The sequence below is a fragment of the Arachis duranensis genome, chromosome 2 (assembly GCF_000817695.3).
Source record: "Arachis duranensis cultivar V14167 chromosome 2, aradu.V14167.gnm2.J7QH, whole genome shotgun sequence".
Classification (NCBI taxonomy): Eukaryota; Viridiplantae; Streptophyta; class Magnoliopsida; order Fabales; family Fabaceae; genus Arachis; species Arachis duranensis.
Window position 1 is genome coordinate 92,937,226 of NC_029773.3, and position 51,298 is coordinate 92,988,523.

The 51,298-nt window shown below is 34.7% G+C and overlaps 10 protein-coding genes across 17 annotated transcripts; 6 read left to right on the plus strand and 4 right to left on the minus strand.

Moving 5' to 3' along the window:
• Nucleotides 1-7,766: 7,766 nt before the first annotated feature.
• LOC107476336 (uncharacterized) lies at nt 7,767-8,423 on the plus strand. Its single transcript, XM_016096136.1, has one exon. It carries the CDS (start codon nt 7,767-7,769, stop codon nt 8,421-8,423), a length of 657 nt encoding a protein of 218 aa, XP_015951622.1.
• An 87-nt stretch (nt 8,424-8,510) lies between these two features.
• Nucleotides 8,511-9,833, plus strand: LOC107476337 (uncharacterized). The gene has a single exon (XM_016096137.1). The coding sequence runs from the start codon at nt 8,511-8,513 to the stop codon at nt 9,831-9,833; it is 1,323 nt and encodes a 440-aa protein (XP_015951623.1).
• Nucleotides 9,834-10,328, plus strand: LOC107476339 (uncharacterized). Its single transcript, XM_016096138.1, has one exon. The coding sequence runs from the start codon at nt 9,834-9,836 to the stop codon at nt 10,326-10,328; it is 495 nt and encodes a 164-aa protein (XP_015951624.1).
• A 1,482-nt stretch (nt 10,329-11,810) lies between these two features.
• On the minus strand, nt 11,811-13,001 carry LOC107476340 (protein MAIN-LIKE 1-like). Its single transcript, XM_016096139.1, has 3 exons — nt 12,298-13,001; nt 12,093-12,180; nt 11,811-11,999 (listed from the first exon to the last, which is right to left on the minus strand). The coding sequence occupies exons 1-3, from the start codon at nt 12,999-13,001 to the stop codon at nt 11,811-11,813; spliced, it is 981 nt and encodes a 326-aa protein (XP_015951625.1).
• Nucleotides 13,002-16,131: 3,130 nt separating this feature from the next.
• On the plus strand, nt 16,132-18,287 carry LOC107476384 (uncharacterized). Its single transcript, XM_016096180.3, has 3 exons — nt 16,132-16,621; nt 16,962-17,412; nt 17,779-18,287. The coding sequence occupies exons 1-3, from the start codon at nt 16,236-16,238 to the stop codon at nt 18,235-18,237; spliced, it is 1,296 nt and encodes a 431-aa protein (XP_015951666.1). The 5' UTR covers nt 16,132-16,235; the 3' UTR covers nt 18,238-18,287.
• An 858-nt stretch (nt 18,288-19,145) lies between these two features.
• LOC107476240 (peptidyl-prolyl cis-trans isomerase FKBP16-4, chloroplastic) lies at nt 19,146-21,396 on the plus strand. Of its 4 annotated transcripts, none has more exons than XM_016096023.3 (11): nt 19,146-19,311; nt 19,406-19,443; nt 19,510-19,558; nt 19,642-19,703; nt 19,826-19,881; nt 20,273-20,330; nt 20,451-20,525; nt 20,621-20,710; nt 20,786-20,863; nt 21,019-21,059; nt 21,146-21,396. In XM_016096023.3, the coding sequence occupies exons 1-11, from the start codon at nt 19,227-19,229 to the stop codon at nt 21,171-21,173; spliced, it is 660 nt and encodes a 219-aa protein (XP_015951509.1). In that variant the 5' UTR covers nt 19,146-19,226; the 3' UTR covers nt 21,174-21,396. The 4 variants fall into 4 exon arrangements, with proteins under 4 accessions (XP_015951509.1, XP_052113124.1, XP_015951507.1 ...); XM_052257164.1 differs by having other exon boundaries at nt 19,648-19,703; XM_016096021.3 differs by having other exon boundaries at nt 19,406-19,558.
• Nucleotides 21,304-26,747, minus strand: LOC107476239 (cactin). The gene is made up of 14 exons (XM_016096015.3): nt 26,561-26,747; nt 25,619-25,979; nt 25,428-25,519; nt 25,122-25,221; nt 24,206-24,277; nt 24,027-24,089; nt 23,782-23,922; nt 23,541-23,636; nt 23,093-23,377; nt 22,869-23,001; nt 22,613-22,761; nt 22,351-22,527; nt 22,001-22,267; nt 21,304-21,753 (listed from the first exon to the last, which is right to left on the minus strand). Exons 2-14 carry the CDS (start codon nt 25,946-25,948, stop codon nt 21,634-21,636), a joined length of 2,025 nt encoding a protein of 674 aa, XP_015951501.1. The 5' UTR covers nt 25,949-25,979; nt 26,561-26,747; the 3' UTR covers nt 21,304-21,633.
• A 578-nt stretch (nt 26,748-27,325) lies between these two features.
• LOC107476385 (polyadenylate-binding protein 7) lies at nt 27,326-31,984 on the minus strand. Of its 4 annotated transcripts, none has more exons than XM_016096181.3 (10): nt 31,553-31,984; nt 30,351-30,469; nt 30,053-30,246; nt 29,639-29,898; nt 29,434-29,540; nt 29,171-29,360; nt 28,617-28,906; nt 28,350-28,472; nt 27,843-28,025; nt 27,326-27,757 (listed from the first exon to the last, which is right to left on the minus strand). In XM_016096181.3, the coding sequence occupies exons 1-10, from the start codon at nt 31,761-31,763 to the stop codon at nt 27,560-27,562; spliced, it is 1,875 nt and encodes a 624-aa protein (XP_015951667.1). In that variant the 5' UTR covers nt 31,764-31,984; the 3' UTR covers nt 27,326-27,559. The 4 variants fall into 4 exon arrangements, with proteins under 4 accessions (XP_015951667.1, XP_020991893.1, XP_052113635.1 ...); XM_021136234.2 differs by having other exon boundaries at nt 27,843-28,040; XM_052257675.1 differs by having other exon boundaries at nt 29,434-29,543.
• Nucleotides 31,985-32,973: 989 nt separating this feature from the next.
• Nucleotides 32,974-34,826, plus strand: LOC107476341 (uncharacterized). Its single transcript, XM_016096140.1, has 2 exons — nt 32,974-34,399; nt 34,504-34,826. The coding sequence occupies exons 1-2, from the start codon at nt 32,974-32,976 to the stop codon at nt 34,824-34,826; spliced, it is 1,749 nt and encodes a 582-aa protein (XP_015951626.1).
• Nucleotides 34,827-41,348: 6,522 nt separating this feature from the next.
• Nucleotides 41,349-45,552, minus strand: LOC107476242 (aspartic proteinase 36). 2 transcript variants are annotated; one of them, XM_016096026.3, is made up of 10 exons: nt 45,111-45,552; nt 44,336-44,465; nt 43,981-44,228; nt 43,626-43,853; nt 43,240-43,402; nt 42,819-42,892; nt 42,634-42,730; nt 42,470-42,533; nt 42,070-42,141; nt 41,349-41,981 (listed from the first exon to the last, which is right to left on the minus strand). In XM_016096026.3, the coding sequence occupies exons 1-10, from the start codon at nt 45,362-45,364 to the stop codon at nt 41,818-41,820; spliced, it is 1,494 nt and encodes a 497-aa protein (XP_015951512.1). In that variant the 5' UTR covers nt 45,365-45,552; the 3' UTR covers nt 41,349-41,817. The 2 variants fall into 2 exon arrangements, with proteins under 2 accessions (XP_015951512.1, XP_015951511.1); XM_016096025.3 differs by having other exon boundaries at nt 45,105-45,550.
• Between the last annotated feature and the right edge of the window lie 5,746 nt (nt 45,553-51,298).

A 51,298-nucleotide genomic window follows, 5' to 3' on the forward strand; every position in this document is an offset into this window, starting at 1 on the left:
CCCTAGATATATTTTGAAAAGGAGTATTATTATAAATAAATTAAACTTTACTATGTATGTGCTTGATATTTTTTAAAAATAGTGAAAATGTCGTTATCTCTCAGGGATGCTTCCTTGTAGGTGTGACTATGTGTTGTGAAGGTGGGGAAAAATCAAATCAAATTATCATTTAATAAAGAAGACTTCAGAGTTTGATGGCTTTTCTTTCATGAGAGCCTTGTGTGCTATGATGCACGGATACTGATACAGATACGAAATATAATATAATATAAAATATATTGACAAACGAATTTTAAAATTTTACAGAATATATCAACACACAAATTTTATAATTTTATATAATACGGGGATATGTATATATATAAAATATAAAGTATTTTTTAGATAAATTATAATAATATTTTGATATTTTATTGATATTAAAATATAAATTAAAATTTAGTGCACAACTTATTTTTTTCTTATATATAGTCGGTGGTGGAGCTTAGTTCAAACAAGGGGTGGCCATGCCCCCCAAACTTTTATTAAAAAAATTAGTAATACTTTTTTAAAAAATAAAAAATAGTTCAGTTGGCTCAAATATTTTATTATGACTTAAAATACCAAAGTTTAATCTTCATCTCTTGCTTTTATTGCACAATAATTTTTAGTTTTAAACATTCAAAATATATTGGATTTGGAATGAATTGAGTGTATTCGCATTTCGCAGCTCTCTATTCAATAAGCAACACTCCCTTTACCTTTGAGTTCAAATATAAAAAATTAGGTATTTTTTATTTATGTAATTTAATATTATTTTATATTTTACCGTTTATTTAATTTAATTTTTTATATGATAAAAAATATTAGAATATTCAATAAGTATTGATATTATTGTATGCGTATAAATTGATAAAAAAAATTCAATAAATATTATAAATTTTAATATTTGTTCTTCTAATTTCTTTTTTACATATTTTACTGGATATATATTCAAATTTTTATATAAAATAGTCATAAAAAATCAAAGAGTTGATGATGCATTTTTTAAGAGGAAGGCTAATATTCAAAAAGGAAAACATATAACTTTTATAATATCAACATTTGTAGATAGTTCTTCTACTTTAATGAATCACGAAGAAAGTAAGATACAACCTTCAAAAGTTTAAAGAGTTACGTCTGATGAGTTTGACCTTAATTCTTTAGAACGATACCCTGAAAAATGGTTTTAAATTTGGCAATATTACCTAAATCAGAAAGATGAGGTTAGACGAGCTTATCTTAAATGAGATTCATATCAAAAGCATCTTGACAATTATCTTTTATCTGGCCCTCCCAAAATTTCGTTTCAAACTCCGCCACTGCATACTTCATAGCTCGTGTCCAGTTACATACATAGTTATGAATGTTGAAGAGATCTTGAAATATTACTTATACATAAATTTAATACTAAATATACAAAAAATTTGCAATAATAATATTTACTCTTATTTTTGTGGAATATTTATCGTAATATCCTTTTATTTATCCAAATAATATTATCTTATTTTTCTTTTAAAAATTTGATTATTTTTTTATTTGATGATTTTCTCGTGAGAACTTAGTGTTTATATGTTTAGAGATATTTATTAAAGAGAAATGTGATCTATCAAATAAATTAATTTATACTTAAGAAAAGGACTTCGATTCTCTTTTTCAGAGTTACACTCTTTATTTATAAGAAAAAATGATTTTTTTTTCTCTCCAAATTGCAGGGTAAATCTTAAAAGATATAAAACTATTTAAATATCAACACATATAGTTTTAGAGTGGAAAGAAAATTAATTAATTTAAATTTTTCAACAAATTTAAAAGGATTATATATTATTATTATTATTTTTTTCTCCTAGTATAATGCTCTATTTAAAAAATATTAGTGGTAGAATAATAATGATGTAATGTAAAATCACTGCAATTTGTGGTCTTTTAAATATTCAATAAATATTAAATAATGGTTTTGCAAATGGAAGAACCGAAAGTTGTGTTGACTCATCCACTTTATTTATAATTTTTATATGACTTTAAAGTCTGCTAGTTGTTACAAAATTATTGCTTTTAAAAAGTTACATGGTTTAAGTTTGTTCTAGAAATTAAATTAGTTATTAATAAATAAATACTATTTTTACATGATTACGAATTAATTTAGTTTGTATATTTTGAAAAGAGAATAAATGATTATTTATATTCATAAAAGATAAAAATATTAATATATATATTTGTATTAGATCGAAATTAAACTTGTATCTACACAAGATATTTTTTATGTGACAAAAGTACCTTATGTAGCATTCTAACCTTTTAAAGATAGGATATTTTTGTTACACAAAAGACATTTTGCGTAAGTACAAATTTAGTTTCAATTTAATGTGGATATATATGTCAGCATTTATATCTTTTATAATACAAATAGTAATTTATTTTTTGAAAATGTTACATCTATATCAATATCCAAACAACATATTACTGGATAAATTAGGACGAAAATAAAATGACAAAATTTAAATTTATTGTGATTTTAAGATATAATTAGATTATTTTTTTAAAACGTATTTATTTTTATATTTAATTGATATAAAGTTGACGACAATATTTTTCTAACACTTATGAATTTTTTATTTAGTAATTATAAAAAATTTTCAACTCTTAAATAAATAATATAAGAACAATGCTAGGGAATCAAAAGAGTGTTAGTCAAAAATCAGCCAAATACGAATTTAAAATCTCTACGAGTTAATATATATAGATATTTTTTTTGCTAAGTATCAGAATATTTCTTTTTCACACTAAATGGATGTTCTTTTATATATTTTTCAAATTTTTTTGTATTATAGTATTATAAATGTGAATGATTCTATTTTTTAAGAATTTTATATATTTTTTTAAAATTTTATAGATATTTAATTATTTTTATTAAAATATAACTATATATTTCTTTTGTTAAGTATTAGAATGTTTTTTTTTCATATTAAATGAATATTTTTTTTAGATTTCTGTGATCTCTTTAATCCTCGTTCAAACCATATCCAAAAGGGCTAGCATATAAATAATGATTCGGGTGTGGGTAGGCCATCAAGCCATTTGTAGGAGCTGCCGGCCATGAAACTGGATTTTGATGGAAGTAACTCTGTTGTAGGACCTTGGAATATTGGAAATTGCATATTCTGGTTTGACATGAGTGGAAGGATATTGTGAGGCTGAGAACACATTAATGGTGGAAAAATTATTTTTAAAATTGTGGCCAGTTTCCACCGCAAGATTCTCCAATTTATCACTTCCTGTGCCATCCAAGGACCGACTATACAGTGAACATGACCTTGCCAAACCCTCACCATTTGCAAGGGAGAGCCTCCGGTCGTGCATATTCCAGGCTCTTCAGAAACAACTTCTGTAGATCTACAAGAACCTTCGGCTTCCACTTGAAAATCATTGTTACACCCTTCATCTGCACCTAATCTCTTTGAATTACAATCCTCATAATAACGATCACCAGTGTTGCCAGATGTCGGTGATAGAAAAAGAGTGAATTGCGGTGAGGTGGAGAGGGTTGGTGTGAGAGAGAGAGAGGGGTCATTGTTGAAAGTGGGTAGGTTAATCTGAAAGTAAAGAAGAAGGTTTTTATATATTTTAATTAGGCTTAATTAATTAAATTTAAATTTTTTAAATTTTAAATTAAAAAGTTTTAAAATTAATTATTAATATAAATTAATGTGATTTTATTTAATTTTTGACTGATAATTTTTTGGTTTCATATACTTTTTCTAAATATAATAATACTCAATAGACGAATGATTACACACTTAGTACTATCTTCTTTTAAAATAATAGACAATTATATATATATATATATATATATATGAATTTAGGATAAAACATCTATATAAATCACGTATATTTATATTGGTTATGGCTTTTTATTAGCACTCCAATAAATACATACATGTTGGTTAACCATAAAAAATCATGTATATAACCGTTTGTAATCAAATATTTAAAACGATATTAGACGGTTATTTGGAGTATTAATAAAATTAATATTAAAAGATATTAAATTTGTAAATATCTTTTACATATATTGTTTGTTATTCGATGAGTGAAGGTATAAATCCACAGTATCAATAATTATATTATTTATATTTTATAGAAAGAATTTTAAGTGTATCGAAAATATTAACATTTTAGATAGAGAGACTCAAACTCACAATCTCTAAATAAATATGGAAAGACTATGCTGTTTGAGTTATAGCTAATTCGCTTGAGATTATTATTATTTTTATGGTAAAAATAAAAAGTAAATTAAGAAAAAAGTTAAAATTTCCAAAGTTGAAGCAGTAAATAATAGTCATTTTTAACAAATTTTTCTGAATGTCAAACTATATATAAGAGGTGTAGTCTATAGTGGCTATAAGTTTTGGTGTTTATAGTGGCTATGAATTTCACAAAATGACATTTTTAACCAAATAAAATAAAAAATTGAAACACGTTTCAATTCTATTAATAAAAGTGTAAATAAAAGAAAAAAATTAGACTATTTATCATATTTCTTGACAAAAAAAAAATGATCTATCATTTTCTCTCGTCGTCAGAAATGAAGTCGCTACCAATGCCCAAAATTTAAAAAATGATAGTATCTAAAAATACTTACATTGCATTAATATTTTCATTATCTACTTATACTTTTTTTTGTAATTAATAATTTTAAATTTCATTTTACTAATATTAAAATTTAATTAATAACAGTAACTTTAAACTTCAAAATTTTTATTGTAAAATAAAATGATTATTTTAATTAAAAATAAAAGATATAAATAATTATTTATTAACGTGAGAAAAAATTAATGCAATGTAAGTATTTTTAGATACTATCATTTTTTAAATTTTGGGCATTGGCAGTGATTTCATTTCCGACGACGAGAGAAAACGATAAATTATTTTTTTGTCAAAAAATATGATAAATGGTCTAATTTTTTCTTTTATTTACACTCATAAACATGTAATTATTTATTAATAAAACTAAAACGTGCTTCAATTTTTCATTTTATTTGGTTGAAAACATCATTTTGTGAAATCCATAGCCACCATAGACACCAAAACTTGTGGCCACCGTAGACTACACCTATATAAGATTCGTATAAGAGTAAATTCATTTTTTTTGGGTAAAAAACGTATATAAGCCAAGGGGAGTTTAAAATTACCTAAATCAGCCAAAAAAAATTTCGATACATCATTCTACCAAAGAACAAATTAATGTAATTCGAATCAATACAATTCGAATTAGATTTGTATGTAATTCGGATTGATATAATTCGAATTACTTGAAAGCATTGACAATACGTAATTCGAATCAATATGTCACGAATTATAAACTTAGAGTTCGAATTGTATCAATTCGAATTAGTAGGGAGACGTGCTTTGAAGGGAGTTCGAATCAAGTTGATTCGAATTACTCTATTTTCGAAACTAGTAGTAATTCGAAACGATATAATTCGAATTACTCCATTTTCGTAATAAATTTTTTTAATTAATTTATTTAAATTATACTACAAAAAATATTTTATTCAATGCAAAATAATTTTAAAAAATAGCTTAAAAAATATTTTTTAAATTATTTTGCATACAATAAAATATTTTTTTGTGGTATAATTTAAATAAATTTATTAAAAAATATTCGTGAGCTATCAAGAATGGGCAGAAGAGTATTGTATAAAATTCGAATTGCTCACCGTATAATTTGAATAAGGCTTGGTTTGGTAAAGTTTTTACTTTTTAAGAGTAGTTTATGAAAGCTGTCTTTTAAAAGACGACTTTTTAAAAGCTACAGCACTTGCGTTTGGTAAAATCACATTAAAAATAGTTTTTAATAAGCACAAGTACTATAATTGTGTTTGGTAGAACAGCTTTTAAAAATTAAAAAAATTATAATAAACATATTTATAACGAAAAATAATATTTTTTTTCAAATTTTAGAGACTAATAATTTAAATATTTATTTGATTTACTCTCTATATTAATATAAATAGAGTTATCATTAGTCAATAATAAAACTTGTACTGATACGTCTATTACCCATTTATATATATTGACTCACTTATACAAATCACAAAATATGAGACACATATCTCAAGTAAAATGTCACAAAAAAAAATATCTCAAGTAAAATTATATGAAGATTATGTTAGAATTTGTGAAGGTTAGGTTGAGAAATTAGAAATATATGAGGATTCCAATGGCAATATAATGACAGGAAATATGTGTGGAAAAATAAATAAAATATATTTTTAATTGTTTTGTATGGAATAAAATATTTTCTTTAATTTCTAAATTATTATTGACTATGTAGAGTACTTTATTTAAAATTTGAGTACCTAAGTCATTAGAACATTACAAATTTTTATAGTACTTCTAACATTTTTTAAGCCATTTTTTAAAATTATTTTATATAGAATAAAATATATTTTGTAGTATAATTTAAATAAATTTATTAAAAAATTATTAGAATTTGTTACGAAAAGGGAGTAATTCGAATTAACTTGATTCGAACTCCCTTCAAAGCACGTCTCCCTACTAATTCGAATTGATACAATTTGAACTCCAAGTTTATAATTCGTGACATGTTGATTCGAATTACGTGTTGTCAATGCTTTCAAGTAATTCGAATTATATCAATTCGAATTACATACAAATCTAATTCAAATTGTATTGATTCGAATTACATTAATTTGTTCTTTGGTAGAATGATGTATCAAAATTTTGTTTGGCTAATTTAGATAATTTTAAACTCTCCTTAGCTCATATACGTTTTTTACCTTTTTTTTTCTTCATATAATTGATGGTGAATAGCATCTTGTTTAGTATTAAGAAAACATACATGCTTACAAAAAAAAAATAGAGATCATCAACCTAAATAATAATGAGTAGGTTAATAGACATTCATAAGGTTAGCCATAAATCAAGGGAGCATCTAAAAATATGAAAATTAATATAGAAACAAAGAAAACTAATATAAGATTCTGTCTTCGATCACTTATTTCAAGGAAGACAAAATTCTTATCTTATTTTATTTTATTTAAATTATTTAACAGTATCCTAAATTGGAGGAGTCATCATAATAGTAATTGACATTACTAACAACCCAGATGAACATATTTTTTAAGTTGATTTTTTTTGTCATTATATTACTCAGTATGCACACACCCGCACACTTACACTACCAAAATTTTAAGATATAATTATTCGGGCAAAAAACGCAAATGAGCCAAGACTAGCTCAATTTTACGTAAATCCGCCAAATGAAATTTTGTTACGACAATCCACCAGATCAAATATTTATATAATTCGAATCAATAAGATTCGAATTAGCCTAACACATAATTCGAATTGATAAAATTCGAATTAGTATATGACAATATAAGCACGTAGTTCGAATTAACTTGTCCCGAATTATGCATGCACACTCACACGTAATTCGAATTGATTTGTCACGAATTAAGATGAAAAATCACGAGTAATTCGAATCAATATGATTTGAACTACCAAACCATAAATCGAAGTATCTTAATTCGAATTAGTAGGTTTAGGTGAAGAAGTTCATATTTCGAAATATATAGACTCGAATTATTCACACCGGGTAATTCGAATGTAATTGATTCGAATTATATCTATATGGTGCGAATAAAGTTGATTCGAATTAGTTAGGAGCCGTTTTCTATATATATGTTGTGAAATCATGTTGCTGTGAACAAAGAGGTGAGATGGCTAGTGAGGATAGTTTTCTAGTGCTAGTACACCACAGAGGATCGATTAAGAGAAAAACTCGGTCTGGGGTGAAGTTCACGGATAAGGATCCTCTATGTATTATTGTGAGCCCCGCGACCAGTTACGATGGTCTCGTGAGCTCTGTGCTTGGCAAACTTGGTCTGGAAGGAGTGAAGAGAGTTAAGAAGTTTTTCTATCGCATTCCAATCACGGTGCTCCACGATACGGTGAAGTATGATTGTTTCACGATCGGGAGTGATGAGGACTTGCAGGTCATGTTTCTTTCTCGTAGGCAGTTTCCGGAGGTGAGGACACCGGAGCTGTTGGCTAAGTTCGTCGACGTGGTATCTAGCTCTGGTGGGTCGAACCGGAATGCCAACACTATAGCCACGGCGGCGGGTTCGAGCTCGAGACCTGCGGTTGCTTCTTCCTCCGTTCCAGTGTATGAGGCAGCGGTCCAGCCTGCCGCCTCCCCATCTTTTGCTGTTGATCTCGCCGGCAATGTTGGAGACGAGGTTGGATATGATGAACATCATCCTACTGAAGTACAGTGTCCTCCTCCGGCTGGTGTTGGCGAGGGATTGTGTGATGATCCAGATGATGATGAAGTCGAGCCGGATATTATCGCTGATGAAAGCGGCGATGATGTTTGAGCGAGTGATCCGATAAGGCCTACTGGTGGTTCTAGTTCTGGCACAAATCAGTACCCACCCCATTTTTCATCTTTGGATCTGGATGCCATGAGGCAGGACGAACATCTTGGGCAGCTAGCTAGATTTGGCGCTAGAGATACCGACGGGTCTGTCGGTATAACAGAGTTCCAGGTTGGTCAACAATTCCAGGATAAAGATGAGGCGCTGTTGAGTGTCAAGACGTATAGCATCCGCCGAGGGGTACAGTACAAGGTGGTTGAGTCTGACTATCGCCGGTACGTGGGAAAGTGTTCTGAGTTTGGGAATGGGTGCACATGGTTGATTAGGCTGAGCCTCCGACAGCGCAAGGGCATCTGGGAAGTCAAGCGGTACAACGGGTCGCATACCTGTCTCGCCACCTCCATCTCCAGTGACCATAGGAGCTTGGACTACCACGTGATAGCGACATTCATCATGCCAATGGTTAGGGCTGACGCATCCGTCAACATCAAGGTGCTTCTAAATGCAACGGCAGCACACTTTTGCTTCAGGCCTACATACCGGAGGGTGTGGATGGCCAAGCAGAAGGCAGTAGCAATCATCTACGGGGATTGGGATGAGTCGTACAACGAGCTCCCTCGGTGGGTCTTAGGAGTTCAGTTGACTATGCCTGGCACTGTAGCAGTCCTCAGGACCTGCCCTGTTCGAGTTGGTGGACAGGTGGATGAGTCTCAGGCTTATTTTCATAGGATGTTCTGGACTTTTCCCCCTTGTATCGAAGCATTTCGTCATTGCAAGCCGTTGGTGGGTATTGACGGCACCCATCTATATGGCAAGTATGGGGGAACGTTGCTTGTGACGATTGCACAGGACGGGAATTCCAACGTACTCCCTGTGGCATTCGCACTAGTTGAGGGTGAGAATGCTGAGTCATGGTCCTTCTTTCTCTCCCACCTCCGTCAGCACGTGACACCTCAGCCAGGTCTGTTAGTTATTTCAGATAGGCATAACGGCATCAAGGCAGCACTTGATGCACCTGATGGGGGATGGCTACCTCCGTCTGCATATCGGGCATTCTGTATTCGACACGTTGCAGCGAATTTCGCCCTCACCTTTAAGGGCAAAGATGCCCGGAGGCTTCTTGTGAACGCCGCATATGCGAAGACCGAGGTGGAGTTTGACTACTGGTTCGACATCCTGCGCTCTGAGGATCCGGCAATGTGTGACTGGGCGAACCGAATTGAGTACTCGTTGTGGACACAGTACTGTGATGAGGGTTGGAGATTCGGGCACATGACGACCAATATATCAGAGTGTGTCAATTCAATCCTGAAGGGGGTAAGAAACCTCCCTGTTTGCTCGCTGGTGAAGGCCACATACGGAAGGCTGGCTGAGCTATTTGTCCGTAAGGGTAGGGAGGCCGAGGCTTAGATGGGTACTGGACAACAATTCAGTCAATACCTAGTAAAGTGTATCAAGGCCAACCTAAAGACAGCCAGGTGCTTCACGGTGACTGTTTATGACAGGGATAACTCGGAGTACACCGTGGCTGAGACGACTCCGACAGGTTCATTCTCACTTGGTACGTACAGGGTCTCATTAGGGTCCAAGACTTGTGATTGTGGATACTTCCAAGCACTTCATTTCCCGTGTCCTCACGCCCTGGCCTGCTGTGCTTATTCACGTCTTACATGGCAGCCTTACGTCCACCAGGTCTATCGCCTTAGTTCCGTTTTCAGTGTCTATCAGATGGGATTTACACCTCCCATTCCGGAGGGTTTCTGGCCACCATATGCCGGGCCTACCGTTATACCGGATCCGAACATGAGGCGTGCGAGGGAGGGTCGTCCAAAGTCCACACGCATTCGCACCAACATGGATAATGCAGATCCAAACCGGCCAAAGAGATGTGGCCTCTGCAGGTAGCCAGGACACACCCGTCGTAGTTGTCCACAAGCCGCAGGACCCAGCGGGAATGCTGGGAATTAATAGGAGATATGGTTTGTCTGTTTTTATTTCTTACTATATCAGCAGATGTATTTTATTTCAGTTAGCGACCATTGTTCTACGTGGAACTAAGTTGTATTCTATAAGTGTTGAAACTTGTAATTCGTACCACACATGTATGTTGAATGTCTTTCTAATTTTGGAATTTAGTGACTAAAACAAACTACACTATCTCGTGGGATGACTGATAATATGTAACATAACATTAAAGTACATAACATAACATCAAAGTACATAACATAACACTGATAACCAACAAAGAAGGTACATAATATAAACATAATAACACGACATACACCACAATCCATAAATCATCTAAATAGGTGCGATCCCGTGCCACATCGGCGTGGCACCCGTGTCCTGTAACCCCTACGTATAAGTGGCTCCTCATCCTCAATCGAGTCGTCGCTGTCATCCGGAACTGCGTCTGTCGGGGTCATGGGCGGAACATGCACGGGTCTGGATGATGACGGGCCGGCAACTGAATGTGACCCCAGAGTCTGGGCCGATGCTGGCGTCCCACCCATGGCAAAAGTATGCGCAGGAGGAACCGTGGCAGGCTCATTCAGATCTACATCTAGAGGTGCCTGTGTCGCTGTCGTGTGAACCCGTCCTCGTGCAGCCTCATCCTCCTGCATGATGGTCCGGATATCCTCAAGGAAATGCGGTCCACCGAACTCGGCGACAATGCCATCACTAGCAAGGAAGTCTGGAAACATGGAGCCCGGAATCACCCATGGAGTACTATCCTGAAGGGTCTGATCGTCACCGGGAACACCGACGAAATAATCTCCAAGTGGTCCACCCCCAAGCCTAGCGTCAGTGTGACTCGTCGGATCTCCCATGCCAGATCCATACCACTCACCATCATGCCCCCCTGATGGGGCCTATCAACCCCCACTGCAGCACCTCCTCCAGCTGCATCCCCCCCAGCCTGATGAGCACCCTCTCTAGCAGCAGCCCCCCTCCTCCTGCCTCCATGACCACGTCGTCTCCCGCCACCCCTAACTGCATCCTCGACGTCATCCATAGCATGATCAACCCAATTCCACTCACGCTGGCTACGACGTGTCCCGACCCGTGCTCTCCTCTCAGTACGACGTCTGTCAGGAACATCGTCGACTCGGGCCATATCTGGAACTCGGCCTGCACCCCTCTGCGTGGCCTCATCTGGAATAGGAATACCTCTCGGATCCCCCAATAACATCTCCGGCGACAGGAACCTCTTTCCATGCTGATGCCACCATGTCAAGAAATCATGCGAGGGACCGGGGTCGGGCACGATGTCGAACTGTAAAATGTGCTCCGCACGCTCCTGCCAGTGAAGATGCCAGTCAGCTAAGTGCGCCGGGAACCAACGGTCACCTCCTCTCCCGTCCTTCGACATCAAGAAGTCGATGTTTAGGGCGGGACACGGGGGGGCTGAACGCCGCCAAACTGCGGTAAAACTCTATCAACCTGATGCCACTCGACCACCGCAAAATAAATCAACGACGTCACACACCGCCATAACATCGTATGCCGCGGCTCCAAGACCTCCGGATGGACAACCTGGATGACGTCAAGTGCGCTATACGGCATCCATATGAACTGAAAAAAACAATCAATAACAATTTAACACTTCTGTTAGACAATATAAACTGAAACAACGACTGGAGCTACATATGGTTTCAGCGTACTTACATCCCGAGGCTGTAACAAGTCGATCTTCAAGCGAGTCATCTGTACCCGAGGTCCCTTGTTGCTAATCCCAGGATTGTAACCAGACCATCTGCAAAAGAGGTTAAACATTCTACTGCATTCATCACTCACTCTACAATGCATGAAATTGCTTCCATAATCGAAAATAAATACAATAATGATACATAGCAGAAAACAATAACGGTACCTCGAGGAAAGGGGCCAGCTAATCTCATCATACCCAGTAGGCCTAAATGAAGGAAACCTCCAGAAGATCCAAGACTGCAGTAACTGTAAAGGCCCGGCTAACTTGACGGCATATCTGTTGGCGACTCGGCACATGCACCAGTACAACCATGCTAGTGCCGCCGACCCCCAACTGTAGCCACCCATCTCCTCAAGCCGAGCAACATAGGGTAGCCATCTGATGTGTATACGATTGTCGGACTTGTTGGCAAACAGCTGCGTGCCCAATAACATCATGATATAGGCACGGGCAAAGCGCCTAACTGTCTCCTCATCAGCCCCGTCGGGACAATCTCCAAATGTCTCATGGAACCAGGTGCAGTTGACTGCGAATTTCTGAACCTGGTTCTCGGGAGGTAAAACACCGAGCAACTCATGGAACCACTGCCAAGCTGGCCTCCCACCCTCAATGTACAGGTGGAAGTCCGTCAGGCAACCACTGACGTAATGTCCGTCCACTGGCAACCCCAGCTGGTATGCAACGTCCTGAAGCGTGATGGTGCACTCTCCGAACGGCATGTGGAAGGTGTGCGTCTCAAGCCGCCACCTCTCGACGAATGCGCTGACTAGGGGCTCGTCTAGTCGGAACCATCTGTCGTTCAGTCTCGCAAGATGGTACAATCCGGCCATCTGCAAGTACGGAACGTACCTCTCATCAAGACGCATCCCCTACTGCCGCCTAACACTGGATATGCAACGACGAGGCTGGCCAGTACATAAACCGCATAATTAAAACAGATCCACAAACCACTAACATATACAATTTATTTCGTAAAGAACCAAAAAATAAATCGTGCAACACAACATATATGAAACAAGCAACCAACATTGTATACACAAACCGCTAACATAAACCACGTGCAAACACCATTAACAAATACAACAATCACTAATAAGTAAAACCGTTAACAAAAACCACTAGCATACACCTCTATCATAAACCACAATCTTAAACCGCTAATCGTCACTAAAACCACTATCCAAAAACCATTAACAAAAACCGCTAACAAAACACAATAAAAAAAACCACTAACAAAAACCACTGGCCTAAACCACTACCTTAAACCGCTAACACTAACATAAACCGCTATAAAAAACCATTAACAAAAATCACTTGCCTACACCACTATCCTAAACCACTATCCTAAACCACTAAATGTAACATAAACCATTACAAAAAACCATTATCAAATACCACTATCATAAACTGCTTTCATCAATCACTACCATAAACCACTAACAAAAAACACTATCAACAGCGCAACATCATAAACCACTAACCTCGTCGTTGATCACCCCGGCGATATGAGCAACTCCATCCAAATGATAAAGCCTCCCCGGATTGTCCCCCATCCCCTGAATATGCCTCTCTTGTCTTACTCGGCCCGAATGTTGGTCGTTTTCTCTGGGATTTGGTGGGGTATGAGAATGACAAAGTGATTCAAATGAACTTGGTTCAAACTCCTTATATAGCCGAAACCCTTGTAATTCGAATCAAGTAGATTTGAATTACTTATGTTCACCAAGCCCAACTAATTCGAATCAATATGATTCGAACCCCACTCATGTATCCTTCTCAATGTAATTCGAATTGATTTATTTCGAACTACACTATTATAATTCGAACCTAGTCGTTTCGAATTACTAAGGATTTTTGCATGATAATTCGATTCTTATTGATTCGAATTACCTTGGAACATTTCTTGAAAGTAATTCGAATTGATTCAACTCAAATTACGTGGAAATCTAATTCGAATCCTATTGATTCGAATTATATAAAAATGAGTTCTGGTGGATTGAGGTATCAAACTTTGATTTGGCTGATTTCGGTTAAAGTGAGCCAAGGTAATGAGTAGGTTGATGATCTCTATTAACCTACTCATGTATGCTCCCTTTTCTTAATACGATAATGACTATGACTATGACGATCATGATGATGAAGATGATGGAGGAGAAGGAAGAAAAAAAGGAAAAGAAGAAATTTCAATAAAAAAAGATGGAGGAGGAGGAGAAGGAAGAAGTGGTGTTGAAGAAGAAGAAGAACGTGCAATTGAGATGCGAAGAAGAATGTGCGAATGTGAGTCTAAATGACTTGGTTGGACATAGTTGGTTAAATGACTTGTATATAAAAATTTATTCTTTTAATTATGAATATTTTTAATTTATGAAAAAATATTCAATTAACTTTATAAGTTTTTATACTAGAAAGGACCTAATTATAAAATTAAAAGTTATGTAGAAATTTAATTAAAAAAATATAAAAATTTAATTAAAAATTTGATAAAACTATAAAAATCAACAGAATAATTAAATCAATTTTTAAATCTCATTTCAATCTTAGCTGAAATTTGAATCTAGTATAATTTTTTAAAAAGCAACCTAGTGTGCCATCTGATCTTTAGACCTCAGCTGCAAGTTGAAATTTGAATGCATGTTACTGGTTGGAACTTGGATTGGTTTTAATTATTTTTTAACCCAACATGTCAATGATTAATTCATTACATATTTGAGTTTTATTTAAGAGTTTTTTATTAGTTAATAAATTATTACATATACAAATTACAAAATGAATTCAAACATCAATCCTTACTTAAATAAACTAATCAACTAACCACTAAAATGATTAAATCAATCTAAGTTGGCTTGCTCCTAAAATGTTTAATTGGTCATCAACCACTTAGAACTACTCGAGTAATATTTGGGCCACTAACAGCATTTTTATTTTTGGGTCTTGAGGAGGGAAGATATAGGCTTTAGTTTCCTGTTCCTCCAAAAAAAGTAATTGTAACATTTTGAGTTGGTAAAGCCTATTAAATAACCATTTACCAAAAAAAAAGCCTATTAAATAACCTAAATAAAATAAAAAGAAAAAAAAAGATATACCAAAAAGAAAGAAAAGCCTATTAAACAACTAATGTGGGTCTATCAAGTGGTTCACTCTTTGATCCACTTGAATAAATGTCATTAATTTAAATTTTATTTTATATATACAATAATTTATTAATTATAATAAATTTTTAAATAAAACTAAAATTTACAACAAATTAATCATTATCCAATCAAATTAAGAGATACAGTTAAAACAGAAAAGCCCTGTTAACTTTTTAGTGAAATAATCGAATCAAATTCAACAATAACTTGAATCCTCCATAATGCTTGCCTGAGTCAAAGTATACAATCCACTCTCTTCCCCATAAAAAGTCAACGCATAATTAGACCATATGATCCACGTGTAACCATTGACAATATAAAACCACACAATAAAAACACATCAACCTCACTCAAATACAGCAAGCCACTCATAATACTTCTCAATAGTAATAATCTAAAACATCAAAGTAAAAAAATAAATAAATAATATTTATATCCAAAATAAATAATGTTGTGTGAAAAGGATAAAGGTATCTAAAGTCACAATCTTTATATTATTGTAAAGTGCTTACTTTCATTACTAATTTTCAATATATAGGTCATACATACCCTCATGTAGTAAACAATATATATAATATGTTAATATCATCACATGCACCCTATGGAAGAAAAGAAGCCTTATATAAATAAACAACCAATATGATAATAGATTAATCTAGAAAGGAATCAGATTCCAAAGGTTACAAAGAAAAGTTATTGATGATGGTTCCTTAGAAGGCCTCTTGGATTGCTCAAAAAGCTACACACAACAATGTTCCTACAAAGAAAGGAAAACTATATAAAAATTAAACCAAATTAATGTGCAACTTTTTTTTAGTATTATTATTTTAATACCCTTTGATAGTAGCATAAGAAGGATCAAAATCAAGGTTAATTCAACTATTTGCTAACTCTTGTTTCCAATCATAGGAAAAAAAAATCTAACCCAAGAACTACTAAATCTCCTACATCATTTGTTCATAGATCATTATGGAAAACACAACATTGAAAGCAGAGAATCTTAAACCTGTTCTTCTCAAAGCTGGTGTTCCTTTAGCTGTGTCCATGGCTGGTGTCATCTATGCATGGATCATGGCAAAGAAAATCAACAACAAAGCCGGAATCACGGAATCCGAAGAAGATTCCGGTCATGGAACCATGCATGAGGAATGTTCTCATAGCTTTTCTTCTATGGAAGATGAAGAAGAAGAAGAAAAACAACATGGCATCACAATTGGTAGCCATATTAGTGTTCCTTCTGAGAAATTGGTGATCCATGAAAATCATTGTTTTGAACAAGATATTATTAGTGGTTTAAGAAGCAGGATTGAAGGTTTGCAAATGAGAGAATTGGCATTGAGTTTGCAATTTGATAGGTATTTTACAATCTATAAATACTTTTTTTTTAACTTGTAACTAATTTTTAAATTTGTCCAAATCATAATATTATTTATGTAATATATTATACTCTATTCTCAATTTATACTTTATAAGATGATCATATCAATGTATTTTTTTAGATGAAAATTCAGGTGTAGTCGACTTCACGTAAAGTTGATAGTCGAGAGTCGTTAGATGAAAATTTAGTTAAATCAGTCAAATCATCTAACGGCTCTCAGTTATCAACTTCACGTGAAGTCAACTGCACCTGAATTTTCACCATTTTTTTAATTATTTAACATTGGTATTTGTATTTGTACTATATTGTTGTCACAGGTATTGTGACATGAAAGAGCAAGAATCTTTGTTGGTAGAAATCAAGAACTTGTTATGGTTAGAGAGGGCGCGAGTCGAGTTCTTAGACAAGGAGATCTCATTTCTGGAGACAGAGAACACGAAATTGGAGAATTTTATGGATCAATACCTTAAAATTCTTGGGCAAATTGAGAAATGGAAATCAGAGAACAAAATACTTGAAAAGAAGGTTGAAAGGTTGAAGAAGAGATCAAATGCGCAACGACGACTAATTAAGGAGCAAAATGTGAGGATAAGAGCAGAGGAAACAGAAATTCTGAGGAGTCATGAGGCATTACAAAGAAGTGTTTGTGTGATGAATAAGTTGGAGGATGAGATGAGAGAGATGCAAAAGGTTTTGGATGAGTTACAATTTGAGAAGAATGAACTTCTAAAGAAGCTTCATTCACAAGAAAAAGCATATGCAACTAAGGTACATATATAAGTTTAAATGTTGAATATAAAATTGAATTCACTTAAATATTAGCAAGATTTTTCACCAACTATGGTAAGGTAAGAATAAACATAAGGAACTAACTTTTAATTAATTAACATTAATTAATTTTTTATTGTAATTTTTTTTAACTTCATATTTTAGAAAATTTGGATTTTAGAATTTAAAATTTAAGATAAAAAATAATTTAAAAATAAAAAAATTAACTGAAAAAAAATTAACTTCCTAATTAGACTCATGAGTTAATAGCAAAGTCTAAGGTATTAGATTCAAATTTTATTGTCATTGATGTTAGAAAATATTTTTTTTAAAAAATAAGTACAAGGTTATTATTGTTATTTGCAGATTAAAGAAGGATTTGTAAGCAAGGAAGATTACAACAAGATTCTCAATGAATTGGAGCAAATCAAGAAGGAACGTGCAGCTGAAATTGAAGAACTTAATCAATTGCGTTTGTCTAATAATTCTTGCTTATTAAACCATGAACAAGAACAAGAACAAGAACATGATCATTATAAGGTGCTAGAATTTGAAGAAAAGAGTGCAATCATGCATTATGAATCAGACCATGAATTGCATCATTCTTTTATGGAGCATTGTAACAATAATATCCCTTCTTGCTTTGGTTCAACACAAAGTGATAATCATCATCATCATGATCATGGTTTCTCAAGAAGGAAAAGATTGATAAGAAGGCTTAGAAGGTGGGTGGAAGGAAGTGATGAAAAGGTTGTTAGAGTGAAACCTATGAATTTTGATCCTCATCATGTTCCTAATTCAAGGAACTCTTGCTCCTCAATCTAGTTTTAAATATTATTGTAACAAATTCTCATGTGTTTTCATTTATAGTTTCACATTTGGATTATTGTATTTTTTTTATGACAAACAAATAATTTGTGTTTTATATTATATCTTATATCTCATAGTAGAGGAGAAAATGAGTTGCTTCATTATATCATTAATAACTATGAAGCACAAAAATTTTGCTAAATTGTCATGTAGCACACATTTTTTAAATAATACTTGTCTAGTATTTATTTCAAGTGTGTCTTCTGTATTAAATTGTATCTAAATAAAAAATAAAAAATATTTTTTTGAATATACTTAAATACATTTATACACTATTATGTGTTAGTATATTTAATTTTATTTTTAATTACTAAATTAAAATAGTATGTCCGCATACTCCATTAATATCATTGAAAGAGTAAAAAAAGAAAATCAGTTAGTTAAAAAAAAGCTTATATTTTTTTGGTTTAATTACTCAATTAATCTTTATAATTTTGCAAAATTTTTAAGGTCTCTATACTTTTTTTTCTTTTAATTGAGTCCTTATACCAATTTTTTTTAATTTGGTCCCTAAATTTTTTTTCCTTTTATTTGGGTCCCTGCACCAATTTTTTTTTAAATTGGGTCCCTATACAATTAAAGAAATTATTGTCAAAAGGGACCTAATTGAAAAAAAAATTGATGCAGAAATCCAATTAAAAAAAAAAAAGTATAAGGACCTAATAAAAAATTTCGTGAAACTACATGACTAATAGAATAATTAAACTTATTTTTTTAAACAAATAAAGAAAAGAGAAAAGTGTCACTATTGTATTTAGTCATGTTCTATGATTTCCAAGTGTTTCCAAAATTGTGGTGGGAATTAGCCACATTATCCACTGTCTCTATATATTTTTTTTTTCTAACCAAACTAAACAAAAGAAGCAACTCAAGCAAGAGATTCTGGTCTCACATTTCATTTTGAAAAAGTTTCAACTAAACTGAAAAACATCATCAATTGGATCATGCAACTCTCTTTGTTCCTCCATCATCACCACCACCCTATGCTCCTTCATAATTATTGCCCTCTTAACTCTCTTCACTTCACAAGTAAACTAAACCAATCTCTCTCTCTCTCTCTCTCTAATTCTATTTTGTTTTTGCTAATCAGTTAATTAATAATATTTGTTGAATCCATACATAGGGACACAAACAAGACTTTACAATAGGAATTCATATAAGGTACTACCATGCAATTGTTCATATTCTTCTTCTTCTTCCAACAAAGCTGATATAATTACTTCAAAGATTGATGAAGGAAGAAGGGCATTGCTCAGTTGTCTCCTCATCACCACTTGTTAGTTCAGAAATTCCTAATCTGCATGCATTCATCTTCCATCTTTAATCATGTATTATAATATTAATAATAATTAATAATAGTTTCAGTTAGTGGAGTGTATGCATGTGATGATGCTGAAGCTGTTAGCACAAGTAGAAGAGCTGTATGTGTTACTCTTTCACTTAATTAATTTCTTTAATTGTTTGTTTACCATCTTAATTATGTATTTAAAGTTGAACAAGCTAAGTAATAATCCAATTACTGATTGAAATTGTTTTTTTTCAGCTAAGAGGAGCAAAAATTCCTGAAACTGATTTTACAACCCTACCTAATGGCTTGAAGTAAGTACTATTTATTAATTGCAACAATAATAACTTGTATCACAATTCAGCTGTATTGGTTTGTGTTTTTATTTTCAGTGTATTCTCTTTTAGGATTTTGCGAAGGAAAAAGAAAAAACAATAAACTGTTATTTTTCCTTCACAGAATCCTAAAAAAGAAGACGTTGAGAATAAAAATGCAAAGCAGAGGCACTCTTATTTTCTTTGCTAGTAAGCATTCCACAGAATTTTGGCTTTCATTATACTCCAAGAAGAATAGAAATTAATATGGACATGGAAAATTTGAAATGCTGCTGCATTGTGTCAAAGATTATGTGTGATTTAGTGAAGAGTTTTATATGATCTTCAAAGCTAGTTTATAGCACTGAGTGATGAACTCTAACATCTTCAGGTACTATGATTTGAAGGTTGGGCAAGGAGCCGAGGCTGTAAAAGGATCTCGTGTCGCGGTACGGTCTGCTAGAACACCTTATACATACCCTGATTTTCATTTCCAATATTTGTTTAAAGTCAAATAAATTAACTATTACTAAGAAATCAGAAATAATGAGATTGTAATGTTTTTGTAGGTTCACTATGTTGCTAAGTGGAGAGGTATCACATTTATGACTAGTAGACAAGGAATGGGAGTTGGAGGAGGAACGGTATGATCCAAAGTTAACTTAGCCAAATTTCAAATAATTATGTGGGAAAATATTATTTTTGAAGATATAATCACATTTATGGTTAAATATTGCAGCCCTATGGATTTGATGTAGGAGAATCCGAGAGGGGAAATGTTCTCAAAGGGTTGGATTTAGGTGTACAAGGCATGAGAGTGGGAGGCCAGGTGAGAACACATTTTGGGTTGAATTATAATCTGCATGAAGCAATAATTAAGATAGTATTTATTTTTCCCCTGCAGAGATTACTAATTGTTCCTCCAGAACTTGCCTATGGAAAGAAGGGAGTCCAAGAAATACCTCCAAATGCAACAATAGAGGTGAATCATTCTGATATCTTGATTCCGAAATGGTCAAGAAAACATTGCTTCTGTTTTTATTTATTTGTTTGTTTGTTATCTTTTTTCTATATGCTCTTATTAAGGTGGATTTATCTCACTATCCAATTTTATTGTTTGCTAATTTCTAATTTCAGTTGGATGTTGAACTGCTTTCAATCAAACAAAGTCCATTCGGGTAAATAACACTGCTAAAAACATTATCTACTTCTATTATTTGTACTCCATTATTCTTGTTAATTTCAGTGATTTTATTTGGAGCAGGACTGCGGTAAAGATTGTTGAAGGTTAATGCCATGAGTTATTATCAAAGTCTAAGTTAGATAATTATATGATGAACAGAGAATTTCACCTTTTTTTTTTCTTTCTGAATTTGCAAAAGAAATGGAAACCTTCTTGTATAGATTTACATTTTTTTCAAATAATTGGTACATGAAACCAAAAACTAATAGTTAATGATTTGAAATTGAAGGTATTACACTGTTTAACCTTATGTCAAGTTACTTTGTATTTCACTATTGCTTTCTACTTCAAAATTTCATGTCAAATATATATCATATCATACACCAATAAAAATTTTGCTTCAAGTAACATTCATACAGTTCCTTCCAACAAATGTGAAAGCCATGACAGATAAACCAAGCGTAATTGCAATCTCTTGCTGCTATGGAAAGATCCTCCCATGTCTCTCATAACATCCAAATACACATGCAAAATGGAAACCTCTCCGGAAAGTGAATCGGCACCTGAGATTATCGGCGGTAACGGTAGCGTTTGAAATTGAAGTAAACGTGTAGAATTCCGCGCTCAAAGGTGCACTTGAATCCCTTCTTATGAGAATACTCCCATTCCTTGTTAACAATGCGGAAAGCCTGCCAAGGAAGACAAAGGTGTAAAATTGTACAGAAAGCCACTAAGAACAGTAAGCAAGGTAGAGAGAATCGAAATTTTCCGTAAAATCAGAAAAGTAAATAAATACGTAAAATATGAAGTCATAACAATCGTCTGACCTAGTAGAAATTTTTTAGAATCGATCGAGTTATTCAAAATCGTAATATCGAAAGATTCAAGAGTTCAATCAAAACTTTAGCTACTATGGAAGTAATAGGAAAGGCTTACGATATCTTCGTATGGCGGCCCTGCATGGAATCTTATGATGCAAGTCTCGCCATTGCTGCCATCCTTCTCAATAGTGTAGGTTGGGGCTTTTGTCTTGTCTACAAGATCAGGGTAGAAAATATTGAATTTATACCCTTGCACAATCTTTGGAGGTGGATTGTCATGATCATAGTGAGTCTGATTATATTTGTTCCACTCGTATCCAGTGTGAACGCGATTGAAATATTTCGGCTTCCTCGGCCGGTACTTGTCGTGCCACCAATAAACCTGCTCCAACATTTATCAATCAAGTCAGAAACTTAAAAATATGAGAACATGAATAAGAATATAGTTAATAGTTAACAAGTTACCTGTGAATCTAGATTCACTTCAGCACCAGAGCCAAACACTGCATCTCCATCTTCCATAGCTCCCATAGCTTTCATGGCTTTCATCTCGAAGTTATCTTCAGATGGAGCAGGCTTTGACGCCATCGCTTCCTGAATACGTCTTTGCTGCTCTTCCAATACAGCCATACGTTTCTGCTCCTGTGAAAGTACAAGCATGATTTAGTTACTCTATCCCATACACAGATACGAGATCATCACTTAAAACAACGCTTAAAATGATTACCAATAGTGCCCGATCTTCTTCAGGATCAATGGCTTCCTCATCTTCATCACCGTGCAATAGTTCTGGCGAAAATGACCCGGGCTCATCTTCAACTTCATGTTCCTTTGCTCTAATGGGCTCTGGTGAAAATGATTCATCTGCGGATCGGACTACAAAAGAGTATCAAGTAAATATCAACAGAAATTTGGGACAAAGGAAGCCTATAAATAGGGGATATGTTCTACAAACAATTAAAACATTGGCAAAAAGTTTATACCCTTGAGATCCTCAGTTTCTTCCTCAGATTTGAAAGCATGAGCATCTTCCACTTTATCCTCACCATCCAATGGTTGTTCAAGGAGTTGCAAATGCTTGCGCAACATTTTGGCATGAATTTCTTTCAAACAAGCCTGTATTTGCAGCAATTAATAATGGTGTTAAGCAAGCCATTAATCAAAGGCACACAAGATAAACATAGGACAACAATATGATGAACACTACCTTGGCCTTGTATATATGGAGACGTTTTAAAACAGCCTCCCAATACTCAACCACCTTTGCAGTACCAGTACGCATCTCTGACTCAATATGAGCTTGTAAAGCTTCCAACTCTGCATGTGTCTTCCCCTCCAAAAGCTTCTTCACGTCCTCCTCAACACTAGCATGCAGACCCCTTTCTTCTGCAAGCAGCTCGGCTGGAGGTTCTTCTCCTCGCACCCTAGCTCGATCAAGTGCATCCTTTCTTCGTGCTTCAGCTAGCTCCCAATCACACACCAGAAGAAGTGCCTGTATACGCTAAACCAGTAAGTCTTCAACTTGAAGATAATATATTACAATTTTTGGGGGGGAATAAAAGGAACATGAATTAGGAAGAATTTATTGCATAACAACTACTCTTTGGACTGCAAAATAAACAAGCGGATCATTTGAAAATGAATGGTACTGATACCTCCCAATATTGTTCATGGGTGGGGGTGGCCCTGTCAAGGTCCAGATGCATTTTGATGTCATCACGAAGCTCTTCCATTTCTTTCACCGTCAAACCCTGCAGCATATATGTGAAGTCGTTAAAGGATAAGGAAACATGTGATTCAGCAGAGATTTTAAAAGTTTGAGACATGCGATACATAGCAAGTTTATAACATTTAAAGGATAAGGAAACATGTGATTCTATGAAGCTAAATATTAACCTTGAAGACCATGTATGGTTCATTTATTTCTATATCCAAATCATCAGAGCCATTCAGCTGCTTGGTTAGAACATCAATTGGCTTGGCACGCCCTTCACGCAATCTAATCTCTGACCTAACCTTGCTTTGATCAAAATGAAACTGCAAATGCAATTATATTAATTATCAGATTGCCAATATTTTATCAAATTATCAATAACAACAAAATGAAAAAAAAAAAATAAAAGGAACTCAAGGACCCATACCTCCTCTTCTCTTTTTTCCCAGTCCTGGAACTCAGCTCTAGCACGTTCTCTAGCTAACAAAGCCTGTTTGAGACGGAATGTAAGTAGATGCCGAGAAAAACAACATACATTATGGATTTTGCCACTAAAAGATACAAGAGTAAAAGACAACCATTAAAATATTGTGAGGATATATTTACCATCTCTTCCTCATGTTGTGCTTTCTCAAGTGCCCTTTCCTCTCTTCTTTTTTTCACTTTTTCAATTTCAGCCTGCGTTATAATTTTTAACAAGAGCTTAGTAATGCTAATGATAGATAGTGGCCATGTCATTATATAACAAATTAATAAGCCTAGCAACAAAGAACAAAGTAACTTTAAGAAGCATATAAAATATCATTTACCATTGGAAGTCAATGATTTTCAAAAATCAGAACCCCAACCCTAGATATCATAAACACAAAAGCAGATATATCTTTTATATACATGCCAGGAAACATCATTCAATTTTCTTGAAAAGGAAGCAAATAATCATGTATGTAGCAGAACAAATTCAAGCAAAATTCATTTCCTACAGAGAAAACATAAGTATATCATATTCCAACTTAAGAGATGCCTATAAAGATAATAGACTATTAATAGATTATAAGATGAGACAAGCAGTCCTTCTACAGGACATGTGTAGAGATGCATACTACATAAGTAAACTCTTACAATAAGTGCCACACTTAACCAGAAAACTTCCCTAAAAAGATAGCATTCCTAGGACAAGATAACATCTGTAACCTTTTTATATAAGAAGTTTAACTCGTTTAAATCTCGGCCTGGATCCATTATTCCCCTCATTAAATAAAACTGTAACAATTTTGTTTTTGTTAAAAGTAAAAAAGAGAAAAAGGCAATATACAACAATGTTATGTGCCTTCGTCCAAACATATTAAAAACAAAATATCAACATATGCCAACTTGTGTGCCATGTAAATAAAATGTAGAACAAATTCATCATGGGAAAGCAGATGCAAACATCATTACTCACCGTCAACTATATATCCAAATACATCACAGTCACAGAATCAGAATTTTTTTTTGTAGTGGGCAGGGAAGAAAAAAACCATACCATCCTTTCTCTCTGTCTCTTTTTCTCAGCTTTAACTGAAAAAGCATCAATAGGCACCCCATGAGAAACATCGCGCTCAATCTTCTTACGCCAGACAAACCTACAAATAGCAATTTTGTCAATTTGACAAATATGTGCATCACTCAGCACTAATCCAATATTTGCTAGTGAGAAATTAAATAACCACCTCTAGGACATTTTTAAGCACGGAACTACCAACAGAGCAACCTAGTCCCCCCTCTCCAACCATATATATATATAAAGAAACTGCTTAAAACAGGAGGAATAGGAATAGAGGGAACTTACTTCTCATTAAGATTAGAGTCACCAAACGGATTCGAGTCATTTGAATACCCAGATACAGTATTAGTCTTTAATTTCTTAGCAACTTTCAAAGCCTAAGAACATATTCAAGAGGAAATTGCAACATCAACAGCCAAATTCTGTTTCCGAATAAAATAAAGAAATAAAATAGGCATGGAAAACCAAGACAAAACCTTTCTCTGGGCCTTTTTAGCCAAGTACTGTGCTATTTCCTCTTCAGTGATGTTCCTGGAGGATTTTTTCTTATTCCTGCTACCACCCCTATCAGCACTATCATCACTGTCATCTTCATAGGAACTATCTGAGTCACGCCTACTCTGCCTCCGGGATCGACTACTGCTGCTAACGTGACTGCTGCGACGACTGCTTCTCTGCCGCCTCTTGGAACCCCTCTCAGGGGATGAATCACGGCTGTCTGAATCATCTGAGCGTGAAGAAGGCGACTCTGATTCAGAATCATCTGATCTTCTAGACCTCCTTTCTTTCCTACTCTTACTACCCATTTTATTCTACTTCCTGTTCAGAGAATTCAACCTAACCCAAAATAAAACACAAAAATTTGAAACAACTTAAATGATTTGCTTAAAATTCTTTGTTCCTAAAGTAGGGTATGCAATAATGGGCATCATTTATGGAAAAACACATCATGAATTGCTTAAACTTCTTTCTTTCATACTCTTACTACAGAATCCCGATTAAATTATACTTTTCAGCTCCGATTACCACTAACCTAAACTACAAAGAGCACAAAGTGGTTTCTGTGTAATCAAAGGTATGTAATAACTGATTCAACATAGAGAAACAAGTTGTTCACAACTAAATTACTGAACTAACAGGAATATGCATGATGACAGGGAACAATTTAAAAAGCAAATTCTGAATAGTATAGCTGCAGAAGAAAAAAGAACTTCTATGAAATAATAGGGCATGCAACAATAAGCATAATCATGCAAAGGAAACAAGTTTTAGAACTAAATGAGAGAAAATCTGTTACAACTAACTTGTAACTACCTAGGGTTGTAGAGTTAATTAGGGCATCGTTGTTTCAGGAAGAACGAAGAAGCAACCATTATTATTTTCAATAATTAATAATAATAAAAAATTGATAGAAATACTTGGGCGAGAGGAGCAGGGGTGAGGGGGAAAATGGGCCAACTAAGATCAGACGTCGGCGGTTTTTGGCGGCGGCGACGGCGGTTGTGGAGGTTGAAGATGACGGGTTCTGGGGTTAGCGAATGGATGAATTGGGGAACGAGATTCAGAGTTCGGAGCGTAAAAGGGGGAAGATTAACAAAACCATGCGACTAAAATATTAAAAATAAATATATATATTTTTTAAACAAATTTTTGGAGTAAATTTTCTTTTTAAGAAATCTGTTAATATTCTATGTATTTTAATCTATTTGTGTAAAATTTCCATTTGGTATATTTGTCATTCCACTTTATTTTATTAGTATTAATATATGTGATACTATAAAAAATTATAATAGGCAATTCGGCATTCTATTTTATTAAGCATGCATAAATATTGTTAAAATTTGGGCATGTATTTAAAAATATTGAATCTAATTTTAATATATTGACAATGCAAAAATTTTTTATACATATATTCAAGTATATAAAATATTTAATCCTGTAATATTAGTATTTATAAAAATAACTTATATTTATTAATGCACCAAAATTAAACTAAGTAATATTTAGTCCTGTAATGATTATTGCCTTGAAAAAATGTAGGAGGAATTAAATTTTGTTTAAGCCATTAATATCGTGAAAACGATGAAAAATTCTAATATACACCATCAAAACGAATTTTGCTATTTCAGTATATCTACTGGACATTATAAAAACATATTAAAACCGTTTTCATCCAAGGCACCAATTTAATTGAAGCAAAATCCAAGGCAAATTTATCATCATCTCTATTCACTATCAATACTATAAAAGTTTCAAACGCTATGGTAAAATGGCAAGAAAACATAGAAGTTCTAAGCTCTTAAGGATCATAGAAGTAAAAAATCTTGTATCACAGGATTAGATGTAAGAGTTTTTTGGAAGCTTTAACAACATCGTGATCAAAGCTTCAAATAGGTATTCATCTCCGGCTAAAATCTTCAGTTAACGGTAACTTCGGCCGAAAGCAAGTTCGGATGAAATGCTTCCTGGCCAGAAACCTTGGTGGTGGAATTCTTAAGCACTTGCACAGCTTCTTCCACCTTTGCAGAAAGTGATTCCGGTGATTCCAGGAGCAGCAGCAATTCTGCATTGTCCATCTCCAAAAGCATTCCTGTAATCTTTGATGCCAAGTTAGGCTGTACAAGATAACAAAACAAATCATCAGTTAAGAATTTAAAATATCGAATAACAGAATAACAGAAAGAGAAAAATGCATTGAACCTTGAGTTTCTTGATAAGTGGGAAAAGACGCTCGCCAAGTATCTGTTTCTGTTGCTCGGGGACAGCAGTAGCAAGCATACTATGCAGCATTTCTGATCCCTGAGACCCTCCAGAGGATGAAATTCCAGATCCTTTTTCCATCACATTCCGGTGTCCACCGAGAACAAAAATAGCCTGTCCAGACTGCAATGAAGCATACTACTTAAGAAATCAGAGGTAGGAACTAGGAAGCACAAATTATAAACAAAATCTAGTACCCTTCCATCATCTAAGTATATTGGGACTGATCAAATTTTGTAAAGGCTATGAATGAGAGCACTAAAAAACACAATTATCTCGGTTGAAACTTCAAATTTTGAGAAGGCAGTTTTTATATGCCTCATGTTGCATATATATATATATGCATTTGCTACCTTCCCGGTTGTCTTTATTTCTTATTTCAGTTTTAGCATCTAACAGTGCAAATAGAAATAAGATGTCTTTGGAATCATGTTCACTAAGTTAAACCTGCTGGGCACTTGAGTCTTTAGAAGAGGCTGCTGACTGAGAAGAGTATGCTTTTCCATGTGAATTTGTGTGTCCGTTCATCCTACCTCTGTTTTGCCTATGCTGCTTAGTATTGTTTGAAACCTGTGCATGAAAGAAGTAAATAAGTATGTGTATACAAAAGAGAATCATGATGAAATGAAGGGGAAATAGTTGGGTACAAAATGACTGCTTATTCATAATGAGATACCAGTATATTTTTAGGTAGTATAGAAAATTGTTACTCACGTTAGGAGCTGCAGACTGCTGAAATGATCTAGTGGGAGGTGCAAAAGCATTATTAGCCCTCCAACCTGACCTCGATCCAAGATGTTGATACATCATCCCAGGTTGAGAAGGGACATGTGAAAGAACACCACCAGTATAGTAGAAACGAGGATATCCACCAGGAATAACTGCATTTGAAGGTGCACCTAGCCCTGGTAATTGCTGAGAAAAGTAGAGCTGCAACTGTGTTTGCCTATCCTCTTTCCTCTGGGCAAGAGCAACATATAGTGGTTTACCATGGAACATGCATCCTGTGGCAATGGTAAAAGCTTAAGTGAAGCATAAATATTTTACAATTGGTAAAGAAAATGCTTTAAAAGAGAGGAGATAATGAATTTTGGAGAGATCATAGAAAAATAAAATCAGCATATAAAGAATACCAATTATATTCGAGCTCTCAATCAAAATTTATAAACTGATATCCAAATTGTAATTGTAATGCAATACATATCAAAAGTCTTGCATTGTATTCCCATTTCATAGTATCGACAAATACAAATCTTAGCTTGACTCACCATGAAAAGTGTTCACTGCTTTATGGGCCTCCTCAGGGGTAGAGAAGCAGACAAAGCCAAACCCCTTGCTTACACCTTTCTCATCTTGCATGACTTTAGCAGATGTAATTGTGCCACATGCACTGAAGTGCTCTCGTAGTTGGTCATCAGTGACACTATCATTAATGTTCTTCACATAAATGTTTGATCCCTGAAAGGTAAATAAATATGTACTAAGAAAGCTTACTTGTAAGATAAATGTGGGAGAAAGGGCATGAAGCTACCTTGTATTTCAAGATGTGTTCCTTACGTTTCTCTTCAAACAGATGATGCAAGATCTGCTCACGCTCAGCCTTCTTTTGTGCCCTGGCTACATATAGAATCTTTGAACCTGCTTATGAGAAATCAAAACAAGAAAATATATACAGAATCAACACCATGAAATTGTATTTTAAAGGGCAGAAATCTATGCAGTAAGAAAAAGAGTACCAAATTGTGATCCATTCATTGCTTCCATTGCCTGTTTAGCTTCCTCTGGGTTATCATAGTTCACAAATGCAAAACCCTTTGACATCCCATTGGCATCTTTTGCTATAGCCAGGCTCATAATTTTTCCAAAAGAAGAAAACTTCTTCTGAAGGAGTTCTTCCGTAATATCTGAGTCCAAATTCTTGATGTATATATTTGTATATTTGGCTTCAGGATCAGGCAGTATGCGTTCACTCTTTTTCACAAAATTCCCAACATATCTATAGCAGGAATCAGAATCATATTAAATTGAGAATATCAAATAACCGAAGGGCACATAAAGAGCAGAGGGAAAAGAAAAAGATTTCAAATCATAAGAATATACGGACGATGATAAACTTTTGCATATTATGCAATATTCAGGGCTTCACATACATCTGCTTATCTTTAACAGTAATGCCATTCAACTTCTCGATGGCAGCATTTGCAGATTCCTCTGACTCAAATTGAACAAAGCCATACCCTTTGCTCTTCCCATCCTCCGACATCACAACTTTGCTGGACAAGATATTTCCAAACTTTTGAAATAAATCATGTAATCCCGCATTATCTATGGATTCAGCTAAGTTCTGCCGCAGTACAAGAAAAACAAAAGAATTCACTTTAGAAATGATATTGATCCTGGCATATGATTAAGTATGTGTATCAAGACTGCAAACAAATAGACATATACCTTAACAAAAACATTCCCTCTGCCACTTTTTCTCACATCAGGATCGCGACGAGACCACATGACCCTTATCACTTTTCCATGTAGTAAAGAATGATTCTTCAACTCAATTGCACGACTTGCTATTCATGAAAATCAAAGACAACGAATTAAATTAACAGTAATTAGACTACATTAATTAACAAGATAACATTCTTAATATGCTATGATTTTATTTTTCAATCCTTTTTAGTTAGTGGAAACTTAGAATTTTCACCCTACATATGAAAATCAAGAATAGTAGTAACACAACTTGGTTAGAAGAAACGACTAGCAAAAATAATTGAACATTGTAAAATCTATCTCGTAAGTTCCATGCTGATACAGTTTAATCAAACATCAATCACGTGTATGAATATTCTTTACAATTTACAATTTCCAATTTATTAAAAACCGATACACAAGCCCAGCTTGATGGAAGCCTGAAGCTTATATCCACATATCCCCAAACTAATAAAAAAAAAAAAGAAATCAAATAAAATCATCGATAATGTGAGAAAATCTCATATCGCAAGTTCTTTGTCCTTCTCCTACAGTATAAACTTCGTTCACATCGCAATCATATAACTCTAATTTTCAAAACAAAACCAACTCAGATTTTTCTCAAGATGCTGCGCTTCAATAATAATACCGAAAAAAAAAACGACACACAAAGATCCATGCAATTCAAGTTCACCATTCAGCTCAACGCAGAAAAAGCAAAGGGAATAGCAATCCGATGCAGCAGCCAGCAGGGAAAGAATGTTAACGCTACCAGCTAAAGATCCTTCACTCTTTGGAAATCAAGTTCTTCCTCAACAAAAAAAATGAAAAGAAAAAAAAAGAAAACAGAAAAGGAAAAAGACCGACAAACACAAGATCCATTCAGCTCGCGCTAGTACTCTATTCAGCTCAACATTTTTTTTTTATTCCGTTAATAATAATTAACAAAAGAAAATAAATCTACATATCTTTACAAAGCAGAACCACGTAGAGAAAACAACAAATCGAAAACGCAAAAGAACGAAAGCATGAACGCAATTATTGCTCATTTTAGAAATCGTTAACATTACGTGTAACAGTTTCAGCTCAAAACATTTCCAAATATCACTAAACGAAAATAAAAAACATAAAGAATCAATGCGATTCAATTGTATTCATTCATGAGAGAGAAATCACGTTTATACCGTCTTGGTGAGAAATGAAGTTGACGTAACCGTAACAGAGTGACCTCCCTGTGGCAGAGTCTTTGCAGATTCGAACGGAGGCGATGCTCTTGAACTCCGAGAACGCCTCGAACAGCTCGCTGTCTACCACATCAGGGTGCAGGTCTCCAACGTAGAGCGACGCCGTCGCCGGAACCACTGTCGTCGCCGGAACCACCGTCGCCGCCGCCATTTCAACACGATCCTCTCAATTTCACGGTAACAGCAAAAAAGAAGAAGAACAACGACGGAGAACGTAGAAAACGATTAGTTTCAAGAGGAGAAGAAGAAGAAGAAGAAGAAGAAGAAGAAGAAGAAGAAGAATGAAGATGAAGAGAGAGAAATTATGAGAGAGAAAGAGAGAGAGAGTGTGTGCGATGAATTAGTGAGAGGATTTTTGCATTGCATGGAGTAATGGACGCAAAGGAAGGTTTGGCCGTTCAGTATTAGAGGGTTGTAGTAAGCGTCTCATCACTTTCACGCGCGAATATGGCGCGTTACTTTCACGGACTGCACAATGCACAATAGTATTTCTTTTTCTTTTTCTTTTTTTTAAGAGAAATTATCTTTTGATAAATTACTAATCTCATTAGACCAAGTTAACTCTCTATGATCGACAATAATTTAAAGTTAAAACTATTAAATTCATTCAATATTTTTCATGAATACTTGTAAATAACTTTCCAATTGTTTAATTAGTCATAAAATCTAAATTATGACATTACATAACCAAAAATAGTCTTAAAAATGAGAGAAAATACATTATATTTTTAACATCATATTGCAGGTGAACTATTGAGTTGAATATAGCAAAATTTACCTCAAATTTTTATAGGGTGAATAATAAATCAAAGTTGAAAATAGTTCATTAGTCAATATTTTATTTAAAATTATTTTCGTATATAGTCAAGATCTTTTTTATTTTTTTTAGTCTTAGAAATGAAAATAATCAAAATTATTATATTAAATGTATACTAAAATCAGTAGGGCAAATGACATATTTAAATAAAATCAATGAATTTCTTACCCAAATGTGCAAAACAAAAATATGTTACCTGGTTGTGCAAATTCGTATATTATATAAACCGTGGGAGCCAACCACGGTTTACTATTTGAACATAAACCGTGGCTGGCAGGGACGGTTTTTGAAAGAAACAAAATGAGCATAAACCGTGGCTACCAACCACGGATTACGAAGGAAAAAACTAAGGCAGAAACCGTGGGTAGCTACCACGGTTTATGATTGCATGAAACTCTTCATAAAACCTTGCTACCAGCAACGGTTTATGAAGAAGGAATGTTACTTTACAGAAAACCCTGTAGCCTACAGCGGTTTATGAGGAGTGAAAATCTATATATATGTTGGTGAGATTCAGGTGCATGAGTGAGAGATCATTATCATAATGGCAAGTGAGGAGGAGAGTGTTCTTGTTCTAGTGCATTGCTGTGGAAAAATTAAAAAAAGCAAAAGAAGTGGTGTGAAGTTCACTGATAGAGAACCGGTGAGTGTTTTCATCAGTTCAACAAGCACGTTGTCAGATCTAAAGAACAGCATTTTACAGAAGGTTGGGATTTCTGGTAGCAAGTTTGTGAAGAAGTTATTCTACAAGATTCCCATTGCAGTTGTCTCGACCCGGGTTCAGTATGACACCTTTGTGCTAGCGGCTGATGAAGACATTAGGGTTCTGTTCCATTGTGTCAGAAGTTTTCCAGAGGTTAGAATACACGAGTTATTCGCAAAGTTGGATGTTGGGGTGGATAGTTATGGGGCATCAGCTCCATTACATAACTCAAGTGGCGTAGGAGGTGCGTCTTGTTCGATGCCTGTGATAGCACCGGCTGTTCTGCTAGTGGCATCCCCATCATTCGCGGCTGATTTAGATCGATTGAAGGGTGTTGGTTCTGCACCTTTGCAGGATCCAGGGGTCCGTGGGCAGGCATATGAGGTGGGCACCGGTGGAGGCTTGATTCCTGATGTGCAAGGGTTTGGGGAACCTGATCGAGTAGAGAACACAATGTATGATGATGAGTCTGACCAGGAGCCTGTAGATATCATTGGGGACAGTGATGATGACACAGCTGCCAATCCACCTACACAGCATGGGGCTTCAAGTTCTGGCACTCAGCAATACCCTCCACACTTCTCGACTCTAAACTTGGAGGCTCTGGGTGAACAGGCGGCTGATGGTGGTCCCACAGTTGGTGGGTCTTCTACGGAATTTCAGATTGGGCAGTCATTCCAAAATAAAGAAGAGGTTATGTTGAGTGTGAAGGACTACAACATCCGTAGAGGTGTTGAGTACAGAGTCATCGAATCAGATCATCTGAAATATCATGGAAAATGCAAGGAGTTTGGCAAGGGTTGCACTTGGTTGATTCGCGTAGCGCTCCGTGCACGCAAGGGCACTTGGGAGGTTTGGAGGTACAACGGCCCACACACCTGCTTAGCTACGTCTATATCGAGTGATCACCGTCAGCTAGATTACCACGTTATTTGTGCGAGGATTCTTCCGTTGATTAGGACAGATGCTGCGGTTACGGTAAAGGTATTGCAACAAGCTACAGAAGCAGACTACGGTTTCAAGCCTAGTTACAGGAAGGTTTGGCTAGCCAAACAGAAGGCAGTGGCACAAATATATGGAGATTGGGAAGAATCGTATGCGGAGTTGCCACGTTGGATGCTAGGGGTACAGTCTACCATGCCTGGGGCAGTTACTGTTCTGAAGACCTCTCCTATTTGTGTTGGGGGTGAGGTTGATGAGTCCACGGTGTACTACCATGCCTCTGCTGCTGCTGTCTCTCGGGGAACGGCACTGAATGATGAATCTGGTGTCCCACCCAACGGGATCCATGGCTCGTAAGGAGAAGCTGCAGGCTCGTTCAGGTCACCCACTTGTATGGCAAGTATGGAGGGACGCTGCTATTGGCCATAGCGCAAGATGGGAACTCGAACATCCTTCCCATCGCATTCGCCCTTGTTGAGGGAGAAAATGCAGAGTCATGGTCTTTCTTCTTGTCCAACCTACGATCGCATGTGACGCCACAGGAGGGCATCCTTGTTATCTCTGATAGGCATAATGGCATCAAGTCAGCACTTGAGGCACCTGAGACTGGATGGCTACCTCCACGTGCCTATCGTGCCTACTGCATCCGTCATGTGGCTGCAAATTTTGCCCTTACCTTTAAAGGTAAGGATGCGAGGAGGATGTTGGTCAATGCTGCATATGCAAAAACTGAAGCAGAGTTTTATTATTGATTTGACATCATGCGGTCTGAGAATCCGGCAATGTGTGACTGGGCCAATCGGATGGAATACGAGAAGTGGACACAACATGAGGATAGTGGTAGACGGTTCGGGCACATGACAACCAACATTAGTGAATGTGTGAATTCCGTGTTAAAAGGAACTCGCAACCTCCCGGTGACATCGTTGGTTAAGTCAACGTACGGGAGACTTGCAGAGCTATTCGTTATCCGTGGACAGACAGCGGAGGCACAACTCGGATCCGGGCAAGAGTTTTGTCAGGCTTTGGTTAAGGCTATGGAAAGGAACATTAGAGAGTCAAGGTGCTTCACAGTGACGTTATACGACAGGCATCAATCCGAGTACACTGTGGCCGAGACAACACCGACTGGGAACTTTTCTCTGGGTAGCTACAGAGTTTCCCTTAAGGACCAAACCTGCGATTGTGGCCACTTTCAGGCGCTCCACTATCCCTGTTGCCACGCAATAGCTTGTTGTGCCTACTCGCGCCTTAATTGGGCCTCCTATGTTCACGAGGTCTATCGTATGAGTGAGGTGTTCAAGGTATACAAGCAGGGTTTCGTTCCGCCTATCCCTGAAGGGCTATGGCCCCCCTATGCTGGTCCAACTATCATTCCCGATCCTAACATGAGGCGTGCAAAGGAAGGTCGTCCGAAGGCAACCAGGATCCGTGGTAGTATGGATCGGACTGTCGATAACCTGCCGATAATATTAATTAAATGGCTGATAATATTTCACATAACACCTAAAACATTTCACCCTAAACATCATACTAAGAACACAAAACAACAAGGGAATAAAAAACATAACTAGTCAGAATCCTCAATGGTATCACTGTCATCATCGTCAAACTGACCAAGAAGATGACCTCCGGTGCCACACAAAGGAGGACGCCTCACCCTCCTAGGTCTCTGGTCTGGCTCTGCTGCTGCTGTCACTCGAGGAACGGCACTGTATGCTGAAGTTGGTGTCCCACCCAACGGGATCCATGGCTCGTAAGGAGAAGCTGCAGGCTGGTTCAGGTCAACGGGCAACTGAGGCTGAACATCAGTAGTAGGTGGCTGCTGATCAGTAAAATGGGGATGAACCTCAGGCATCTCTGGTCTATAATGGGTGGCATCGTCCGCCCTGAGCATGTCTGCTATATCACTAAAGAACTCTGACTGACTAACATGGTCATCTATGTCCATCCCGACAGCAGTGGTCGTAAAGTCAGCAAATGCCTGTGGCTCGAAACTCCCAAACATCTGAGAGCTACTACCGACATCGTACGAGGGCTGATCCATCCCTGTAGCTGAACCACCGACATCATCAGCAGCACCGTGCTGAGTAACCTCATCCTCAACCGCAGGTCCTCGACCACGTGAACGTGCACCACCATCCGGAGCAGGCTGTCGTCTGGCTCTACGATGAGGGACACGATGATCGACCGCATCACCAACCCCAGGAACTGGCTGGTCCTCATCCATACGATCGACCAGCCATCGCCACTCTCGATCCGTGGTACGGGTGCCTATACGGCGTCGCCGATCGACACGCCTATTATCTGGTCTGTCGTAAACGTGCACCCTGGGGGGGCCTGGGACGACCCTCTGTGAATAGCCTCCTCGGTCAAAACAATCGGCCTCGGATCCTGAAATGCAACATCTGCGGAGAGGAATCTGTGGGCCACACGGCACCACCAGTCCAAGTACTCAGCTGATGGACCGGGGTCAGCAGCTCGCTGGACCGGTATGACTGAATAAAGCCGGTTCTCCCAATGCTCATGCCACTCTCGATAATATCTAGGGAACCATCGGTCTCCACCCCTGCCATCCTTGCCATGTAACCAATCTATGTTCAGAGCTGGCTGAGGAAGATGCTGCACACCGCCGAACTGAGGAATCACCCGATCCACCTGATGCCACTCAATCGCAGCAAAATATATCAGGCTAGTGATGGCCGTCCATAACCTACGGTGCTGGTCAACTAGTATCTCCGGATGAATAATAGAAGCAACCTCGACAGATGAATATGGCTCCCACACAAACTGTTTCAAAATAGGACATCTCCGTCAACACATAAAATAAAATCTACACTACTCTAAGTAAGAGAAAAAAACTAAATGACTCACATCCTGGACACGCAATCGATCCAACATAAGGCGTGCAGACAAGACTCTTTGACCCACTGCATCGTTTCTAGGTAGATATGAAGCCCACCTACAATTATAATTGAAATGATGTCATCACAAAGAAGGAAATAGCTTGTTTAACAAGTAATGAAACCAAAATTATTAAAGGATACCTCGATGCAAAGGGAAACCCGAATCCATCAAAACCACCAAGTCTCAAGCTGGGAAACCTCCAGAAAATCCAAGACTGAAGAAGCTGCAGTGGCCCGGCCAAGTTAACAACATTTCTGTTTGTCCCACGACAGAGACATCTGTACAACCAGGCAAGTGCCGCCGAACCCCAGCTGTATCTCCCCAACTCGTCCAACGACGCCAAATAAGGCAACCAGCGAAGGTGGACCCGGTTCGCATTCTTGTCCGCGAACAACTGAGAGGACAACAGCATCACAATATAAGCTCGCGCGTATATACGCACGGTCTCCTCGCTAGCATCTGCTGGGAGAACCCGGAACCTCTCATGGAACCATGTGTAGCACACTGTCATCTGCTTTACCTTATTCTGCGGAGGTAACTCACCAAACAAATCACGAAACCAGTCCCATGCCGGTCTACCGTGTTCCATCAGATTCTCAAAGTCAGTCAGGCACCCACTGACAGGCTCCCCATCAATTGGCAAACCAAGCTGATATGCCACATCTTGCAACGTGATAGTGCACTCACCAAATGGCATGTGGAAGGTGTGCGTTTCAGGACGCCACCGCTCAATAAATGCGCTGAGTAGAGGCTCGTCAACCCAGAACCAGTGACTGTTCAGTCTAGCCAAATGATACAACCCGGCGGTCTCCAGGTACGGTATGATCCGCTCGTGTAAAGGCATATTCTGTTGCCTCCTCACGCCACTAATAATCTTAGTGGGCTGCAATATGTAGGTAAAGAAACCCCTCAACATACGACCAATACTAAACAAATCATATTCCATTTAGAAAAAAATTTAAATAAATATAAACATATGTTTTCCATTTTCTTTTAGATTATAGTAAGAAAGATCACGAAAGCCAAAATAATGATAAAAATACCAACAATAATAACTCAACTACGAATAACAGCATTTACGAGACCAACAGCTACAGGTACTAATGAAAATAAAGGTAACATGATAACTACGATTATCATAATAGTAACAAAATTAATAATCTAAATAAATAATCATCTAAACAATGCTAATAAAATAAATTGACTCCATTAATAATGAAACAATTATATTTACTATATAAATAATGAGAATAATATTAACAATATTTATTGTATATTTATTATAATAATAATGACTAACCTCATCATCAATAGATCCAGCCACATGAGTAATACCATTTAGTCGGTACAAGCGAGCTTCATCCTCCATGATTCCACAACCCAAACCCCACCAAATCCTCCAACCCTCTCTCTCAAACTCTTCCAACTACTCACCTTGCAGATTTTTTTTCCCCTTCCAAATGATCCGTGCTCATCTTCAGCGAATTATGTATATATAGTATTATAAACGTAAACCGTGGGAGCCTACAAGATTTTACGTTCAAAGCCAATATCCACATAAACCGTGGTAGCTACCCACGGTTTTGCCTTAATTTTTTCCTTCGTAATCCGTGGTTGGTAGCCACGGTTTATGCTCATTTTGTATCTTTCAGAAACCGTCCCTGCCAGCCACGGTTTATGTTCAAATAGTAAACCGTAGTTGACTCCCACGGTTTATATAATATACGAATTTGCACAACCACGTAACCTATTTCTGTTTTGCACATTTACGTAACGAATTTATTGATTTTATTTAAATATGTCATTTGCCCTTAATTTTAGTATATAAATAATACTTTTAATTACATATGCTTGCTTTCGTCAATGCAAACGATTTTGTATGATAAATACTAGATTTTGATGCATTTATTTGTCTTGTACATGGATAGATATTTAATGCAATTTATGCAAGAATTCCTGAAAAGCGTGAATATGTGGCATAAATGCTTTTAATAATTTTGTAATGACTGAAGTTTTCTTTTAATAAGACAAAAAAGAGAAAGTTCACACTTAACTTGCATATTAATAGTGAATAGAGAAAAGGAAAAAAAGATACTCTTTAGTACGAGGGATACCAAGTACCAACAATACATGCATTTTGAAAAATTAAATAAATAAATAAAAAAACTCTTTTTGATTCAAGAAAAAGACAAATAAGCCATTTACTATTTTTGTGAATATACATAAACCATTAATCAAAGTTAACTAATTAAGAAATTTGTGTTTTAACAAGAGAACTGTATGTCTCATTTTTCAATAATTAAAGACCAGTGAAAACTCAGGTGAACTCAGCTTCACGTAAAGTTGATATTTGAGAGCTAGATGAAAATTTAGTCAAATCAATCAAATCATCTAACAATTCTCAGATATTAAATTCACGTGAAGTCGACTGCACCTGAATTTCTATCTTAAAAGACCTAAAAATATTTCATTTTGGTTAAAAAATTGTGTATCTACGCATGATCAATGACCTCTTTGTAGTTTTCTCTTTTATTTTACATATTCCTCATTTTATTAACATTTTCTGTTTATGGTGTGGTGTCTAACAATTTTTTTTGTCATATTAAAAAAAAATCTTCCGTAAAAATAGCATTTCCCAAATAAAAATGCTTTTTTCAAGTTTTCACATAAGAATTTTCTTTCTCCCTTCTTAGTCCCTACCAGGTAGGAAGCTAAATGAAATATTAAAAGGATCAAAAATAGTTATACAATAAAATAAAATTTTAAAAGAGATTAAACTAAAATTTACATGTAATTTATATATAAAAAATTAAAATTAAGAAGACCATTACCTCACTTTTTCTCTATGTAGCTCTGCCCCTAGTCCCTACTACCTTTTCCTTCAACTTCCTCTAATCAAACACTTCGTAAAATGGAGTAGGACTAATTCTACATTCCTCCTTATAAACATTTTAAGTACAATACAATTTAGTTTATCTTTAAAAAATAATCCAAACAACCTATAAAACAATAGTCTAAAATAAAGAAATTAATAAAATAATCAGATAATATTTTAATCACTTTTAAATTTATAACTTGTATTATTTGTAAATTCCATTCTCATCATTTAAATGTGATTAAAATATTGTTTGATGACTTTACCAACCTCCTCATTTGACCCAATTTTCGCAAAGTGATTAAAATATTGTTTGATGACTTTACCAACCTCCTCATTTGACCCAATTTTCGCATATGTGCAACAGTGCAAATTAACCATGTTAGCGAAATTTTTTTTCCTTATCAATTATGAACAAAAGTAGCACATATTTACCAATAAATTATGCCTCAAATGACATAATCTTTCGATATTCACTTAAAGATTGTTTAAAAGATATTAAGTAGTTTGCACATAATCCAGAATTCAAAAAAGAATAAAATGCGCTTATTTTGAGTAAAATATACATTTAGAAAGGTTCAAAAATCATGTTACATATTTTTAAAGTTTGGAAATTAAAATGCACATCAGGTAAAATTCAGAGGTAAAAAATCCAATTAACACAAAATTAAGAGAGGAAGTATAACCATGCAAATAAAACAAGAGAAAGTATGGAGAGCTAATGGAATATTTGTACAATGCATACAATGAAAGTTTAGGAAATATTAGAGATATAACCATTAGTGTTACCTTTTTCCATTAGCATAAACCTCTGGGATGAGTAGTATCATGACATAGAATTAGTGCTTTAGATCCGAAAGGTCAAGAGTTTGATCTTTAGTGAACCCCAAAATCTGCTTAAGTTTTTGGGATGAGTGATTTTATGACATGAGATGTTTATTATCCCTAGTACCCGGCTGATTATTCTGAGTATTATGTGTGATGTTCATTTTGTAACTTATATTGCCCATTGTACACATTGTATAAATAAGTCATTGACTCCCTAGCAGGACTCAACAAACAATTCAATAATAACCAATAAAAGATGTAAATATGTAATATAAAAAAACAATACGTGCTAATTAATGTGTGTAACATTATTGATGAATATTCAGCACAACAATGTCGGCAGGTATCACCAAATCACATTTCTTTTTCTCTCATATCAAAATGAAAGAAAGCATCACCAGCTAACCCATAATTTATCAGAGATCAATAGCATTCTGACAATCATTCATCAACAAAAGTAGGATTAGATAGAATTAACAAGTTGACACAAAATTTTGTTGGAGATAACTGACTAATCCCATTCAAATTCACTCATCCAATCAATTTCACCAGGAACAGAGGCTACACAACTCTGTTTTCTAATGGAAGTCATTGCATGGGGTATCATATCATGATCAACAAAATTTTCTCATACAATCTGAAAATGACATAGTAACATATAACATATTGCACCGAAAAAATAACAAGTATTCACTATTGAGAAAAAAAGGTGACAATTCTAATCAGTGAATGTCATAAAATGCCTGAACACCAACCATGGTGCCATAACCATATGAAATTCCTATACACTTGGCTAAACTTGATAGGGCTGAAAAACACAAATCCCTCACAGCACTGTATAAAAAATACACCATTATCTACTACATAGATACAGACACTAATGTATATTTCTACACGTTATCAAGAGAATGCTTCCTTTACAAATTCATCAGGTGAATGGAAGACACCCTCTTCTTGTTCTTCTTTTTGTTTTTTCTTGTGAGCATCCCCAATCAGAATAAATATGAATAGAAACAGCTACCACTCATGATCCAAACATGAGAGGGGTTTTCCGAGAACAAATAAAACATCGGCCATCTAAGGTAGCTTTCGAGGTGTGGTTGAAAAATAAAACTTGAGCCTTTGGATTTAAATTACAAAAATGGAGCGAAAATTGCTATGTGCACAGAGAGAGCCACAATGCTTACAGGTAATAACTTGGAGAGGATGCCTATATCTGCACCGCTGACACTCGTTTGTCTGGCATTGATGTACTCATCCTTGCTTGTAGCCACAGAAACGTTTACAGGGGAGGAACCTGAGTAGCAATTCAACATTTAAGACAAGGCAAAGGATCATATTTGACTCCTTGCAAGAAAGTAAAAGAGTTCCTGTGGTGAACTTACAGTCATAGTTGGCCCATCCGATTTGTTGATGTGCTAAGTCATAGATGATTACCTTATCTTTTAAAACCAGATCTGCAAGGAGAAGGGGAATGAATGCTGATAAACTAAAAATAACATAGTTGTGTTCACTTGCTGATCCAAAAGTTTCATGCATAATTTATGTAATACAAACAGGTAAAAAGGTACTACTTCATTAATAGCATGCTTATTTAGGATGTTATCAAGTAAAACAAAATCAAATTTTAATTATCAAAATACACAGCATTATAAAGATAAGGGCAGCAGTGTGCTGGCATATCTTCAGAGTTTTCACCATCACAATTGACAGACAAGAAATTTCTAATTTCCTTCAAGTCCTTGCAGATTTTGGTGTATTTAAATCATTTGTACAGAAACCGACCTCCTAAAATTGAGACTCCCTCCTGCACTTTCTCGAAACCGATGCACCACAATGACTGACCATCCTGTTAAAGCAAAGTGGCATGTAAGAGTACCATTAGTAGCATAAATCCTGAAGAATATCTTACGAAAATAATATGATCAACATTTAATAGACATACTTACCATGACACCATTATGCATAAGGTACTGTTCTGGTTTTAAAACCATTGATGCCCCACCCTCAAAGTTTAAGCTGACTTGAGGAAATATATCACTTATACTGAATACATAACAAGCATAAATTCTAATGAGATATGGAAAAACTCTCCTTTCATGATGAATAAGGATTTATAGATATTGACAATAACCTGGTTGAGAGAAGATAACACTGAAGTCCTTTTGAAATAAAAGGATTTGTAGACTGTGACACTGCTGTAGTAATCTGGAAATTCATTCAGAAATTTATCATGACTATGTTATAGCGAGGGAGAATATTATTTCTTATATTACAAGATAGACAAGGTGAGGATTTTATTTGCCTCCTTTCTGTTCCCCTTTTGAAAATTTCTTAAGGATCAAACTCAACTTTTAACTAAAATCATAAAATATACCAGACAAATAAGATATGAATACAAGAATCCAAATGAATTCAATGGATAGACATGTCAATGAAATGTCCTCATTATTTATTTACAATACAAATACCTCATCAAGGATGAAGCAAAGAGAGAATATTGTCCTGGAAAAGTGGAATACTCAAATTTCCAGCTAAGTAACAAGAGAACTTACTGCATTGACGAGAGGATCATAAGCCTCTTGAATAAGATATGCCAATGTTGTACCGGAGTCGACTATAGTTCCTCGATTGGCAGATGTTGCAAATACATCTGCATTAATTGAGAGGGGTTGTCCATTGACAGAAATGCCCTGGAGGTTTACGTTGTAATGAGGTCTGAAATTTAAGCAAGAAATAGTCAAACCTACGTAATATATCTCATAAAACTATCAATTAGTTGTACAGCAAGCATAATAGGATAACAAACATTTTAAGAACCCAATTCTTGAGCAACTTCATATTTTATATCCATAAATTTCTTTTAATATTGCTTTTGAAAAAATAAAAAAAGCGGGTCACTAGCAAGGGGCTAAAGTAGACAAAGTGCAGAAGAACTTACTGTGATGGAAGCAGTGGAGTATAAACTATATTTGGATCCAAAATATGACCAAGAACTAGTATGCCTCCTCCATTGCCATCTCCTTTTAAACAATGAGAGAAAACTTTGGGTGTTATACCACGCGAAGACAATTGTGATACAACAGATAGAGGACCAGGGCCAAACCCAATAATTCCATCAACTGCTTTATCTGATTTAGTCAATTCTCCAGACAAATAGTTGCTACACCTATTAACAAAATAATCATCAACCGGACCATATAAGCATCAAAATAAACATGGGAGTAATAGCAAAACCAATAGATGAGTAAGATGACACATAAACCTTATTCACAGTAAAAAGCACACATACTCACCCAAAAACAACAGTCGCTGAAGAGTTAGCAAGTGAAGACTGTCCCAGGATCATATCAAAATAGATTGCATCAGAAACATAATATCCTGTCGTTCCACTTCCATCTCCATACTGAAATGTATAGCTGCACTGATTAGCCTGAGAACATTCAGCAGCTGCACCTTGAACCTCAGAAGCACATATCGAGTCTGAGCATGGAACCAGCGCAGCTGTGGATGAGCCAACCGTGTCAAAGTAATTGAGCTCAATCTGCAAACACAGGCAACAAGAAAAACAATAAATTCTTCTCAAAATTAGAACCTTGTTTCCCAAGGTACCACGAGCATGCATGATTAGACAAGTGCCAAAATCCTCACCCCAAGTCCACTAGATTGAGGGCAATTGCTGCAAGTATTGCAGCTAACCCACAAGATGTCACTTCCGGTATCAATCTGCACATTAAATTCTTTTGGAGGTGTTCCCATCTTCACCTTGGTAAAATACAACCTTCAGAGGGGGGAAAAGGAAAAGAGAAAAAGAAAAGATTATCCTCCAGGTTCAAACCATTATTACATGGTATTTGTTAGTTAAAAACAAGTCAGTGAAGAATAAAGAGTAACTTTCCAATATCAAAGATTAAGCCGCTGAGGAAAGGAAAATTCACGGTACACTAGCAATAGCAAGCACGAAAAACATTAGTCTAAACTAAATAAAATGAACACAAATAAATAAATAAACACTCAATAACCATCTCATTTTCAATTATCCATTAACAACAAAACGAAATTCAGTAGAAAATACACAATCTAATGCAGATTTTTCTAAATAATACACAAATTGCAATAAATGCTTGCTACAAAATAAAGAAAAGAGGACATATCAATGAAGATTCATTTATTAATACTCACTCTGTTCCACCATATTTGTCACTTTGAGAACCTTTCAAGTGTGAATGAGTGTGCACCAAAATTAAACTCTAAATATATCAATGTGCACCAAAAATCACAATAACAAACTAACAACTACTTTAGCTAAGCTAAAATGGTTCTACAATCTATACTCATTTCCTAAGCAGAATTTATGAATTCTTGTATTAAAATTCAGAAAGAAAAAAAAAATGAGAGAGAGAGAGAGAGAGAGGATTACCCGTACCCAGCTGAGCTAAGATCGGAGGTTCCTTGTACTGAGAAATCAACTACGCCACCACCACCATAACCGCCACCACCAGAACCACGCAGGATTCGAGCATGACGCGCTCTGTCACGCGCCCTCAGATACTCCACATCCACGCGCCTGCTGCCAGTAGTTGGAACCGCGCGTTCCAAGGGAAGCAATACGCCGGCATCCACCACCGCCGCCACCACGGTGGCCAGAACGAAAACCACCGCTGTAAGAGAACACCGCATTGTTACGATTCTTCGTTTTTGTGCTGTGTATTTTGTTTTCTTTTTTTGTCTAATGGAGTCGGTGCATTGAAATGTTCTTTTTGAAACTTGTGAAGCTAGACAGAGAGAGAATGAAGAGTGTGAGTGACACTTTAATAGACTGTGATTAATTACTGATTAGTGCTTAATTACATGAATTAGTTGCTTTTGCTAGCTTGCTTGCTACTTGGTGTGTTTGGATTAAAGAGATTAACACTGAAATGTATGCAGTATGCTTATATGTAAATGGTCTATTTAATAAACTGAGAATATTAATAAAAGGAAAAGTATAGGTGAAAATATTAAATAATGTAAATAATAGATATATTGAATATTTATTTTATTAGTGTATAGATGGTTATTTTAATATTAAAATTTAGAAGATTAATTTAAAAGTTTAGTGTATTTTTATTTAATTGGTGGTTGTTTATGTTATTTAAAATAATTATTGTTTTTCTAACATTTTCCTTAATAAAATGGTAAAATATTACTTTAATTATTTTAAATTTATAATATTTATTATTCATAAGTCTTATTATTTTAATTCAAAAAAATTAATAATGTAAATTATTTTTTTTAAATGACTAAATAACTATAGAAAAACCGAATCTATCCACACACTTTTAACTTTTATTTTTCAAGCTTTTATAAATAATGAAGTAATAAAACACATCATATATTTTTCTTACTTTCATTTGAAAACTGAATTTTATTTCTAATAAACATTTATTTAACATACTTTTTTTCTCTTTCCTTCTTTATTTCTTTTCTCCTTTTTCTTGTTAGTAACAAAAGTGTGTATTTTTCCTCCTTTGTATTTTTGCTTCATAAAACTAAAAATGACCTCTAATTCTCTAAATCTCAGTGTCCTCCTTGCTATGGTCTTGTCACTCGGTAGATCCTTTTGCCTTAAAAATCTTATACTTGTTAATTTGTATAACCTTTAATATAATAGACTTAGATTTGGATTTAGTAAAATAGGAATGGATTATAATGATGAAAATAACAAGATAGATATGTTTGATATCCCCCACATCCACATGAAAGAGACCCTTTAACACTTAGTGCTTTTTATACTTTATCTACCAACAAAATTCATCTAAATTCAAATGTATTTGTTTTGTGGATCACAGATGAATATAACAGTATACTTGTCAGAGACAATATAACTATATAAAATTGTAAATTTTTAATAATTTACCAAAAAATATTTCAATAACTTAAATTATTTATTTCAATTAATATATATGATATATTTTTAATTAACATTAATAGTTAAAATTACTAAAATACTTATATTTTTAGAATATTTCACATTTTTTGTTATAAAATATAATTATTATTAATAGTAATATTAATATTTTATATGTATATATATAATAATATATGTGACCTTCTTACACTATCTTGGATTGAAAATCACATACTACTATGTGAGTTGAGCATACCAAGATTGAAAATGATAGAACAAGACATGTGTGATGTGAACACTTATATGAATATAGGACATTTTTTTATTTTTAATATTAGATTAATAATAGTATTTTTTTAATTGTGAATTACTGTAATATTTTTCTGAAACGTAAGATAATTTAATTTAAAGAGTAAAAATTGGACTGTTCAAGTTTTGAAAAATACAGAAATCGGACAATCTAATTTTTAAATATAAAAATTGAATCCTCTAATTTTATTATTTAGACATTATAATTTATGTATCTTCTACAATTTTAAAAAATACTAAAAATTATAATATTAATATATATCACTTATTTTATTTTTATATTTAAATTTTTTAGTCAATATAGGAAGCTAAAGGGGCAGAAAAAATAAACAAAAATGAAGAAAATACTTTTATAATAAAAAAATGCAGTTATATTTTTTATTTTATAAAATCATCCATATTAAGTAGGTTATCATTTTTCCCTCCTTTTATGGTGTATTTATTTATTACTCATTTTATATTTTGCATCTCAAATAGTTTTTTTTTTAAAGAATAATCAGCAAAATAATTTTTATAAAAAGTAAAATGAAAGGGATGTCTAATGTCCCACACATGCAAAGCTGGCTATCACTTGTTGTAGCTGTTCAATGAAAGGGATGTCTAATGTCCCACACATGCAAAGCTGGCTATCACTTGTTGTAGCTGTTCTTTCAAGTTTGAAGTTCATATATATTAATTAATTATTCACATAAAACCATATATACATATATACTGTGTAAATAAGTTTCAATTAAGAACAATATTTGATTTTTCTTTCACTTACATTTTGCTTACTAATCTGGTTAAGACGCTGGTTAACGACATTTATTAGATTTTTTTAAAATTTTTTTTTTAAATGAAACACGTGGCATTGATCATATTTTCATTTACTTATAATAATGGACATTTGTTATTATTATATAGTACTAAGTGAATAGGAAAAACGTGGATTAATTGATGCTGAAACCATCTACTCTAGTCTTCATCATTTGTAATCAAAGTGTTCAATTGATTTGGCTTAAAGTTGAGCTAGACAGTAATTAATCCCCATCAAGGCAAGTGAAATGTTCAATTAAAATTGATTGGTACTACGGTAGTAATAGTAATTTTAATTAAAGATATGACAGATTCCGAAATTGCATATATAACCATAGTTTAATTTTGATAAGTGTTAATTGTTTGATACGGTTATTTAATAACATCTATTTTAATTTTGAATTATTTTCCATGTGCGAATATTTTTTTCATATAAGTCATATAAATTATTTATATTTATATATTTTTACATTTTTTTTGTGTCTCTTTTTTTTATTATCAATTATCTCGTTGTTAAAAATAATAAATAATTTAATTTCAAATTTGTTCGGTACCGGACGATTCGGGAGTGGTACTCGGTTGAATAGGTGGGGTGTAGCCTGAAGTCAGCTAGCGAAGGAGAAGTTGGTGGGCCGACGTTCCGAGCTCTCGATGTGAAGTGGGTGTCACCTATAAAGACACTCCGATGCCCAAGTCAATAGAGTGTGCAGGCGAGAAAGAGGTAGAATGGTGAATCACGTAACTTGGGGGAGGGACAGGTCCTTCCTCATTTATACCGTGTCAGAGGTGGACCCTGCAAGGACAGGTCCACCTTCCTTGAAGCTTCCTCTCACAGCTGTAGTGGAGAGCTAATGAGGACGCGTGTCCAGGTCGCTGAGTGAGCTGTAAGTGCCCGACCGTTCGGGTCAGGTCATCAGTGGGTCAGGTTGACCCGCGAATGATCTGGGCCAGGCCGTAACAAAATTGTCAATTGAATCAAAACAAAATTGATTATTATTTTGAATCCAATCAAGTGGTTGAGATATGGTTTAATTCAGAAAAAAAATAGCATTAGAAGAAATACTTTTTTGTATTTACAACAAATTTAGGTGTAGCACGAAGATATTTGGCTATAATAACACAAAGATATTTAGGTGTATTTTAAGAATTTTTAGGTATATTTTTATTCTGATAAGTTTTGCATAATTCAAAACTCTTCCTCTTCCTCTTTCTCCTCCTAATCTTCTATTGCTTCCTTTTTTTTTCATCATCACTATCTTCTTCTTTTTTTCTTATTTATCTTTTTCTTTTATTTTACCTTATCAAATTTCTTCTTATTTTACTCTTTTAACAAGAATTAAAACAAAAAAATCAAACAAAGAAGAAGAATAAACACATAATGCTACAAAATTACTTAGAAGATGATGAGTTTACATTCATTTAACTAAAAGAAAGAAAGAAATAAAAAAAAAAGAAGAAGAAAAAAATGTAGCATTAGAAAAAATATTTTTCTGTATTTGCAGCAAATTTTGGTGTAACACGAAGATATTTGGATATAATACGAAAATATTTTGGTATATTTTTATTTTGATAAGTTCTGCATATTTTAAAACTCTTCATCTTCCTCCTCCTCATCTTCTACTACTTGATTGCTTCTTCTTCTTTTTTTTATCATCATCACCATCATTTTCTTATTTTTTTTCTTATTCATTTTTTCCTTTCTATTTTACCTTATCAAGTTTCTTATTGTTTTATTCTCTTAACAAAAATAAAAACCAAAAAATAAACAAAGAAGAAGAAGAAACACATAATGCTGCCAAATTACTTGGAAGATGATCAACTTACATTCAATTAACTAAAAGAAAGAAAGAAATAAAGAAAAAAAAAGAAAAAAATACAGCATTAGAGAAACTATTTTTCTGTATTTACAGCAAAATTCGGTGTAACAAGAAAATATTTGGGTGTATTTTTTCTGATTAATTCTGCATAATTCAAAACTCTTCTTCTTCCTCCTCCGCATCTGCTATTGCTTCTTCTTCCTCATCTTCTTATTTTGTTTTCTTATAATTTTTTTGGGAGAAAATATCAAACGAAGAAGAAAAAATATATATAATGTTGCAAAATCAATAGAAAGAGGAGGAGAAAAAATGCAGCAACAACAACAGTAATAAAAAAAACAATGATGAAGATGAAACACGTGAAGAAAAATGAAGAGAAACACAAAGAAGAATGAAAAAAAGAAGGAGGAGGAGGAGGAAAAAGAGGAACGCGAAGAAGAAGAAGAAGCGTTTTCCATAATGGTGAGTAAGAGCGCGCTTTGTAAGGTCCCACATCAGTTGGAGAGAGGAACAAAACATGGCTTATAAGGGTGTGGATACCTCTCCCTAGCATGACGTGTTTTGATAAGTGAGTGTGGGAGTTTCGGCTAGCATCCCTAACCGTGAAGTATTGTGTGCCAAAGCGGACAATATCGTGCTAGCGGGTGGTCTGGGCTGTTACAGATGGTATCAGAGCCGAAGCCCGGATCGATGTGCCAGCGAGGGTGTTGGGCTCCCTTAGGGGGGTGGACGCATGCCTTATAAGGGTGTGGATAACTCTCCCTAGTATGATGTATTTTGACGAGTGAGTGTGGGTGGTTTCGGCTAGCATCCCTATCGTCAAAGACAAAACCGTGAGGTATTGTATGCCAAAGTGGACAATATCATGCTTGCAAGTAATTTAGACTTTACTCAACTCATAAGATTTATAAGCCAAAAATATTTGTATATATAACGTAATTTTTTTAATTTTTATAATTATTTATATAGTTAATATAAAAAATAATTATTTTTATTAACGTGATATTATGTAATTTAGTATATATGACATTAAAATTAAATCCATAAGCATATTGCTAGTCAGAAAAATACTTTTACGAGAAATACACACACTTTAATTTCATTTCCTAGGTCTTTTTCTTAAGCTATAGTGAAGATTGCATCTCGTTTTCTCGTTAACGTGTTAATGTGCATGAACCATGCATGAAATAAAATAAAATACAAAAAATGACTTCTTTTGTCAGAATAAATAATATGGGCTTTATGGCCAATAACTTCTACAAACACATATAGGCCCATTATTGCAATGTAAGCCCAATAACAATGTGAGCCCATTTTTTTATAGAAACAGCTTCCATCACTCTCTAGTCTCTTCTTTCTTCTCTCTCACGCTTCCATTATCAGTATCCCGAAAAAGGTATTCTCGTTATTATAACAACAAAAGACGCAAAATAGTAATTTTGTCAAGATTAAAGATTTTATTATTCAAAAAATTATATTAAGCCAATCTTAGAAATTACGCAGACTCAGAATTTATTCAAGTGCAATTGTATTGACTTGGATTACAAAGAACAAGAGTTTCTTCAAATTATTTGGCGTGTAAATAATCATGTAACTAAATTAATTAAATTTAATTCAGATTTAAAAATTACTTGAGGATTAAGTAATCAAGTGAAAAAAAATTTATTGTTAGAATACATCAGAATTAAATTTAATTTTAATTCTAATTAAGTTATTTTCTTTTTTCTATTTTTAAGCTGGTTAATTTAGGTTCGATTTTAATTTGTTTAATTATATTTTTAAAAATTTTAAAATTTTAATTAA

Excerpts from the sequence above, each read along its gene's own strand:
- LOC107476336 (XM_016096136.1), top strand. The coding sequence starts at position 7,767 with ATGGCTAGTGAGGATAGTTTTCTAGTGCTAGTACACCACAGAGGATCG.
- LOC107476337 (XM_016096137.1), top strand. The coding sequence starts at position 8,511 with ATGAGGCAGGACGAACATCTTGGGCAGCTAGCTAGATTTGGCGCTAGA.
- LOC107476339 (XM_016096138.1), top strand. The coding sequence starts at position 9,834 with ATGGGTACTGGACAACAATTCAGTCAATACCTAGTAAAGTGTATCAAG.
- LOC107476340 (XM_016096139.1), bottom strand. The coding sequence starts at position 13,001 with ATGCGTCTTGATGAGAGGTACGTTCCGTACTTGCAGATGGCCGGATTG. Across the intron at positions 12,181-12,297 it reads AGCTGGCCCCTTTCCTCGAG|ATGGTCTGGTTACAATCCTG; the intron begins GTACCGTTATTG and ends CCTCTTTTGCAG. Across the intron at positions 12,000-12,092 it reads ACTTGTTACAGCCTCGGGAT|TTCATATGGATGCCGTATAG; the intron begins GTAAGTACGCTG and ends TGTTTTTTTCAG.
- LOC107476384 (XM_016096180.3), top strand. The coding sequence starts at position 16,236 with ATGGAAAACACAACATTGAAAGCAGAGAATCTTAAACCTGTTCTTCTC. Across the intron at positions 16,622-16,961 it reads TTGAGTTTGCAATTTGATAG|GTATTGTGACATGAAAGAGC; the intron begins GTATTTTACAAT and ends TTGTTGTCACAG. Across the intron at positions 17,413-17,778 it reads AAAAAGCATATGCAACTAAG|ATTAAAGAAGGATTTGTAAG; the intron begins GTACATATATAA and ends TGTTATTTGCAG.
- LOC107476240 (XM_016096021.3), top strand. The coding sequence starts at position 19,227 with ATGCAACTCTCTTTGTTCCTCCATCATCACCACCACCCTATGCTCCTT. Across the intron at positions 20,711-20,785 it reads GCATGAGAGTGGGAGGCCAG|AGATTACTAATTGTTCCTCC; the intron begins GTGAGAACACAT and ends TTTCCCCTGCAG. Across the intron at positions 20,864-21,018 it reads CTCCAAATGCAACAATAGAG|TTGGATGTTGAACTGCTTTC; the intron begins GTGAATCATTCT and ends TTCTAATTTCAG.
- LOC107476239 (XM_016096015.3), bottom strand. The coding sequence starts at position 25,948 with ATGGGTAGTAAGAGTAGGAAAGAAAGGAGGTCTAGAAGATCAGATGAT. Across the intron at positions 25,222-25,427 it reads GACTCTAATCTTAATGAGAA|GTTTGTCTGGCGTAAGAAGA; the intron begins GTAAGTTCCCTC and ends TGCTATTTGTAG. Across the intron at positions 22,268-22,350 it reads AAGTGAATCTAGATTCACAG|GTTTATTGGTGGCACGACAA; the intron begins GTAACTTGTTAA and ends ATGTTGGAGCAG.
- LOC107476385 (XM_052257674.1), bottom strand. The coding sequence starts at position 31,763 with ATGGCGGCGGCGACGGTGGTTCCGGCGACGACAGTGGTTCCGGCGACG. Across the intron at positions 30,247-30,350 it reads GAGGGAATGTTTTTGTTAAG|AACTTAGCTGAATCCATAGA; the intron begins GTATATGTCTAT and ends GTACTGCGGCAG. Across the intron at positions 29,361-29,433 it reads AACACATCTTGAAATACAAG|GGATCAAACATTTATGTGAA; the intron begins GTAGCTTCATGC and ends TTTACCTTTCAG.
- LOC107476341 (XM_016096140.1), top strand. The coding sequence starts at position 32,974 with ATGGCAAGTGAGGAGGAGAGTGTTCTTGTTCTAGTGCATTGCTGTGGA. Across the intron at positions 34,400-34,503 it reads GGCACTGAATGATGAATCTG|CGCAAGATGGGAACTCGAAC; the intron begins GTGTCCCACCCA and ends TATTGGCCATAG.
- LOC107476242 (XM_016096025.3), bottom strand. The coding sequence starts at position 45,364 with ATGCGGTGTTCTCTTACAGCGGTGGTTTTCGTTCTGGCCACCGTGGTG. Across the intron at positions 44,229-44,335 it reads CTCAATCTAGTGGACTTGGG|ATTGAGCTCAATTACTTTGA; the intron begins GTGAGGATTTTG and ends CTGTGTTTGCAG. Across the intron at positions 42,731-42,818 it reads TGTTATCTTCTCTCAACCAG|TATAAGTGATATATTTCCTC; the intron begins GTTATTGTCAAT and ends TTATGTATTCAG.